Below are 72,089 nucleotides of genomic sequence, written 5' to 3' on the forward strand. Positions count from 1 at the left end.
AAACTTTCATACTTCCATGAAATTCTTAAACCAGATATGGCGCCAGATTTTTTCATTTTTTTAAGGAAAGAGGAAAGCATGACTTTGAGTCCCGGATGAGGCAGTTTCAACGTATTACATTATTCAAGTGAGAAAATTGCACCGGGAGGATGACTTATAGATATTACCTTACATATACTCTATATATATTTTAATTAAGGGACCAAGTCCGTCCTCATGCCCCTCGAATATAGGCCGATTTCAATTACCCCTCTTTTATCTCAGGAGTTGGAGAAGCTGCTCTCCAAGCGCCTTTGTAGGCTCGTTGAAGATAATAACATGCTACCAACATTACAGTTTGGGATTTGTAAAGGCCTTGGTACTTGTGATGCACTCTTGCTAATATCTCCCGTCTTGCAGTGTTCTTGATAAGGGTGCAGAGGCAAGCATGGTCGGTTTAGATTTTTGTGCAACCTTTGACTGTGTGAATCAGGACACACTAATCTAAGAGCTAAGATTATTGTAAATTGGTGGATCTTTCATTAATATCTTACATTTTTAATAGGCAGAACCCAAAGTATCTGTGTTGATGGCCAGTATAATAGGTTTATAATGTTATTTTAGTTGTTCCTCAAGGTAGTTTTCGTGGACCTTTGCTATTTATTATTTATACTAGTGACATGTGGTAAGGTCTGGAGAACAAACTGACTACATACGTCGATGATCTTACTCTGTAACTCTTCTACTAGCTGTTGTTATATCTCCGCGCGTTAGGTCTGTGGTTGTAGAATTCTTGAATAGAGATCTGGCACGTATTTATGAGTGAAGTAGGCTTTGGGGCATAAACCTTGACCCTCTAAAACTCAAAGTATGATAGTCGATCCAGAAGACTTGCGCATTTGCATCCAGATTTACATCTAAATAGTACAGTTTTAAATGTCAGTGACCCTTTTAAGATGTTAGGTGTAACTTTGTATAAAAATTTGACTTTCAGAAACGTGAGGTAATATTGCTTCCCCTGTATCTCAGAATTTTAACATTTTTCGAATGTTTAGTTACGAAGCTACTGTATCTAAGTGTTTAACCCTCTTCTTTCTTATTTGTAGCACTGTTCTCCAGTGTGTTCTTCTGGTGCTGACTCTCATTTCAAACTCGAATAGGGTTATGTCATCATTCCAGTTTATTTTACCAACTCTTGATGTTGACTCGTGGCATAGACGTAAAGTGAGTTCATTGTTTGTTGCGTAAAATATACTGCAACGGCAAACATCCTCTGTACTCTTCTTTACCTGACCTAGCTGTTTTTGCTCGCAGCACTAGGCAGGCTGCTGCTGCTGCTGCAAAAAAAAAAAATCGTTTTCTAGCAAGTTTAGTTTGCTATGGGTTTTATCTTGGCTACAACTAGAATATGGAATATTTTGTCTAGGGCAGTGGTGGAATCTTCTGCTCTCCAAATGTCTAAGCGAAGAGCAAATTCATTCCTGTTTTCTGCCGCTCTCTTGAATTCATGTGTATCTGTTTATTTTCTGTTCGTGCATATTTGTTTATTTTTAACCTTTTCTTACAATATGTCTCTCATTGCTGACTGTTTTCCCTTTGGAGCCCTCTTGGGCTTATAGTCTGCTTTTCAGCTGTAGATTTAAGAAAGAAAAAGTTAAGTATACCTTAGTTTAACCAGACCACTGAGCTGATTAACAGCTCTCCTAGGGCTGGCCCGAAGGATTAGATTTTTTTTTTTTACGTGGCTAAGAACCAATTGGTTACCTAGCAACGGGACCTACAGCATATTGTGGAATCCGAACCACATTATAGCGAGAAATGAATTTCTGTCGCCAGAAACAAATTCCTCTTATTCTTCATTGGCCGGTCGGAGATTCGAACTCGCGGCCAGCAGAGTGCTAGCTGAGAACGGAACCCACTTTCCCAACGAGGAACTAATTAAAAAAAGAAAGAATTGACACTCACATGGGTTTACCAACGACTTAATGCTGATACGGCTGAGGCCTCTTAGAATTGTCTCCCCAGAACCTTATTTATGAGAGTGGAGAAGTTTTGAGGAGCAGAAAACTATCTTGCCCACTTCTGTTTGAAGTATTGTTATCTCAAAAGAAGCTGGAACCTGTTCCCTTTTTAAAGTATGTGCTTGAAACTAGGCTCGAATATGCTACCAGGCAGGTAATACGGAACTAGATGTTTTTTAAGCTTTACGATTAACAGGACCTGGTGAAATATGTAGATTACCATCATATTTGATGTCGAAGCGCCTACTCTTTTATTTTGTGTTTGAAGCATTTCCGATATTAATGACTCTTTCGAGTGTGGTTTTAAGAAGTTTCTGAAAAGTCACACTGAGTGGTTAGGACCTTTACAAGGGCAAAGTTGACTTCTTTCTCAGAAGAATAAACAATAAATAAGTCCAGGGCTAGAAAAAAGAGGGACCTCGCGAAAATCATCCTTGCAGTATGACTGCATTGCAGGAGAGCTTCTGTAATCTTAGGAAGCTATCTGATATATAACTGACGCTTACCAAACTCTGGAACAAGGTCTCTTTTATACCCCAAACACTCTATGAAACTTTCTAGCCTGCATTTCTTTGTGCTTACTGGAAGCAAACTAAACACTTATTTTGATTCGTCGTCTGAAAACTTCTCCGATGGTGACTAATTCTTTATACTGATCACGTGTCCTCTCAGCACCATTCTTCCCATAATGTTTGCTGGGCATCCATCCCCTTTTGTAGAGACTCATATGGCAAATTTAGCCTGGTTGAATGCTGAAAGATTCACCTCTTTCCCCTCTTCAAGTTTTCACTAAATCCCGGTGCTCAGTGATGAAGCTTAGTGACTGTTGAAATGCCTTTATTGGGCTGTGAGTCCTAGGTGAATATCAAGTCCAAAAAATCAAACAGACTGAGCAAGCAGATAAAAGTATTGGTGATTCACTTAATTCGGTAACTTGGTGATTCACATAACACAAAAACAACCCCAGGTTTGGACGTGGCCCGCTGGGAGGATATTAGTGCTGAAACATTTGGAGCAAGCGGGATGAGCAAATACTGAAACCATGATGAAACCAATTTTTACCAATGCACTGTAGAAGTATATTGATAATCACTGTGCTCAGGCTAATTCCTCAGTCTGAAAGACCTTGGCAAAGATAGAGGAGTTCCTAAAGGTGAGAAAATAAGGCAAAACTCGGTTGAAGTAGAAATAAAAGATGGCTAAAGATAGTCGTTTATACGTACAATAAAAAATGAAAAAACTTGATTAAGCACAGTAGTTCCTGGGGTTCTTTGTAGATGAAGAGGAGGCAGTTTGCCACTTGTTTCCTCATTTGTATTACCAGGTTCCCAAGGTGGATCTGTAGCTAACACCTTGTCTGTTAACAGGATTATATTTAATAGGGATATATTGGTGGTACTTTTTATCAAAGATTCTAATCTCCAGAGGTATTTAGACGGGAAAGTCCCCCGAGGGAGGCTTGCCGATTGTGTCACCATTACGTTTAGCAGAAACTGAAGTAAAATATCGCATTTGTTCAGAAGAAAGCAAATAAACTGCGACAGTACTCGAAAAGTTTCAGCTACATTTATCTCTGTTTTTTTCATTAAAAGTTAGTCTGAATTGAATATAGATGTGCTTTTTTTCTAAATTGAAATCTCACCACCATATGGGCAATAGCTCATGTGATAGTTTAAGTAACTGTACCCATAGTCTAGATTTTGCCTTTCAGTAACGTTTTATCATTTTCTGTACACAGACAGCACAGATGGCCAAAGACCCCTTGAGGACGAAGAGGAACTGGGAACACTGGTCAAGGTAAGGTGATATTTAGTGATGTATCTTTGAATGTGAACGTACTGTCTATGTAAACATCTAACGATTGTACTTTTTACTTCCAAGTCCATCGCCACTAAAATGACCATTTCTCTCAAATGCAAAGTTGCGTGTAAAGTAGCTAGATATCACTGTGTACAGTGTTTATTAATCCATATGACTGCACAACATAACTTTTTCCAAGTGTACAATTGTAAGCATTTTTGCAAAATTAGAGACAAATCAAGTAGCAATATTACGTTTCCTTTTTCATGTCGTATCAAAAACCTGTCAGATGCCGGAAATGAATCAGTGTACTCTGGGCATCCCGTTGTATAAATTAACTTTTACAAGCTGAAAGCTCTTGAGTAGGGTAAGAGTATATGCGCATGTTATACAGTGTTAGTCAATCAAATCATTGTTAATAACATGGTTTCATTGTCTTGATAGAAGGTCTTTTTTGGTATCGTCTAGAGGTACACTATTTTTCAGGCACTGGCGTTTTATAAAACGTTCAAGTTATAAGTAATGGTATGGTGCACATTTAACAATGGCAGTGACCTTTCTAGTCATTTTTTCTTTCTACTTGAGTTTCATATCATTCAAGACAATTTACAGTTCACCGGATAGAGACACTAAGAGTAAAGTGAATTCGAATTCATAAGACTGCAATTTGGTAGATAAATCATCCACTGGGGTCAAATTTATTCCTTGAAAAACAAACTCTTCGGGGATAGACAAAATCTAATGTTTTAAAAACAATTTAATCACCGTAATCAGTCATCTGAAACTTGATATTAGTTACTATCCACTGGTGCGACAATATGGTAAACAGTCTCTGATCATGAAATAATCAAGTACAGATTACTATACTTCTTCTTCTTCGTTTAACGTGCTTTTTCCCATTTTTTATATGGGGTAAGCACGATGCCTTCTTGTGAAGGACTTTGATTTGGCGTTGGGGTAGACCGTAGCCTCGATCGGCTGCCCTGCATGACATCGCTTAGACCCCGGTAGTGCATGTGTACATGTATCGTACCAAATCCCCAGCTCCCTTTCTCCCAGCAGCGAGGAGAGTTGAGCGGTCGTACTGTGTTTATTACTTGCTACAGATTAGTTTAATGGTGACACTAAGTTACTTTTCTAGAATCTTATAGGGCTGGTCCAAAAGATATGTTTTGACATGAGGGAGGCAAACTGGAGCCAGACCAACTTAAAAGACACTGAACAACTAGGGGGAAAGAGATCAAAGGAGATTGGAAGTCTAAGGAAGGAAAGCACAGCTTGAATAAAAACAGTACTTCATTAGTTCATAAAAGCCTCTAAAAACAATATGACAGAGATCTAACAAGTGATACATGTTTATCAGTTTTAGCATCAACATACTAATAAAATTACTGGTAATGTGTGGATTATTATCTTAATCGACTGTTTTTCTGTGAAAAAAACCCAAGTCCGTATCCATATAAAATGCATGTATGTGTACAGTATATAGTACTGTCATGGTCTTTTTTTTTTTAATTCCGTCATCCTAATTAATTTTAAATATTACTGTAGTAGTTCGTATAAACAAGTGATCACTGTTATTGTAAAGTAATTTAATCAAGTAATAAAGTCACAATTTTTTATTTTCTTGTAGCTGGACAGAAGAATTTGCTCTTAAGTTATTAGTGAAACTGGAGCAAGATAAAGTTCAATCCGGATGGGTGCTGTAAAAAAATACTTAATTGCTATAGTACTACGTAGGAAGTACATCCATTTGTTGAAAGGGGAAGGGTCGCAAGTCCAAAAACTTAAAGCAGGGAAGAAATTCCACAGCATGACACAAACGACAACAGTATTGTTGATTTGACCTCGTTGGTGTGGAAGTGCCCATATGGTGGTTTAAAAAAATTATCTGCCTATTGGTAAAATTACAGTACTCTACCCTCAGTTTTAATAATGGAAGCTCCCACACGTCTGCTGCTTCAAACGAATAAATAAATTATGAAGTTTAGGCTAGAAAGCCAAGATCTGGGACACCTTTAGCCATTCAGACTCAGTGCTTAAGTCTGAAAAGACGATAGCTGGAGTGGTTGAACAGCGAGATAAAGAGATCCAGACTGTAAATGAGATGAAGTACGTGAATCTAAAGAGAGAACAGGAAGAAAACCCCTTAGTTGCACAAAGAGTTATAGTTAGAGAAGAAGGACATCAAAATAGAAAAAAGGAAGGAAACTGAAGTAAAGTGAAAGGCTGAAAAGTGGGTGCAGGTAGGGATGAAGGGATGCTGCAAACATTTCTCCTGCTTGGAGCTTTGGATATAATGAAAGATTATAATGAAGATAAGTTGTTTGTAATATCTAAAAACACAGTGAAACTGTACAGATAAATCGTAATATTGGTATTGTTGAATCAATTAACTCTGACATAGGATGGGCCAAAGATAAATCTAATAATTAATATTGGTATTATTAGTTAGTTTAAATTACAGAATTAATTTATTCCCAATACTTGACATTTGTTTTTAACAGTTAATGCTGACCTGCATTTTCTGCAAACGGGCAAAATCATGTGGGTCATTCATCAAATATTCTTGGGTTAAACAAATTTGACAGTTTGAAGGCATGTTAAAATGAGTTCATGCGGCCTTCTTTTGTTATAAAACATGTCATCCCAAAAATGGGTTTGATCAGTTTTAATTTGTCCTTATCAGACTCAGAACTCCTTAAAGCAATATGGGGAGAACTGTAATCCTTACACTTAGAAGTCATTATCCTACTAGCTCTGACTGGGAAGACTGGGAAGGGTCTCTATGGTCAAATAACCTTTTTACTAGGGAAGTTGCTTGGTCGTTTATTGAACTTTGCCTAGTTTCCAGAGTAGGGGATCATCACTTACACCTTGCAGTTATATATCTGGGGACAATTCAGAAGAACCAGTGCTGACTTTCAACACTCAATTATGAATAGACTCTAAGTTTTTTAAGGTATTTGAATTCTGTAAGCTACACCAATAGCAACAATAGTGTTGAGCAGCAGGTTTGGTTGGAGGAGATGCTTTTTAGGTTTAAGGCATGTACAGTATCAGAAATTAGGCCTAAAATCAGTTATTTGGCTGATGAATATTATTTCCTATTCATTTTATTTCAATTTCATAATTTAGCTTCCATAACTTTTTATAGGGCATTTTGTTTTCTCAGCAGATAACTAGATCTCCACTGAAGAAAAGGTTAAACATAACTAGCAATAATGTTTCCCATTTTGATATCAAGTAAATGTGCGCAAGATTACTTTTCAAAGTCTCTTGACATATATGCTGATGCTTGGATGACTTATTGGCTCTTGTCGTGCACACTTATAACTTCCTTGATAATACCGAGGCCCAGTATCTTCTTATCTGCTTGTGATAACAGCAGTAATCTGTTTCAGTGAAAATTATTATTAAGTCCTGTACTTCAAAATACTTAAATACTTTATTGGTTTTAATTTTTTTTACCTTTTCCCCTCCTTGTTGTTTCTTCTACGGGTGATGAATAAACATGAGCAATGAAATGAAGAAGGAAAAATTTAGTGTCGTTCTGTGGTTTAACATAACTAACAATAATGTTTCCCATTTTGATATTTAGTGAATGTACACAGGGTTACTTTTAAAGTTCCTTGGCTAAGAAACCCATGGAAATGGTTAGATTCAGTAGTCTTCTGACAGTCTCTGGTGATCACTTTGTGTAGTGTGCACTATGTTCAAATAAGTAAGTTAGTTTCGGCAAATTTGAGTTGAATGCATAATATTAGTGATTATAAAATACTACCTGCCCTAGAATGTATCTGAGCAGCTTTGTCATTTATGGCATCTTTGTCAAGTTGGGGTCCAGTAAGAAAGTCATTCTCTACTTTAATCCCACAATGAGTTCTCATCAACCAAGCAACACAATCCATTCTCCAATTGATTCTAAATACATCACTCACTAAAAAGTTGATTGACTACAATAACCGGCTATTCTTGATTTAATTCAGGTTATCATTTTCATTGATATTAGTTGGTTTGAGAAGACCACTGAATTAAAATTGTTAACTCTCATGAGGCTGGTTGGTTTAATTCATAACCTTTCTGGGCTACAGAAACCATAGGTTCTAGCAACTACATTACTTTTTTTATTAATAAATTACATATATTACAGAATTTTTACAATATACACAATACACATATTTATACAAAGCCATTCCTTTATATTTATAGATTTTACATGGACACTTTCTACATACTGTATATGAATTTACATAGCATGTAAGAAACAAATTATACTTCATTATGATTCTCAACCAGCAAATGCCAATCAAAAGTACAATTCCTGTAATAATTAGTTTGTTCACAATCATGTACACTTACCTTGAAGTGTAAAGCAAGATGAAATCTTGGCTGAAGTAAAAGATTCATAAAAGTAAAACACAGAGATCTAAACAGACCTGAATCAATGTACTTATGTTAAACTTAAAACTGAGAATGTATTAATACATTACTGCATATTTGTAAACAATTACCTGGCAAAATTATTTCCTGATATCGTAAGTGGACTTTGTTAATTTTTTCCTCATAATTGGGCTTTGCTCAAAATGTTTAAATCACAAGACATATGCTAAGGCTTCTGTATGGAAGAGAAAACTGGACAATTAATTACCTTTGCTCAGAAATTCTTGAACAACCTTATGTCCTCAGGTGTGTGTAAGGTCAACAATTTAAGAGGCCAATAATTATACCAAAACACCAATTTTCAAAGGATTATCTAATCACGAAGGAAGTACCAGGCCTACTTCCTAAAGGAAGAACCACCATGTGTCTTTAAATTGTGTGTAATCTCAATTTAGAGGCCAATAATTACACAAAAACACCAATTTTCAAAGGATTATTTAACCATGAAGGAAGTACCAGGCCTTCTTCCTAAAAGGAAGGTTGTATTACACAAAACACAAGCACGGAGCGGTCAGTGAATTACAGATAAATAGTCCTTCACGATAGGTATGAGGTGCTAACCATTATGCATCATATTGCAGTTTAATTGCTAGCATGAAACTTTAATTCTTCTGTGCAGCTTCTAAATTTTCTGCATGAAAAACTTTTACTTCAGGCATTTTTCATATCTCAAATTGTCATTCACATTTATACCCAGCATATCAAATGACACTGTTGGTAAGATTAAAATATTTCTCAGATTAATGTTTTCAAAGTAAATGGAAATGAGATCCAGTATTCATAGATTAAAATGATGCTTCTCCATTATTTTTCATTTACTGAGTCATAAATTATTAACTGTAAACAATTACAATAGTACTCCAAGGGTAACACTAGACTTATTCAAAGGTATCCTTGAATTTAAGGGTACCAGATGGTAAATGAAAGTAAGGAGTAACTGAATATGAGGTAGTAAGTTTTTGTTTAGGGGTGGCAGAAATTTCGTCAAATATAAATTTTATATTTCACACTACAGTACCGAACGTTATTCTTTAATTTGCAAAAAAAAAAAAAAAAAAACAACAGTAAGTTTCCCAAAAACTGTTGAAAGGCAGCACTGAATTCATAATTAGATTATTTGATCTTTTTTCATACCTTCCTTGGACTTTAAGCAGTCATTGAAAACACAGTCTGTGAATACTGAAATTCCCTGTAATCATATGTACAGTACATGAATTCCCATTTACTTTTCAGTTTAAAATGTTTGTCTTATTAATTTTATGGTGATTTCAACATTTAATAAGGAAAAAATTCAAACATTTAATATGTGGTTTAGTTGTTATGAACTCATCAACAATTCCCATCAGTATTAAGAAAAATTAAATGGCTAAGGAACATCAACATACAAATAAATAAACAGACAACTCATCTCTTAAAATTCTAATAAGGCAAACTCTACACTCGAGGAACTGACTTCATAATAACATCACAGAGACGGAAATAAAATAATGTTTAATACTAATCTCAAATCTACAACGTTAAGTCAGATTTTCATCTCACAAAGAATGAGGAATGAAATCAATGAATACTCAAATTACATGTTCAACTGTACTGTACTTGGGGCCATCACGAATACCCTGTGGCAGAGTGCCCTGAACATAAAGCCTCAAGAACTGAAATGGGTAATGGAATGAATAATAGAAGATCCCCTACTAGATAATGTCATGTTTGTAAAACCTATCATCTTAAGAGTAAATGAAAACTACTATCTGTATCCGAAATCAGTTGAAAAATGCTTCTGAAACTTCTAATTTCTAGCTACAGTAAATTAGACAGATATGTTAAAATTCTTATTATGCATTTTACCTTTGGTCTAGCAAACCTAATGTCTAAGTTACATCCCCTAATCTGATCTGCAACTTTCATCAAGGCTCAGTGAGTAACAAAGAATGGACTGTATAACATATCACTAATGTGAAGATAGACATAATGGTACACTGATAGAGAACTAACACACTGTAGTTGTTTTGAGTCTCCTTGCCATTTTCCTTTATTCAGTCTCTGATATGTTGATAAACATCACATTATCATAAAATCTTATAAACTATGTAGAGCAGACAAGAGTGCATTTTTACTCATGTTTAATGATGCAAACATAAAGCATGTTAAACACCAAACCATACAAATTGAAGTCAGTATACTGTAATGGCACTGTATGTGATCATGCAGTAGTATTTACACAATTACAAATTTCCGAAAGGAAAACTTTATTTGTACATAAATAATTGAAAGACAAAGCATAACATCTTACATAGGAAAGTATTTCAAAGTCAAAACATACTTGAAGCTTAAAAAAAAGTCCTGAAGTTACCAATAATTACAAAACAAAACAGTTCAGAGCTTATTTCATCGTCATCATGGAAAAGTACCCAAAATAAACATATTTCAATCTATAGAATTTTACAAAAATTAGGAAATGATGAATTCTAAGAAAATAAGCAGCAGTGCCTCTTAATTTTTCTGTACAGTACAGCATAAGCAAATGATTAATATGCAAACCTAAAACATTATGAAGAAAATTGCAAGCATGGCATTAGAATAACAATAACTTAAAATACAGAAACATTATATTTACATTTTTTTTTTTGGTATAAAAGCAGCTCCCTTTTCAAATACTATCTTATGTTCTTAAACCTTTAAAACCTGTGGCAAAGCCACCATCACTGAAGATACAGTTTTTCCAACCTATTTCCCCATGCCAGTTTGAAAATCTTGGAAGCACTGAAATATGTTAATTTAACAAAACCGTTTTTCCATGTATGGCAGAGTATCTGTCTCATGCATAGATGTACTGTACAGCATAAGTAGATGCGAGGAAGGGCCTGCTGAATAGACAAACTGCATTTGATTATAATAAAAAAAATTAGTGGGGCACTACATTTATGTCAGTTTTGCATTAGTACTAGTATATTTTCATATAATTTATTCAGTAAATTGCAGTTAAAATAATTAGGTAACCCAAAAGTGATTAAGATTCTTACAATATATCCTCTATTTATTTACTTCCACAACTTTATATTCACGCTTAGTTGAAAGTTGGATGTTCGTGTATCACTGGAAGTTGAGTTTTCCTCTGAATAACCCTACAACTGACACCTCTGACTTATCTGTTGCACAAAATATATTCACACATAAATACTGTAAGCTCAGGAAGTTAACTTTCTGTGCTTTCCAAAAATGATAACTCCATTATTTTTTTCTAGCCATGGTGAGTAATGCATTTTAGACTTAAAACCTTTCTGACATTAAGGGCTCGTAAGTAAAAAAAAAAAAAAAACAAAAGTGAAATGAAATGAAGAATGAGATGAATATATATTTTATACAAAAAAGAAACTTGAAACTAGAGAAGAAATGAAAATAATGCAATTGTTTTATCAAAATCCTAAAAAGAGATATTTGCATGTTCTGTATCTACTGCTTCTCTAACCAGCTGTTCTGTTCATCACATGTCATAACCATTTCAATCTTTGAAATATCTTTTTTCCAGCCTCTTGATACCACATCTCTCAACCAATTCTGCATTTGTGATACGTACAGTCCTCCTACCAGAATCCAGCCATGAATCTTAATATTATGCGGTCGTACTTTTATCAAAATCTCTTCCATTTTCCTTGTCGGTGGCCATGTTACTGCTGCACAGAGTTGTAGAGGTCTTATGTATCCATTGTAAATCTTTGCTCTTTATTAATGGGACACTTTTATTTACCATTAGTCTAGATCTCTCTCCATTTCATTCCCGCAACAGCTACTCACTTTCTGTCTCAACTCCTGCTTCACAGTCCAGCATATCCCAAAGAATGTTTTGTAATCTTGAGCACACCGTTTTACACCAGCTATTACATTTGGTACACTTTTTCTAAAACAAAACATGGTCACTTTTCTGATTGTACTTTATTCGTTTTTTCTCATTTCCAGTCACCAGCAGCTTTGTTTTGCTTGCACTGGATTTTCAGTTCTCTCCTCTGCAATCCAATTTTCTATCTTTCAAACACTTAACCACCCACTCCACAGATTCTTCTACTAGCACTAAGTCATTTGCATAAAGCAGCTTCAATGAGGCCACCTTTTCTGCACCCCTTTTTTCTTCTTCTTTACTGTTTAAAGTAGCAAAGAGCTTAACACTGCTCCTTGATGGACATTCATCTTAGATTCTTCTGATACACTCCGTTTTTATTCTAGATCTAGTGTTATGGTAGCTTAACAAGTCCTTCTCGTACCCTCTGCCTTTTTATTGCCCATTATTATTAAGGGAATTAACATTAAGAAAAGGGAGGTTTTCCATTTTGCTAATTTTTCTGTGCTACCTTGTTGACAAAGCATTTTAACATTTAATAAACAAATGCTTCTCTGTATTTTTTTTGAGAACTACTATGAACACTATTCTCAAAAGAAGCAGAAATGAAAAGCTCCCTTTAATAGATATATTTTAAGTCCTGTTCTTACCCTGTACTCTGGAAGTTTCCCTTCTCATGTTCTAAAAGCCCTTGCCTACAGTTTGCCTTACACAGAATACAGCAGACTGGTACTAAAATACTTATCAGTTCTGAGCCAAATTGTTTTCAAGCCTTTTCATTTGTTCTCTTATTTTTTTTTTTTCACCTTGCTGTTCAACTTCTTTAACTTTACTTTGCTATAATATTCACCTTTTGTATAACAGCAAATACTCTTGGGCCAGGCCTATGAGCATAGAAGTGTGACTTGGTGATCTTGTTAAGCTAATTCGTAAAATAACTTGGATTGTCTTATAAATAGCAGGTAGAGTCTGTCACCACAAACAGCGAGCAAATACACCAGTGTAGCATGATTTTAAAGGTATAAAAAGTAAAGTGTTATGTAAGTAGTCACCTGTGATGTTCTTGGTGAAATCACTTTAACAAAACTGACTACAGTACCAGGAATACAGTACAGTAATAATTTTTGCAAATGTTACACCATTTTGTGTTATATCAGCAATCAGTTACCTGGTAGCAAGAATCCATCTGCAATTGAGCTTTTCATTCCAAGCCTTTGTATCCATTTCTTTGATGTACATACAAGAGTGCAATTTAAGTTGAACACTTACTAACTTACCATTAATTCCACTGTTATCTGAATCTATATCTTATTTTTGTTTTCCTTATTTACTCAAGCCTGGGGTCTGTCATTGTCTGATTCACTACTTAAGCCTATATGTTTGTTTTAAATCATTCTTTTTCCTACCCTGACATGGGTTTCTTACCTATAGTATACTACAGTATTCCTGTAAGGCAGCAAATCCAATTCTAGAAGGTTGGTTGCTTTATATTCTGTTTAATTTAATCTATACATAGGCAAAAATACCTATACAGGCAGTCCCTGGTTATCGGTGGGAGTTCCGTTCCCAACGATGTGACGATAACCGAAAATTGCCGATAACCAGAAAGCGGCAATAACAGAGCTTATCGGCGCCGATATCCAGTTATCAGTGCAGATAAGCAGAGATCAGCGCCAAAAATCCAGTTATCGGCGGCGCTAGACAAGCGCCATAAAACCGGATCGTCAATAACCGGGGACTGCCTGTACTGTACTCAATCTACATCCTGATCCTTTTACAGTACAGTATACTGTTATGTAGGGTTAGAAGACAAGTTACATATGCACATACACCGAAGCATTCCAGTTATTAAGAACTAGATATGGTATATGCCTTTAATATTACAGTACAAGCCATTGAAAACCACTCCATTCACAGTGGCCTGCAAAATAAATGATTGTAACAGCAAGCCTGTTGCTTAGAAAGTTATGTCCCAAGTTCTATGGTGGGATGAAAATGTTGTTAGTGATACAGATTAACCAAAGGTTGTTATTGTTTAATCAGAATAAACTGAAAACCATTGCATAGCCCCTCTTTCAAAGTCGGATACTTCCTTGCCATAACTTTGTCATTGAGAATCATATTGTTCTTTGCTTGACCAAGCATTATTGATGAAAACCAACAATAATTATACATAAGCCAAGATGACTTATAAATTGTAAATGAGTAATTTTCATTTTCCTAATTATCAAACCTATAAATGAAGGCTAATTTTCATTTTCCTAAATATCAAACCTGAAGTCTTTTGTATTGATATACCTTCAGCAAAAGGTGATCTGATCATTGAAACTTGGTAACAAGGTAGTTAACCAGCAGCAAGCGAGTGGGGGATCCAGCTACTCACTCACTCAACTGTCATCATTGCTTTTTCCTTTGGCAAATGAACAAACATAGATTTGGTTAGAAGTGGGATTATGATAAAAAAAACATCAGGTCTATGTATTTAGGAAAAATACAAATTATACTGAGCTTAGCCATTTGATCTGCAGATAAAAATTTACAAGGAACCACCTGGGTCATCCTGAGATTGGGTGACAAATACATTTGATTACTCAGGTATCAGGAAGAATGGGGAAAAGGATACATGTCAAGGTTGTCCCATGGGTGCTGAAAGGTGTCCTCCATTGCAGCCCATGGGTCTGGAATGGGAAAGATCACTTAGGGCTTCCTGATTAACCTCATGGAGAACAAGTTGATCACCATTTCCCAAACCTTAAACAGGCAAACCTTGAACCTCCTTTTCATCACATTTAGGCAATCAGACCATTCCAACACTATGGCATACCCCTTATGTATGAACTAGTTACTATATTCTGATGGCCTGGTATGTATCTGGCTGAAAGTTCAGCAGCATGGGGAACCACTCTCACACATCTGCCTTGCCAATTTGCAATGGGAGGAAGAATGTCCCTCCCTTGCTCGACATATGCCACTATGGTCATGTCACTCGTCAGAACTACTGGTAACTCATCAACTGATCCTGAAATTCTTGCAGTGCCAGAAGAGCTTCACCCACTTCTCTGATGGGAAGTGGTGAATTGTCTCATGTCCATGAACCTGTAGTGGCCCTCGTCCCCCTTCGATGCATCCTAGTACAAATACATCTCTGGGAGGTGGGAAGTTTACCAGAATGCCAACAAGACGTTTCTGTTATCAAACCATCATTAAAGATTGTTTTTCACCTCCTGACTGAAGGGTACAAAGAGTTTCAGAGGTTCAGAAGCAGGTGACAATGACTGCAGGTATTGTTTTACATTCTCTCCATTCATGGATTGGGTTGTGTGACCAAAGACAGACTAATATTACTTCAGCGTGGCATTCTTTTTAGAATGACGAACACCATACACCAATATTTGGTTTAATGTTTAAATCTGTTATTGTCAGATTCATTTTTTCACAGTGCCTGCCATTTACTAAAGATGATGGGTTCTCAAGATAGAAACAAATCACTGATAGGAATACATATGTTTGATATAATCATAGTGATTGTAGCTTTGGCTGCTCTATGAGTGTCTACATTTCCTTTAATACCAACATGTGCAGGGACCCAAAATATTTCATATAATGAAAACATAATTGCCTGAACAAAAGGATTTTTAGAAGTTTTGAAGGGCTTCTAAACACTTCTATAATCATTGAAAACTAAAAATTTGTGTAGTATGTATGTAAAGCACACTACTCAGACAGTTCTGTTGTAAAAACATGCATTCTTGGGAAAAAGACTAGCTTTCTTCATGAGACAGTGTTGCAGCAAATCCTAAACCAGAGGAAGATTTACATCAGTCTGCACAGATTATGTTGTGTGGGTCTTATGTCTTACAGTATGTTCTACAGTACATGTATGTTCTACAGTACATGTATGTGCTTTTGATGTTCAGAGGTATATGCAAATTTCTGATATATAGTAAAAGTGTTTACAGACATGCAAATATGCATAATCTGAAGGGAAAACTGTTGACATTTATTGACAAATATGTTAGCTCTATTATGGAATGGTCATGGATGATTTTTTAAAACAATGTCTCTGATTGAAAAGCTCATTGGTTGGTGAGCACTTGCCTGAATCTTTATTGCACTTTGGTTATTAAGTCATGATGGAGAGAGAAAGTTTGCCACATCTGACTTGTGCGGAAGGATGTGAACACCTGATGCAGATTCTGAATCTTTATTGTTTATTGGATCTAAACTATTTAATGCTGATCCATATATTTGGCTCTTTAGTCTAAACTAGACAGATCAACCATGGTGTTACAATACAATGCAACTGTCCTGTCAGCTCTAAAGTTGTGTGTGATATCAATATTTTTTATCAGGTTTAACAGTGATGCCAACTGTTAAATGAGTGTATGGATCCCTCAACCATTCTCACTCACTGCTAGTTAACCAGTTTGCTACTTATGTTCAGCAACTGGACCAGATTTTGCCTAAGGTATATCCTCATAGGTTTGTACCCTCGTTAAGAAATAATAAAATGAAATGAAAAGAAACCGTCTCTTAAATTTTCAATGTAACATTTTCTGCTAAGTATTCACTGTACCAAATAATGCCTAAGAAAAATTCACCTGGTTAAACAAGTAGTAAAAGAAAACAAATTGGGTGGAATTTAGCCATTAGCAAAATTAAACTTGTGTACTAGCGAGATAATGCTGCCATAACAGTGATTAAATCCTGAATAATAATGTCTATTATTATCAATACTAATGTAAAATGACTTAAACCTTAAAAGTGTTCGTTCACTCATTTCAGTGGAATGAATTAACTAGTCTGATTACAGATGTGAAGCTGTATAAGACATAAAACAAAACATCCATGTCACTGTCTTCTTTCCTTTCAGCCTGAATTTCCTCTGGGACACATCCCATACATATCTACTTCTGTGGCTGATTGTCTCCCATCCCCCTTTCTTAACATGTCCAAGCCATCCTGATCTTTAAGACCCCAGTCTACTTCCCAGCTGCTGAAAACCATATCTCTCTGTATTGTGAAAAACTAAGCCATAGCAGTTCTACCAACCCCTTCCTCTTCCAAATGCTTGTACAGCACTGGACAATTTCTTTCTCCAAGCATAGAAATGGCATATAATTCATGGTCTTTGATAAATTTTTTTGCATACCACTTCAAATAAATGAATGAAGTTGAAAAAGCATTGCCACAAGGCTGTTTCAGTCCATACTGAAGGCCCTTGACTTAGCTCAACCCTGACAAGGTAAAAGAATATAAACATCTTGGACTGAAAACCAGGCAAGACTGAAATTCATTCATTCCCTTAAAGGGAAAAGGAAAAAAATGAATCTGACATTCAGTGAAGCCAAATATTTGTTTAAAAAGGAAACTTTCATATGATTTTTCTTGTACTGTGAACATGGATTTTATATGGCAACAACAAAATTATTGTACATACTGTGTACCTTATATTAAAATACTGTACTGTACTTTGAAAAAATTTAATGCTAAGTAAGCAAGGATACAGCACTAAATACATTTGAAGAATCTGTCTGGTTATCAAAATTATGTAAGAAAGTTTCTTAGCTTGAAAACTAGTGTCTATCTGCATAAAATCTTCCAAAAAAGGTAGTACTACTGTCTTACTTATGAAATCATCACGTTCACACTTCAGATAGCAAGTGCCCATAGGTTACAACAATGTTACTTAGCATAACATAAATCTTTCAAGGTTAGTAGTTAATAAAGAATTTACTGGCTGAGAAAATGCTTACCCTGAGCTAAAATTAGTTCTGTTATTCAAGAATTCATATAATATTATGCAGTGTTACATACAAAATACTGCAATGTATAGCCTGTGTATGCAACGAAACTTTGAAGTCACATCCACTAAAGTGGCTTCTGTCAAAATCTTGGACACAACTCTGATGTTGAAAGGGAAAAATACTTTACAAATATAAAAGAGAGAGAGAGAGAGAGAGAGCGCACTTGAACAATGAAGTGCCTACATAATCCCAATGAAGAATTTAAAGGTACAGTACTGGGAATTCACCAGCTACCTCCTCCTGAAATGTTGCCTTTGCCTTCATGGCAGCTAAGAAAGTATTGGTCATTACAGTATTTGAAGTTTTCAAAACAGCATATAGGGAAATTATGATCATACAATTTTGCACTACACATTTTTCTTAAGCTGGGGCTTTTCAAGTTGTATACTTTCACAAAATTTAGATCTTTTAACCAGACTTTTTCCACATGGTATATACAACATCTATCTAATAGCAAGCTTTAATTCATTTGCAATACACTGTAACAAGTCTAACTCTTTCTGTGATCAGTAACTTAATATAATGTACTGACTAGAAATATTTCAAGAGTAATGTTCAATATTATATCAATACTGAATGGTTCTGCAGCACAAGGCAAAGCTGCATCTTTGGCTGTAAGACTGAATTTCAATCAACTTTATAGGTTCTTGCTAATAAGAGTAAGAGAGGAAATAAGTTTCCACCATCCTAATCCCCAAATAATTTGGGATTTGTGTACAACTACTCTACGTTGCAACACAAGGCACATCCAAGATATCGTGACCTCAACCCACACAAGACAAGAACACACAGTCCTCAGTTGGCACAGTTCTTCAAACAACAAAGGATTCTTCACATACACTTAATACTACATCTTGTAATTACCCTGCAAATGTGCCACCTTCTATAGAAGACATTTTTGTAACTCCTGCTAAAGTGCCGTCTGCTACGCACAACTGGTACATACAAACATAACTAAAAGTCACATGGTATGAGCTTCATTTATCTATTGGCCTTGATGATGAAAATTCAGCGATCAGCCACCTTTTCCAGAACAGCTGACATTTCAAAAAACAACACATTACCGTCATCAAAATTACATGATATAAAATCAAATTATTGTTGAAAAGGGTCACCTTTAATAAATGTGAAAGCCCATTCCCAAAAAGGATTTTCATGAGTATTAAACAGATAGTCCTAAGATTAACCAGTACAATTCCATAAATTTATTTTTGACAAGATAACATACGCATTTATGTCACTTAGGTTATATGATTATGAAAAATTTATTTTCAAATACATTTCATTAAATTTGAAAATTTCATCTCATTAACTCATTTCTTACATACAACACAACAAAGTTAGTATCTAAAAGCATAAGCTATTCCAAAACCTCAAGTACTCAATAAAACTTCAGTGTAAAAATTATCTACAGTGATTTATCTTACATGCACTACAATGTCACTAAAATATTGGCTATATATTAATCCCAATAAATCTCATTGTGAATAGAGTAACTGCAAATACAATGCATTTCACTATTAAAAATGTACCAACAAGATTGCCAACAAATTTTCAAATAACTCCCACGTATACTCAACAGTTCTAACTTTATTAACCTGCCAAACTTTCAAATGTACAAGTTACTCTATGGCAAATAAAATTAATAAAAATACACAAAGAACCACATAAACACTTCAAGCCTAGTGGCATGTTATTAAAAGCACTAGTGCCTGTATTTCATGTGTAATGCTTCTTCTCTCCTATACATGTATCCATCTGTCACACTTGAGTTACAAAATTGATTGTAAAACTTCTCTGAATTCAGTCTAGTATCAGCACTGTTTTACTTTCCCTTAATCACAGAAGTATCACTTAAGGGCATTACAGATACACTGAGAGAGATTTTATGTATCAAATTCACACACTGATCATTCTTCTTACTAAAAGGTACATGTAAGTGTTTAACCTACCAAAAGAGGCTTAAAGTGAAACATTCTTTCGAACGAATGCTGTCATTACATAAACTAAAAATCTGAAAATTTTTTAACGGTACAAACCTATCATTTTCACTAATGCCATTATCCCTAGTTCAAGTTGGTAAACACAGTTGCACTTCCAGTTATAACATATGAAGTAGTAATTAAAATTTTGACTTCAACATGAGAGATGTAAAAGCTTGTAGGTTTAAGAGAGAAAGAGAAATAATCTGAAGTTCTGAGCCCCCTTACATCAAGTTTTCTTACTGTCAATGACTTTAAGAGAACAGGTATATTTACTTGATGATATAGTTTTCTCTACCATTCATGTTCATCAGTATTTCAATAACATTTTCTTTTCAACAGTCCTTTAATCTTTTTCAAACAGTTTTCCATCATAGTTAATATATAATTACATGTGCTGTAGTTGAACTAACCAAGTCCCATCTGTAGGCTTGTAGGTCTTGTACAAAGAAATTGTTTGTACATGAGGCTATCATTGGAGAAATACTTAGAGTTGGACAGCTATGTGGGAAGATACCAAAGGGAACAAATGAAATAACACAACCAGCCATGCACGGGGATGAAGGGGGGGGGCCCTCAGAGATGATGTAAAAATTCTACAGGGTGCCATGTACGGTGAACTTTAGGTGGCAACCCCCCTACTGGGGCTTATTCAGTGTGAATATGTGAACATTATGATTAAATAATAATATAATATTAATAACGATACACATTTTATTTTGCGGAAGTCTGTTAGTTCTGTTCAGTAGTCTTGTTGCTTATTCTACGAATTAGTTTGCATAAGGAATAACATGTACACTATATTTATCAATCGTATTACAATTATTAAACGAACGCCCCATTACACAGCTACATCACAAATCAAAAACTCTACATGCAGGTCTTTCAACAATTTTCTGGCCAAACTAATGCCAAACAAATTATGAAGGTCGAAAACAAAATAATGACAAAGTTAAAGAATAGCACTGATAAGCAGTGATGAAAATGACAATACTGTAATTGAAATTAAAAGGATCATTTCACATATTTGATGACCATAATGAAAGGTGTGTGCATGAAAGATGGTGAGGCATGGAGCTTCTTATACAGAAGGCGGAATACGTCTTTATTGTTCTTTAATTACCACTTCAGTGCCTATAACTATTAATTACCACTTCAGTGCCTATAACTATTAATTACCACTTCAGTGCCTATAACTAAAATTTAGACTCATGTTCTACCATCTATCTGGCATAATGATATTCATATAAGTAACATTTTGTTATTTGTTGAAACACTGCCAAGTGCTTCAGTCATCTCCACGAATCCTAGATTTATAAATTAACTCACTTTCATAAACTGACCTTTTACTTTTCACATGTAAATAAAGAGAAGTTGATTTTATGGCTATTCACAAGTGGAGTGCACCAATGCCCTTCCTCACCATGTACAGTAGTCTCATGAAACTGATCAGAGACTCTGTAAAAAAATTGCCACAATCTACATAATAATGTTCCTTCACTTTTGCCTGTCTTTTACAAGTAGTCTGCAAGTTTCAACATACACAATATTATTTCTTTGAAGAGTGCAGTTAATTTTATGTTTGAATAAAAGTCACTGGCAGGTATTTATTGAGCTCTTGAAAACAAAAGTTCCTAAATATTTACATTTTTTTAAATTAATGAAATGTTTTTGGTTAATCTTAGGATACTAGCTTCAAAATATGTATATCACCATAAAAAAATAAAAATAAATTTATGACTATGTTCACGTGATAAATATATGGCTATACAAAAAGGAAAAGCAAGTCTGATTTCTGTAAATTACAGTGCAGTACAATGCTGTAGTATTTATCATATTTACACAATTCACAAAATATTCATAGATTACGTATTCAAACAAGAACGGTTTACAAAATAATCAAGTACTATCGTACAATCCATATGCCACTTTACACAGTATATATACGGAACAAATTACTGTACTACTAAATAAAATAATAAATTTATTTGGAAAGGGAATGTAAATTTAATCTACAGATACTCATACATACCTCACACACGTTAGCCTCACAGAGAATGCTGACATCCGACGCAATTACAGTTTGGAAACTTACACATTCTTTTCATCACTTTGAAATGATAACTAATGCACTTCACCATTCACAGAATTTATTTAAGCTCTACAGTGCTATAACTCGTACAATTCTTCATGTTCTCTTAACAGTCTCTTCAATGACATGGTGATTGTGCGTCCTGGAGTGACCACTGGGTGGGGGGCAGCAGTAGGGTCATGGAAACCATTTTGATATATTCCCTCCCGCACTTTCGAGTGGTATGACCTTCGGTTATTACTAGTGCAATTTGATTCGTCAACTTCCATTCTGTCAATCATTGGGCTGAAAAATTAAGATAATAATTAAATGGAATACAGTACAGTAACTGATTTCTTGAATTATGGACATCCTGGACTATCAGCCTACTTCTGTGTGTATATGGAAAAAATGACAGTAATTAATACATAATAAAGTTTGAAAACATATAATAAAAAAAATAAAATTGTGTAGGAAATTTTAATATTTTACAGCATACACACCAGTATTATGTAAGATACAGCATTGAATCAAATGGCAAAGAAACCTGTAATACAAGTGTAAAATGTCTTGCAGGAAAACTAGTAGGCATTTTTTTTTTTGCAGCAAAATTACCATTCAATATTAATTGGAAACAAATGCATAAATGTAAAAATAATATATAATTGCAAAATATTACAAAAGGCTTTCTCAAATCCTATTTTTGTTGAAAGGCACTGGCAAAAACCACGGAGTGTCTTTGGAAAATGTACACATGTTCATGTATCATTTCAAATAAACATGAAACTAAAAACAATGGAAACATACAAAGAAAGCTAATTGACATATTCAGCATGAAACCCAGACAAGAATCTGTTAACTTGTAAGATTTAACAAAGCTGGCAAGTCCTCTTTACTAAGTCCATAGTGTGCTGACCATGATGCACTATAGATGGTACTGAAGGTATTTTGCAATGGTCCTTCAGTTCTCAACTGCACAGCTGTCTGCATTTTACTTTTCATCCATTCATTCTGGTCTGTTCTAACCCAACAGTCCAATTTCACTCATCACACCTAGTTGCAATTTTCAATTCTCAAATCATTCACGCAAGCTCTTTGAGTCTATAAATGTAAGATGTTGATCTAACTACACTTCTTTTCATATTTACTCCCTTTTCTTGAGTAATTCAACTAAGCTATAGAAACCATAGTGCAATGTATGTCTTGACAAATTTTCAACAAATTTGCAATCCTCAAAATGCTTGGTTTGGTGTACAGTTCTCATCCTCCACCAATAAGATATAGACACCTCTCCCATTTTCTGTTTACTCATTCCCTTGTGGACTGTGGACCTTTATTTCTCTCAATTTGTTCTGAGGTCTGGGAGTAGATATTTTGTCTTTATCATTAGTCCCATGACTATATGACACTTACAATCAGATACTATATGTATTTTGTTACTGAAACCATTTCCACAGAGCAGTATTCCATATATGAAAACAAGAATATGATAACTTGCATTCCTGAGTACTGTGGTTGTCTTGACTCAGTACTATTCATAAATGACTGATGTGTGGCTTGAACTAAAAAAAACAAGGTTGTTGCTTATTCAGATGATGCTACTCTCTTTGAATACATCCCATCTTCTAATTTGAGACCTGTGGTTGCCAAATTTAATAAGATTTTACTACAATTAGTGCAAGGTGCAGATTCTGGGGGATGAAGTACAACCATAACATGTCTATGACATTAGGTCTGGTCCCCTCCCCCAAAACCCTTCATCGAGAAGGTTTCTTTGACTATGTGGAAATCATTTACAATTCTATGTGTCATTCTTGATTGTCAATGAATTTTTGTGCAATACATCCAGTCAATCAGTAATTATTAACTGACTAAAGCAATCCAGCTTTTGTAAAATTACACAAATAATTCAATCAAACAAATGATGCCAGTTGATAATACTGAGTACAGTATTATACAATATGAGCTCAACTTGTAGACATGTTACTTTATGATGAAAACTGATATTCCACAAGCTTATTACAAAATGCAATAAAACAAAATCACAACACTGTTACTGGAATTTGACATACATTAGACATGAGAAATCTGACTGTAGATCATAAAAAGCATGAAATTTTTCTAAAAATATCTCAATTGCAGCTCAAGTTCCCCATCTGTAATATACATTCATAAAATAATTAAATGCCAAATTTTTCCTATTAACTGTCCCAAGATTATAATCTGAGGCCCTACACTTTAAAATAAGTCAAGGGTTTAATGAACTACAGTAGTTGTAAATTGAACACTTCTGATTAAAGAAGCCCATAACCACTGTATACTACATTTACAGTACATGGCTGAATGGCATACCCATTTCTAGATGTTTACCAATTGGAACATTTTTCTTTTGAAAGATGGAGGAAATTGCCCATTTGTGAACTATGAGCTTTTGGCATTAAGATGAGTTCAAGTTACAGTACAGCATATGAACTTAGGTTTAAAATACTGCAGGCAAGAGCTAAAAGACAGCAAAGCAGAAGCATGAAGGCAGAACAAAGGTGAGGCACAGCTCTAATAAAACAGATACATACCTCTGACAGAGGTAGTTCAGTTTAAAAGATCAATGTGCAAGACACTTAGCAACTAGGTAAAAGTGGTACCACTGAGGAGGGTAAATGCCTTCTGGGCCCAACAAGATGAAAGATGACCCTGCTCTCATTTTAAAGAGGTTAGCTTTCAATAACAAAACCATATGGTACCCAATCAGAAGAGAATAACAAGTGTAAGGAATAGCTACATGAGGTTTTAAAATGAAGGCTAATATAATACATGAAAATTTCAAAGCAGTGTTTGCAAGTCAGGTGCACAAAAATAAAAATAAAAAAAGAATCACTTTTCTTCCACAGGCTGTCTCTAGTCTTCTGGTCCACTTTTGTTTCCTGAACACTTTTGAGTAAAGAGCTTTATTCTTTAACTTTACCATTCAAAATGGGAAGTCAGTCTTCGGAGCAATGTTAAATACACTGAGCATGATTGTGACTAAAGCATAATTAGTATTCAATATGGATGAATTACATATCTACAGCATGGAAAATGCCTTCCGCACTACACCCGATGATCAAAAAGCCCAGTAACGAGACAAAACAGGATAATGGAAAAAATGGACATATGAAAAGCAGTGTAGGTTTCAACAGCAGTATGAAAGAAAACAAAGTTATAAACCAGATACTTACACAAGCTAACATTAGGACACATATTTTGTCCAAGCCTGACATCTTTGTATATGTTAGGGGCTAGACAACAAATGCTAAGACTACAACAATTGGACCTACCCAACCTATATAGACTACTTCAGTAAAACTACAGGCTTGAAATCCAACAGTTCTACTTTAGAGTAACCTCAAGAGGTGACAAGCTAACCTTCCAAGTGAAATTTCAACTAGACTGCCCAATCCTGTTCCACCAATGAGTTATGAAGGCTACTGTCAGCTCTGTCACGCTAAGATGAATTAACATGTCTGAGGCCCAACAAGGCTTAGAAAGACAGCATGATGAAAACCACTGATCAAGGCAATTAAGAATCCTACTGATACACTAAATAAAAGCAGTTGAAGAACAAGAGCAAGTCATACAATGAATTACAGTAATATGAGATGCATTGCTTGACAAGATCACAGAAATACAGTACCATACTGTAATTGGATGAAACTACTTTATTTGGACAACCCTCAAGTCACATCAGTACTTGTGACAAAGTGTGACGTTTAGAAGGCTTTACAAAATCCATGCAAGGCACTGATCTTCATTATTCTGTAAATGAGGAAATGGTACCCCTATTTCAATATTAAACCTTGTAAACGACAGAAGGGCAAATATAAAACTTCAGGCAACATGGGACCATACTAACATTAAGAAAACAGATTCAAGTATTTAACTTTGTGGTCTGGTTAAACTACTTACAATAATAATGACAACCTAGTTTTGGGTCAAACCTCACTTCACTTCTTCAGTATATTAGCCATCACTTCATCCTTATTGAAAATAAACAGAAAATTATCAATGTATTATTTGATAAAGAATTTTAAGCATAACCACACTTTCAAATTATCTTCTTTAAACTTTGGCAACTTGCTCAATAAGAGGTTCTAGCTCTGGATTCTAAAGGGGTCATTATAACAACACTGAAGATGACATCAAACCAACCTCCTCTCAATACAGTACATCTCCGACAGAAAAGTTTTTGACAAATAGATTTCGTTCTGGCAATGACTACAAGCTCAGCATAGTGCAAAAAAGAAATACACAAGGCCTCAAGGAGAGAAGGAGAATTTTTTAGTTACCTAAATTCAATTCATTTACTTTTGAATACTTACAGTTGTCATCTTTTGCATCTGCAGTATAATATATCCAGTTATCAAATAAGCCAACATAAAATGAAGAAGCAGATACTAAAAGAATCTTACAAATATATCAAATCAGCCAAATAATAAATGACAATATCACTTGGTGCCCATCTACATAGCATTAAAGAATAATAATGATAAAGAATGATTAAGTGATATTTTGATCAAAAGCTGGGATTACTGACATCAGTTGTAGCTCCTTAACAAATGATAGACAATTTTAGTAGGAAATTCCGATTACTGTAAGGTACTGTAGTTTATCCAACACATCAGACTTATACATCCCCATAGAGTTGGTCCAAATGATTTGTTTTTGAATGATAGTTAAGACTGGAGCAAGTAGGATAGCTAGGTAAATAGAGTCCCACAGGAAAGGATGAAAATTAAAAAGGCAGAAAAAAATGGAGCTGGAGCTAGTACTACCACCTACACTGCAGTACATCATGGTGAAATTTTGATAAGGTATGAATTCTAGTCAGCTGTTGCAAAAGACAATAAAATCACCTTATCCCAAAATATTTATGCTTTCTACATTGACAGCTTATATCATAAATTGGGAACTGAATTTTATTGTTTTTGTGCAGAATGTCCATATACAAGACACCTGAGGCCACCTATCTCCCTCTAAACCAAATCTTAAGATTTTTGACTTCTTAATGCACTTATTAACAACAAGTTTCATTTTAACAATTAACAACAAATCCAACAAGTTTTATTTTAACAATTATAGATTGTCCCAACACCCAAAAGATAGTGAAAACACTGCAAATATACTAATCCAGGTAAACACCCATTAATCCATTGCTGAACTAAACCCATACCAAAACTCATTATGTCTAAGGAAAACCTCCACTGAAACTTATTGTTTATATAAATGACCATAGTTATAAATTACATTACACTTACCCACAGGCACACTTAACAGTTACAGAGCAAAAGTACTATAAGAATAACGCAGAAACACACTACAACATGAACGACAAATGAAATTACTTTCAGCTTGTGCATGCTTATACAGTAATAAGAGTCATACTCTACTTGATTTCCATAGTCTAATGCATGTGAAAAGTTAAAAGTGAAGGCTAGGACAGTTCAAGGCATTCACAGATTAGAGCACTGAAAGCAAAAGTGCATAGAGAAAGATTTTTTCAGACTAAAAGAAAATAACAAACCTTCCTTCCCAACGAGATAAAAGTGAGCAGGATTTCAAATAAAACTTGTTGATAATGTTCCATTACTTTATTCCAATAAGTTCATTTACATTATTCAAGCTTTACAGTCTCTCTCTTAAGTCTTATATAAGGCATAAGATTAATACTTGAAATTAAAAAGTAAAGATTTGAAACCCTGCATATATGAATAAAAAAAATAATTCTCTTTTACAAATAAACGTAAACATGGACACTATAAGTTTGTTTGACATACGGTAACAGATTACCACTTAATTTAGCTAACAAAGACTCATTTAGATAAAAAACAGGCAAGAAAATATATCAATCTATTTTTACTTCCTTAACTTTTGTATACATGAAGTTATGTACTTGTACTTTCTTAGCAAATTTCAAAATGAGATGGAATGCCCAAGCCAATACACTTTTAACTTTAAAAAAAACATGCATAGTTCTTGTAAACTTTGGTGGAGAGACCCAGGAAAATAACATCTTATTTTAAGTTACAAAAATATAATTTTAGAAAACTGATCTGATATATTCTCAATACAATTTTCAATTTATATGCACCAGTGCCTGTCATCACCAAGCTATCGCCTATGCCCTCTTACAATTCACTATTTGCTTTATAAGGCCAAGATTATGGTTTAAATATCCCTGACAGTAAGAAAACCATGTTCATCAAGCAATGTGACAACCCTCACAATTTCCAGATAATATAAAATGAACATTCAAAAACTGCATATTCTAACCTCACATGACATTCTAATCAATTCAAATAAATCATCAATTCAGACTATCATCACCAAACAAGTTTCTACAACAGGACAACTGGGGAACAGTGTATGCAGCAGTGGACCTGTGTCCTACAAAAAACCATTTCTCAAAGGGTGTTGCTAACATTCCAGACTTCAAAATTTAACATGATGAAGTACCAAGTTTCTTGAATAGTGTATTCAGTCTTGAGTTGCATATTTCTTAATTAATGCACCTTGAATTACCTGACAACTATAACTCAGAAAATGATGAAAACATAACTTTCTGTTATCTAATGAAATAGTCAAAAAATATATTGCATATACCCACAACACATTTCCTGACCCCAGTTAATCATATGACATTGTTATATCAATGAAATTACAATTCACTGAGTAACTGGCAAGTACCCTGAAATCCATCAGCTAGAATGCATTATGCTTGAAATGCAGAAATTAAAAAGCAGCAAAAATATCTTGTATAACAATTACACTTCTGTGCAAGCAAGCTGTTCTTTTATCTTGCAAAAAGCATTTTGATCAAAAAAGATCACAGAAATTCCCTGTCTTCTCTGGGCAGCACTGCAAATCTTATTAGTACAAACATAACTTCTGTCTGTTTTGATATATAAATCTTAACAGAAGTAAACACTTATTAAAGGCAATAAACTTAAGAAAACTGCAGCATACATTAATTGGAACTTTTAGAAGCGTAACAATAAGAAAACTTTTGAGTAAAATTACCAACAACAAGAGTAACCCCAATATCTGTATAGGATTCATTTAAATTTTTAAGTAACTAGTATTGCAGGGGACTACAATCAGAAAACTAAAATAAGTACGTGAAAATATGAGCAAATACATAAATGCACTGCATGAATGTTAATTCAGAAAGAAATAACCTTAAGAGGAAGAACATGTTAAAAATAAGCATGAAAGAGCAAACTTATTAATGTATTAGAAGGAAAGATAAACATTCAGAAGAAAACTAAAGAAAGAATGAATTACTATATAGGTCAGAAGTATACATAAAAATGTAAACAGTCTTCAATGCTACTGTAAGTTACAAGATGTTAAAAATGCTGAATAAATATTTCCTAGAAATGAAACTAAATGCAGCTTTTCTCAGGGTACTGACTCACATCACCCAGGAACAAAACCAAATATCCATGACAAATTATCAAAACATACTCAATGCAATTACTGTAAGTGTCACCTTGAGCTACAAATATAAAGGAAACATATCAACTGCAAAAATGGTTTTAAATCTAATACATAGTCAATCAGAATTCAGGTGTAGTATCCCTAACCATCTAGAAGTAGCATCAAAACCTGTCATAACATGGGGCAACCTATGAATTTTAAAAACTTGGCATTTATGCTGAACCTAGCATGACAATACAAAGAACAGAGACAGAATTTTTCATTACTGCTATTATTGTGATATCATACTGTGGTTTTTGTATCTTAGCCAGAGCAAACCAGTTGATACTTAAAACAAATCTGAATCCCTTATACACTATTTCAGTTGTACTTGGAAACATTTTGGCAATGATAATAGTAAAACACGTAAGCCAATAACAAAAATTTGCTGGCAATGATGATAGTATACTAGTACACAGGTCAAAATTCATTTTAAAACTTATGAACATAACTTCATTTAAACTAGTTTTCCAACTGTCAGAGAACTCCAACTTTTCTTGTAGTAACCAAGATAAACATGAAGGAGGACCCCTAAACCTATATTCTATCAAATTCCAAGGCATTTAAGTCTAGGAGTAGCCTTTAATAACTATTTCCAGCATCAGGCATGAGTTAACTAACAAGCTAGGTAAAATACCAACTGTATGCAAATGTTCCAAAACCTTGTTAATGCAGATATGGTATATATTGAAGAAATTACAAATGTATATTCATAGACTAAAAGTGACCCAGTATAAGCCAAACAGGCCTACTGTATGTTCAATGACAGACAAATATATACACTATGAGGGTAAGATTTTCTGATAAATGAATCCATTTACGACTGGATTGTGACTACATAGCTGGCTACAATATCTGCGAGGGAATTGGCAAAAAAGATACACATTCAGTTGCGTACATTTTCTGTAAATAACACTTTTGAAAGATAGTAAATTTTATACATGCAGAAGACCTGTGACACTAAGGTTCACCCTCTTCATGGTGCAATATGGTCATCTTACATTTTTCAAGAAAGGAGAAAACTCACATTATGATAGAGCCATGGTATGAAGAAAAGTCAATGGAAAGTTGGCTTGATGAAGAATGAATAGATGAAGGAAGACCTATTAAATAATGCATCACCTAACTATATTGGACTAGCTGCGACAAAAAACTATAGTCCTCATTCCGTCCATCTTGTAAAAGGGAAATACATCATGCAGTAATTCCTTTAATGTCTGGTCAACAATTTTCAGGCAAGAATAAAGTAAAACATATGCATTGTGTTAGTGATACTTGAAGATATTCAAAACATAAGCCATAAAAATACCTGAATAATTGAAGCGTCTTTTAAAATGCATTTAGAAAGCTACATACTCAATACAGAAGCTATAAATTCAAAACTTCAATCTTTTTAGCTTGCAAATACTCTAAGCCTGACAAGTGTAAAAGTCACTACTTACAAACAAATGGCAAAGTTTAACAAAATAAAAAAAAAATTATTCTATCAATACACTATGGCCAAGTTTTCAAGTATCACTACCCTGACTGTAACAGGAAAACAATTAAGTTGTTAGTACTGTATTAAATAAATTATGATGAGTATACACGGAAACAAAATCGATACTTGTACGTTAATGAGTAAATGTGTTATGTAAAATATGTATATACCTGTAATGTTAATTACATTAAAATAAAATCATGTAAGCTTTAAATAACAGTGTTATGCAAAAAATGTAGGATATCATGTTAGTCTCAATATGCATTCTATATGCTAATAACCTATAAGCTTCTACAAAACTGCTATAGTTAGAGTTCACTCAAAAAGGAGCCTGAAGCATACTTTATCAAGCCTCTAAACTTTCCTGTCTGTCACTTCCTTTATTCAAAATATTTTATGGGTCGACTCAAACATATAAAACTATTGTCTAACACCTCATATCATGGCACATACTAAACCAATTTTCAGCAGCAAGCCTCATTACAGTACTTGAACTATTATTGTCCTCAGCCATGCAGCTAATCACTTCCTCAGATTTTACAGGCGAATAGAATGACTACAGTGAGGAGTCTGACATAACTATAAAATATATATCTATGTAGCACCTCCATGGAAAATCTTAAAATTTTCTAGAAGTCCCAATATCCTCTTAAACCTAGGGCAATGATGTCACCAACAGATTTCATAGGCATACCAAGCTCAATTTGCAAGGTACCAATGTGAACAGCACATTCTATCTGTTCATGACATCACTGTGTATAAAGATATGAAATCCATGTCTAATTGTTTTCCTTAAATTTTACCATATGCAATCACCACTGTAGCTGCATATAATATATGGGACTACACGCTTGTGTGCTTGATATGTCGACTAATTGCATCTATCACCTCTACCAAACAGCACAAACTCATGTAAAAAATAAATAATCTGAAGATAGAAAAAAGAATACAGAAAAGATAGCCAACTTGGCAACATATTGAAAAACTGCTCTACCTTGACCACTTTTCAAGTAGACAATACAGTTTCACTTCTTTTCAAATTTCACCATTTGGTATTACAATGCTGTTTTTCATATAAAAAATGCCAATAGCAGAGGACCACAAAAAATAGAACATGTGTATAAAACACCACAAAATCTAACTTAAAACAAAAAAATATTTATGTTCAGCCATTATTTCTGTATTCACTATTCTAGAGTATCACAATTAATTATAGGGAATAAAACTGATACAAAAATTACAATACCTCCCTATAAGGGACCTGCAGAAAGTTAAACTTGTATAACACCTGTACCTGTACTGCATATACAAGCATCCATTACATTATAATGTGAAATGTTTCTGGAATATCTTGCATCATCCTTAATAAAACACACAAATTGTGTGAAAACTGAAAAGCAATTCTCTGTTAGCAAACACTAAAATGTGAGTAACTGCAATATTATTCATGTTACATACTATTTATGGCAGCAGAACTTTAGGAAAAATCAACTCTATACTATACAGGTAATGAACTGAAATTATAAGTAATTTTCATTGCCATAACACCTGTGGTAAATGATGTAAGAGCAACAGCCAATTACAAAATGGTTTTACTGTGACTTGTGTAACAACTCATGCATGAATAAACAAGAGCGTAGGGAAAAAAAATTTGGGATTTCTTAACTGTTAACCTAGCCAAATTAACTAACACTGTTAGATGGTAATAACTGTTAAAGACAGTATTTATAATTTTAAATGAACCAATACCAAAAATTATATCTGGGGAAAGAATTTTACTCCACTTCAAATAATTCTAACAACTTCTTTAAATCTTAGTTTTCCAGTATCTTAAATCATTACTTCATTTTCGCACTTTTTATCACTTCAAATATGTGCATGAATCAAGATGATCACAGTAAATGGTAGGTGTAAAATAAAAGTGTTACCTAAACATTTTCCCACTCATCACAATTTTTAAGTACAGTAGTTCCTTCTTTTCCCCCTGTTGCGATGGCCTTACAACATTTCAAAATTATGGTACACATTCATTTTATGCTTATCAGGCACTATTCCGTTTTTTCCTATCCAGCCACACTATAATGACTGTATTTGCCATGCAAGGTAAAACCAGCCCGCCCACTGAATGATACTAAAATTTTTTGCAGTCTTTATGCACTTGAATTCTTCATTAAATGTTTGGTGCCTGTATATGCAATACAGATACTTCTTCAAATAGTTTACTTTTTTCTCTCAAATACTCTAGGTAATTTATAAGCAATGCATATATCCACAATATTTCCAGTTAGAATCTAACCATTTCTCCATTCTTGCAATGTGACTGAGTATTATTGAAAATTCATTTTCCAGTAATAATCCATTCAACTTCATACAGTCCACATCAAAATTTGAGACACACTGGATCAGTGGCTGTATACATTTCCAAACAATATAAAATTCTCCAAGTTGCCACAGTTATATCACTCAGTTGTCACTGACAGTTTACTTGTGAACAGTTGAGTACATGCTATAAAAGACTAACAGCAATGCATCCTTGACATACATGAATGTCATTTGATTATTTACAATTACAAAAGAGTACACACCCCGCATTGTGTACGTTAAAGCACTGCCCTCATTAGCCCTAGACAACGCATTCCAGATTGCATCTAAACAATTTTCAGTTTTTCAGTATTCCCAAGCTATATACAGGGACAGAATTATGAAATTCACCATGACATACAGTATGCAGTTGTTCAAACTGAAAGACAAGGACAACAGTAACAAACAAACAAAAATAATAAATAAAAAATCTACTAACCCACATTAATAATTTATGAGCAGTTCTTGTAACAATCACCCATCCCCCAAACAAAGCTACTAATAGTACATAGACCTCAGCAGCAACCTGAGACTTACTATGCATGTGTCTCCATCCGTTCAATACTGGATTTCATAAGAGCAATGTTTGAGTCAATCTTGGACAGGAAGTCGCTTGGATTCGTTTCAGAACAATCATGGAGGCCACTTAACACTGAAGGTGACCTACTCTTTGGAGTGCTGCTTGGTGAGCTACTAGCGTCAGAGCTCCTAAAAGAAAAATATTTTAAGTCCGTATGAGATAACTATACCTAGAATAGAACAGAATAGAATGTAGAATTTAGCCCAAAAGCCAAGCATGTGGACCTATGAGATCATTCAGCACTGAAACGGAAATGGACAGTAAAAAGGTTTGAAAGGGAGAACAAGAGGGAAACTTTGCAGTTGCACTATGAATCAGTTGTTAGAAGAGGGTGGAAAGTAAGATGGAAGAAAGAGAATATGAATGGAGTACAATAAAATGAATCAAAGAGGTTGCAGCTAGGGGCTGAGGGACGCTGAAAGAACCTCAAGTAATGACTACAGTGCATGGCATGAGGTGCACTGACAGAACTATGCCCGGTAACAATTTTGCTTTTACAATGACTTACGTACCTAATACTGTACATGAATGCACCATTCCCTGCAAAGCCAAGACAACTTTACCAAAGTTTCCATGAAACATGAAATGAAATCAATTTTGCAAAAACTTCTTGTAAAATGTTTGTTTATCTTTAAATTTACAAAAAGCTATGAGGTACAATGCAGAATAAGAATGATTAAATTCATATGCACCTCTGAAGATAAGAAAATAAAGACTGACAGGGGATATCAATTAAACCCATGATCTAGTTTTCCTCCACACACAGAAATATACACAGGTACCTATTCATATTTCATAAACCCAAGATCTAATTTTTCTCCAAAAAACAGGGAAACCTTACCTGTCAGAACCATTAAAATGTGTTGTAGGACTTTGTGGCGAAAGAGTGGTTCCCATGACAGCTTCATAAACATCACGGCTAACAGGAACTTCTAAATAATCGTGAGTGAACATAGCCTCTATTGACCAAAGCTTATTGTGCTGTTTCAGCGTTTCCATCTGAAGTGAAGATATACCAACATTGTCAGTTGAAACAATTACATACAAGTTATAAAACTCATAAATATCTATACTAATGAAGTTACAAAACTGATAATTATCTATACTAATGAACACCATTTATTTCTAACATACAAATCCTCATATTTATATAGGGTCTCTAATAATCTAATCATAAACTTTTGCAAAAACTGAAATACAGTAATTTATAAAGCAGAATGAACAGTAATACAAAAACCCTCATTTAACATATACCTTTCTTTAATCTGCCATTTGACAGATGAGGATAGTGATAAACAGTCCTGGAAAATGCTTTAGACAGAGCAGTTCAGTGAGTTTATTGCACTCTCTTTGTTAATTACTTACAATGTGGTACAACCACAACCATAGGTAATTTACTTGCTCATCATACAGTATATGAAAAATTAGTTCCCACAAATACAATACAGGTAGCTGTTATTCAATATATCATTGTAAGCAATTTCAAGTCAGAAAAATTATGAAAGCAAGTAGCATGTTGAAGATCAGAGGAATGGGCTAGATTGACTGATTTGTGAAATTTAGGCTAAAAAGCCAAGCACTGGGGTACTTTGAGCCAGAATTGTCTATAAAATCATAAAGCTAGGGTATAGATGAAGAAATGGACCAGAAGTGAATTCAGACAAATGCACAAGACAGAGTACAACCGAAAGAACTGATTATGTATCTGACTGTAGAGAAAAAGCCTAAAACAAAATCAATGATCATAAAACAAGTCCATAATATAGTTACACAATTACTGCATATACACTTAACAATTATGCACAGATAATGAAATGTCAATAGCAAGACCAAACTGTTGGATAAATTGAAAAACTACCAGTTCCTGTAATAATAAAAGGTCAGTGATAATATATTTTAAATGTACCAGATAAATAAAATGTACACCACTGGTTTAAAACAATTTGGAGCCTGACAATTAGTGACCTTACAAGTTATCATTTTGCCCCACTTGTATTGTTTTCACTGCACGTGTTCCATTTGGCCTGCTTCAATTTTTATGTCTTGCATAAAGGGTAAGCAAAATTAAGAAATATCTATTGTCCAAAAAATGTTGTGTTACTTTTTATTTGCTGTATTTGTATTTTGCCCAAACCTGTGCCATATACTAAAAAACTGTATATCAATGCCTTCTGTAAGCATGACCTTGGAGCATGAATGTAAAATAATTAAGTAGCTAACAGGTTAATACACAAAAATGGTTAGGTTTCAAAGACCAGGTTGAAATTTAGGGTAGACTAAGGCCTATTTGAAAGTTTACTCTTAAATTCCTTTTGGGTATTGTTGCAAGGCTCTTAAGCATATGTTTAAAGGCAATCCCTGCAATTCCAATGCCAGCTAATCTAGCATAGCTATAAAAAATCTTTATGTTTTGTTGTCCATACAAAGAATTCTTATTAAGTTAATGCACATAGATTCCTTTTTTGTATTCACAAGCTTTATACAGTACAGTACTGTAGCATTATTTGTATTCACATACCTTTACCATAAATCACAACATAAGACATTTTTATTAATGTAATATTCAGTTGTGACTGGTGACACGGTAATGTTAGCACTTGATGTATGTGCCCATACTATATACCTTATCTGAATCGTACATAAATATTTCAGTCATAAATAGGTCGTCTACTATTCAAAGTTTTCAGACTTGGTGAAGAGCATCTCTATATATTGCAATCTGTGCAGTTTAGCACAACTGTCTAAAATGTAATGGCATATATATATATTTCAATTAGCTTTAATTTACTGTCTAATGCAGTTTTTGTAGCAGATGATTCTCCCATTACCACGTTTACCTCCAATTTAGAGTTAGAGGATCTATTTAAATCATATTTTTTACTTTTCGCGAATTATATTTCCTCACATATTTCCACATACTTGAATTTACTGTTATAAAAAAAGTGATATACTTACTATTAATATCAAAATCCCCAGACAAGCCAAACAAGTTTAAAAATGAAACTTTAGAAACCTCGCTGAACAACTTTGGCCTATATCAATCATCTAGCCAAAGGTTTATGATCCAGACTGTCACACAGTACTGTACTGTATATCTCTGAGATTAATGGGATCATATTATGAGATTTTGTAACGAGTACTTATCTCATTAATCTTGTGTCTCTCAGCTGTTTTCTGTCATTAGAACTTATCTGGAAAACCTATAAAACTAGTGGGATTGAAGGGCATGTTTTTCAACTATGAAAAGTTAAATCTTTTTTAATTAGGTCCTTCTGACTTATGGATGGTATTAATATTCACTCTGTATCATTACACTTACTTTATTTAAATATTTGTCATAGCTGGTATGTGGACTGGTTAAAAACAAAAGAAAAGCTGGTGGGTTGTCTTTAAGAAGATAAAAGAGACATGAAATGTCACAATTTTTCTAGTATTCAAGATGAAAAACTATAAACTAAAAAATGAGTGAGCGAAAGTCAATCAAATCAATGTCAAAGGCCCAAAGTTGAGTTCAGGACTTCATTTTTTTATTACTATTTATCTTATATATAACATAAAAATAATTTAAACATTAAAAATTTTTGAGGGGGAAGTTTAAACTCACCCTGCATGGAAGCATGTCTGTTCTGTAACCTGACTGCCATATGGGGTTACAACTTACACATACTGAAAGGTTTACAGAATAACGAAGTTGGGTCACCAAGAAAGAGATACAACCTGGGTTAACATTTCCTAACTTGATGAACTGGGGTCTTGAATGATTAAAAGTGCAAATTTCTCAAAGCCCTTGTTTTGCTGGGCCTTTACTTCTAAATATACAGTTTAAAAAAAAAATACTACTGTATACTGTGTTACACAGAAAAACATTGCAGATGACTTCATATGCTTACAATGCTCATACCATTGTAACTTCCTGAATTATATTTACATCCACTTGTTAATCCCAATGTCAAAACACAGATTAAATTGCACATAACTAAAACATAGGCTACCTAGCAAGCAAATCCTGAAATGTCTAATTTAGTTATTACGAGATTGAATGACATTTTGTACCATTATCCACATAGTAGTCATTCATTTATTACATGCCTTTTCTACAGATCAAGTGCATGTGGTGCTCTTGAACAGGTTCAGCAGGTTACTAGTATATTCAATGGACCGGTCTTGTTTTTTTTGGCATAATTATATAACACTGCAGACTGCTGGCATTAATTCTTTCTTAACATCTCAAAGCATAATCTGCCACAAAAAAAAAAAAAAAAAAAATTAAAAGCATCTTAACCTAAACAGCCAGTGCAGGCTAAAAATCTACATCCTCGCTGTTAATGGGCTACTCTAACAAATGCAAACAGCTCATTATTAATCATATCCACACTGTACATATATCTTATGCATTCCCAACATTCTTTGACTATTCAAGGAAAAATCATATATTTACAATAATCTGAAATAACTGTCTACAAGATTTAGAAAAAAAAAAAAAAATCCTTCTCCTACTAGTATCCTACACAGCGTTATGGACAAGTTGTCCAAATGCTGAAAGGTATATTATGCACAAGCTGTTTCTGAAAAAAAAAAAAAAAAGGTATACTGGAGAACAGCTAATACCTACAAACCTAACAAATTTGACAGAATAGTTTCACACTTGCAGCATTCTAGAAGGCTCCCACAGTCACTTTAAATATAAAATTTGCCACTGCATTCTCTGTGAAATGTGTCAGGTATTCTAAAATAAATAAAGTACTCACTTCAAAATAATCTAAGCAATAAACCAGCATATTAATTATGAGAATTGTCAAGAAGGGTTTATAAAATGCCATTTTTCCAAAATACTATCAGTTTTTTCCTGCTCTCTGGCAGGTTTTTCTGGGAATTTTCACTGCAAATGGTAGTCTATGTTGTTTGATCCACCCAAGTAAAATTCAATAGGACTGCTTACCCACAACAATACTGTATTAGCCTAGGCTTGGCAATTCTAGCCAAGTGGAACGTCTCCTAGCATTGTTTATTATAGGGTAGACCTATGATAGAACTGCACTGGTTAATATTATTCTACCTAAATTTCTTGCAAACATGAAATTCAGTATGAGAAATGGTGGAATGGCAGTCATTTTGGTATCTTTTCAATAAGGAATATGAGGGTCCTGTGAATTATGAGTTACAAATTAACTGAAAAAATATGAAGATTTGTGTTCTCATTCATTTAAAATTATTCTTACAGACTTTTGACAATGATGAGACGGAGTTCATATGAGGTTTAATAAGGAATATGAGGGTCCTGTGAATTATGAGTTACAAATTAACTGAAAAATATAAAGATTTGTGTTCTCATTCATTTAAAATTATTTTTACAGAACTTTTGACAATGATGAGACTGAGTTCATAGGAGGTTTAAGTCAAAATAAGGTGATATTGTCTTATTTAAATGATGAATTTTTATATACAGACTTTTTTGAGCTTTAGGCTACTATAAATAAAATTAACATTGATACTGATGAAAAACAGTTTTTCGTGTGGTTTATAAAAATGTTTTACATTTATTAAAGACCTACTTTATCCCTATAAAAAGCAGACCTGTAAGTACATGGGTGCATACAGAATTTCAATCTGTGCATGTGCTTTTACATGTAAAAAAATTTATATATATATATACTGTATACTTTCAAAGGCAGCATTTGTAAGCTTCTTTGTATTGCTTATTTTGTAACTATTTTCACCTCACACCAGCACCCTACATTAAACTAAGTTAGGGAAGGTAAGATTAGGATGTATCTTTGTAATTGGTCTTGTGATGGCTTTACAACTGATACTACTTATAGGCCTAGTTAAACAGAAACTGTGTATTTTCCAAACTACCTGGGCCTACCTTGTATTTTTTTGCATTTTCCACCATTCCCACTGCTGCATTTCACAAGTTTTGCTTCCCATCCTAAAAACTATGGTTTTCCACTAGACTCCCCATAGCCTATCTGTTATATAAAAACCTGGAGGCCTAGGAAACACAAAAGCACCTACGAAGATAGCAATAAAGGTAAAAAAAAAAAAACACGAGACAATTACTTGGCAAAAATATGAATCTAACAAAAAGTATAAGTATACTGTTAAGGCTAGGTTAGCCTGTTAGCTTACCCTGCATCCTGGTATGAGACATTCCCCAGATACATTAAAGTGAGCAGAGATTAAAGCTAAAATTATTATTTATGTAAGTTACTCTTCGCAGGCAATGTCAATAGATTGCATGACGAGTCGTTCTGCCTATGTAGGGTATTGTCCCACTAGTCTGGATTACAGCGACCAAAGGATAGAGCAATTACTTACGGGCTTAATTCCGTTAACACAGAGGGAAACCAGGCCTAAACTATAAGCACAGCCGAAATTCGGCAGAGAAAATACATGACACTCGAAATTTCGTTATCCAGGAAGCGAAAACGATCCTGGCACTCCACATCTTTCACAACATTGACGATAACAGTCTGTGCCAAGGGCCCATCCCAAAAGCGAAAACATGGAACTCGAAATGCACTCACTGTGACACCATATCTGAGAGCTATGCCTTGCAAGGTGTCCTGTTTGGACACACGGTGCTTGATGATATTTTCTGGCCGCTTCATGTTCACTGAGGTACTCCCGTATCGTCTGTGGGGTTTATTTGTTGAGCCCAGCAGCCCTTTCTCCTCACTGCTGGCCGCCATATTTGTTATGACTGGAGGTGAGCAGGCGCCAACATATAATATTTTCGATTAATTTTTTTGCCCTGGAAATTAATTGTCTGCACGTATATATTAATCTCATTGATAAACACGTTAATTTTACTGGTTTTCATTATACTTTGAAGACTGTATTCAATTTAAAAGATCTATGATTACATATGGCGGTATGTGGCAAGTTTATTCCTTAACCTTGATAATTGGATAACAAAAAAATTTCACACAGGTGAGAATGCCAAGACGAGGGAATATGTCAGGGACTCACCGTTGTAACATGACCTTAGTTATACACCTTTGTAATACAAACAAAGCGCTATGGTATAGAAGTGTGATAGGGTCTTAACGGAGGTTGAATTTTAAGTAACTGTCAACTCTACAAATCTCACCTGTCCGAGAGGGTAACTTCTATTGATGAAATAGAGCTATTTACCTGTGCAGGTAATGTCAAGTAGATCATTTGACCTAGTTTCCTCCAGTGCTTTCTCGACCTAACCACCAAGAGCAAGACACGGGCACTAATGATAGCCACTGAGGGTTCTGGTCAGAACGCCTGGCGATATGTAGATCAATATAAATATCCCGTTTTCAAGGTATCGCAGGTGAGCATTCACATCCACAGGTGCGAAATTTTATAATTATAGTTATTACGTATGTTCAGAGCCACCCCGCTTTTTAAAATGATTTAAGATACTAACCAAAAGAATAAAATTGTTTGTATTCGCCATTATCCTGGAACAAAACTAATATAGAAACTTTGCGTAGGGTGCTTCATGGACTTGACAATAATTTGCCATAAGTTTTTGACTAATGAAGGAAAAGGCTTCAAAAGGTTGAACTCGTCCTTATATATACATGCAATATATAGATATATATATATATATATATATATATATATATATATATATATATATATATATATATATATATATATATATATGTATATATATATATATATATATATATATATATATATACCTGTTAAAAATTTCATCATTAGCAATTATTTCACTACTCGGTGATCTTTGCCTCCTAAAATTTAGGTCTGTTTTCTGCGTTGTTCTGATGAGCCTAAGGTTTAAGTTTAAGGTATATGAAACAGCTGATGTGGATTTTTTCTGCACAAGTTCTTGATCAGTTTATGGCTGAACGTGACACTGGCTAATGCTTTCTCTTTCTTGGAGCCACCCACCTAATAAGGTAACAGCTTATGTGTGTGTGTGTGTGTGTGTGTGTGTGTGTTCTAACAGCAGTGGCTCCAATGAAAAAGAACAAATAGAATTAACTGTTATCTTAGGAAGTGCCATTGGCTTGGGATTCAAATGAACCATATCACTAAACAGACGAGCCCCTGGTGAATGGCTTTGCATCCCCTGGGAAGTAATGTCCCCTGAACAGCCTCCTTCTCTTTAGGTCATCAGTGACAACCACATACCCTTACCTCAGGTCAGTTATATTACCGAGAACTGGTACGGCAGGGGTAATGAGTGGTACAACCCAAAAATTGCTGCCCTGAAAAATGCCAATGGTTTGTGCCACAGTCATAATACACCACAAGAGAGATGTGTGCCATCTAGCAAGGGGCTGTAAACCCCTTTGGTGAAGAAAAAGTCTTTTAAGTGGGAGATGAACCTCTCCTTCTTGTTAGTAAAATCATGACTGTTTTGGTCCCTTTCCAAAGTTATCTCTGTCCATGGAAATGCGTTTTAAGGCTATGCTGGCAGACAGTGACACGGAAAAATGCACGGAAACGCCTGCTATTATTCATGCCAGCAGCATCATCTACCCCAGATGGTCATTCATCTGTGTACGGACCACACCCAACGCTGCTTTATCTTCGCTCATTAGACGAAAGATTAAAGGAAGATGAAAGAATGGATAAGACAGAAGATGAGATGCGAGATCATTAGGACAAAGTCTTAGGGCGGATGATACCGGTGAATGAAAATGACGAGGGAAAGAAAATAAAACCCAATTGAGTTTTTGTGAGACAGTAATGATGACAATGCGGAAAATAACAAAAAGCTAGTAATTAAGAAGACCGCACGGAAGAGTAGGTGAAACCACAGTCGTCTAAGAATGGTCAGGGTTTAAAGGAGAACCATGAAATTAACAAGGAATTGAACGTGATCAGAAAGAGCAGCGATGCAAGAAAGGCAAGTTGCGTAATTTGGATGTTACGTGAAGAAGGTATAAATCACATGAAAGATTTTTTACATAAAGTATTGTAGACTTTAAAAAAAGAAAAACTCATCAGAGTTAATCCGCCGAATGATATAAAAATGCTCAAGGAGATTTTTGTGATTAGGAAAATTGTATTTGAATAAGAAAATAGTTATCAGGGGTGTATATTGGAATCAAACCATGTAAGATTGTAAGAGGGGATAGATATGCTTAATCCCCCCCACCACCCTTGGCTGTTTCCCTTAGAGTATACTATAAAAGCAAGGATAAAAAGAAGATTAAAACTGAAGGCCACGTGAATGTTGTAATTAGAACGTGTGCAATTAAGCAGTAAGGAAAACAGAACATAGGAAGTGCATAAGATCAATTGACAAAGTAGACATGCCAATGAACAGGCTGTGAAGCCAGAACTATGGGGAGAGCGAAAGCGGTTGAAGTGTTCCAGGAGGAATGAATATCCTTGAGAGTCAGGAGACATTGCAGCATGTGAGAATGTTGTGGCGCTCTAGACTGTGATGATGGACGGTGTGATTTTGAAATGATAAGAGTAACAATTAGGGATACTGGAAGATGTAACCCTGAATTAACATGAACAACAATGACACAATTCGATTCACATCACGGAGTAAGAAGTAATGAAAGATCTATGACCTTTTTGGCACTGTGGATAGAGAAAATTAAGATTATTTTCAAGTTCTTTATCTACAGGGAAAATGTTAGAAGGAATTCCTGGCCTGTCTTAATAAAAAAAGAACTTGTTGCATCCACAATTTTGCTGGCTTTTAGCTTGTGGATGAACGATCTGATATCGGGATTCTTGGAAGGACGCAGAGATCGGACGCGAAGGTAAAGGATTATATAGGAAATGCAGAGGAAGTACTCCGTAAACCCTTATAGGGAGAGGGAGTACTCCAGTGACCTTGGAGGTTTTTTGTCGCAGGTGTTTACCTTTGAATTCGAAGTGGCTCGTCTTGTTTTTGTAACCTGTAGCATGAAAAGCAAATGGCAAATGGTTTAATGAATGTTATGGAGAGCTGCGTGCTTTGTGTAAAGGTATGTGTCGTCTGAATATTGAGTTTTGGTTATGATAAAGAAGAAAATGAAAGTGTAAGAATGCAGTACACACACACACACACACACACACACACACATATATATATATATATATATATATATATATATATATATATATATATATATATATATATATATATATATATATACATTCTTCCATTTTAATTTTTATCATAAGCCTCAATATATATATATATATATATATATATATATATATATATATATATATATATATACATACATACATATATATTCTTCCATTTCATTTTTATCATATATATATATATATATATATATATATATATATATATATATATATATATATATATATATATATATATATATATACATACACACACACACACACACTAGCATTACTCTATATTCTGCTAATGTGCATTATCATCTTTCGATCACAGCAATTCTAAACATTATCTCCAGCCTTTGCAACTGCTCTTCACTATTTCCATCAACAACCAGCAAGTACTCCTGCGCCCATTCATAAATTCTATCCATTCGTGAATCTCTCCTTTACCAAATCCCAACTATTCCAGTCTGATTGTGCACATTTGCGTAGTGGATTTTTTCCTCCAACTTCCTTCATCAGTTAAATATAGTAGTAATATAGGTATGTGCTCTTATGATAATCCTTAATCCACATCAAATCGATTTTTTTCTTTTTATAACGTTCAACACAAAAAATTCAAATACCCTCATTTCCACCTTGCTGTCCCTTATTTCTTTGTGTTAAGACTACGAGTTTTCTGAAGACCTTACATACCACTCAAACTATTATTATCTACACAAAAACCTTGACCACAATTTTTTCTTGTAAACAGTTGATCATCACAAAATCTTTTCACATAAAAAAAGCTCTGCTCTTCCCCTGCAGGATCTTCCATTATCAGTTTATGTTTTATATATATATATATATATATATATATATATATATATATATATATATATATATATATATATATATATATATATATATATATATATGAATATTATATATTTATTAAGCCACAAATATCGTTTATTATCGAATTCACTACACCATGGGAATAATGCCCAGGGAAATGAAACTATAATTCCCACGATGACAGCCGATTTAGGTCTGTAACACTTGGCTGATTATGACTTTTTGTCACTCAGACACGTGTGGCGTTTTGTATACTCGCAAATATTTAGCCACAAATTATAATTTGCTGATTGTTAAGTTAGGACACTTGGCTAATTATGACTTCGTCTCACATACGCGCTTGAATTCTTTGTAATCACAAATATTTAGCCGCAAGTATCGTTTGATATCGAATTCACTTTACCGTGGAAATAACTGACTCTCAAAGGAAATTATAATTCTCCACCACGATAGTTGATTGATTAGTTTGTATCACTTGTCTAATTCTGAATTTTTGTCCTTTATATTCACGAATATGATTCAGCAAATATCGTTTAATATCGAATTGATTATACCTTGGGAATAACTTATACCCAAAGGGGATATTATAACTGATAAGTGCTGTCGCGCCGGCCACGATTCGAGCTATGTTCTGGGTTAGATACAAAGATAGACAGAGACTTTATATGTACATGGTGCATACGTATGTGAGAGTGTTCTTGGGCTTACGACCAATTTGTGCTTGCATGTTCTCAACAATTAAGTAGGCCAGTAAAGGAGAAATTCTGGCTATCTCCCACAGTAAATTATCAAGATCACAACCTTCACTGTAAACGGAACAAACTTGCTTAATATTCTTTACAACATATAAGGTAACCAAAACAATAATATAAAATAATGTTATAATAGTTCTGAACGATCTTTAGTTGCATAGTTACCATTAATGACAAATCGTTATAGCTATATAACTACTAGCCGTATGCACCAAGTGCGGGCAACCAAACTTGTTTACACTGAACACACTAGAAGTGATAAGGAGAATCATCTGATATTAATCCCTGAGATACGGGTTAGAATTTTTTGATCTATAGTACAGCCACAATGAGTCAACGATCCTATGGTCTGTGAAGCCATTGTATTTTATCACAGATACGAGCTTCTATAAACAGAAAAGGTGATGATGTAAACTGACTGCTCGAACTGTGTGGACAAGCTTACGTAACTGGGAAAGCTTATGGGTGGCTGAAACACATTAGCGTGACTGATAAGGGAAGATCCTGCAGGGGAAGAGCAGAGCTTTTTTTATGTAGAAAGATTTTGTGATGATCAACTGTTTACAATAAAAACAAGTAAAAAATGCGTCGAAGTTTCTTCGGCGCAATCGAGTTTTCTGTACAGCGTATAATCAAGGCTACCGAAAATAGATCTGTCTTTCGGTGGTCTCGGTATAATGCTGTGTGAGCCGCCACCCATGAAACTTTAACCACGGCCCGGTGGTGGCCTGTCCAATATCGTTGCCAGGCGCACGATTATGGCTAACTTAAAATTTAAATAAAATCAACAACAACTGAGGCTAGAGGGCTGCAATTTGGTATGTTTGATGATTGGAGGGTGAATGATCAACATACCAAGATATAAGAAGAATGTGTGTTATACGTCATTTAAAGGAGAAGGCTAAGGAAGCCCATCTGAGATATTGTGGTCATGTAATAAAAATAGAGGAAGTGGAACCAATCAAGAGAGCTAAGAACATGCCAGTGATGGGGAGGAGGGGTGTGGGGAGGCAGCAGGTCAGATGGATGGATGTGAGGTGGGACGGGGGGAGGGGTGAAGAAGAGGCAAGGAACAGAAATAGATGGAGAAAGATGACTCGAGCGGCCGACCCTGCTATACAGTGGGACCAATAAGGTCGAAAGAAGAAGAAGAAGCCTCTGTAATTTTTTAAAATCTGAGGTGGTCAGGAAAAAGGAAACAGTGCGGACAATAGTTTTCTTTACAGAAAACAAAGTCATAGTTTTTACGTAGATGATTAATTTGCGTGATATGAAAACTCAGAAAAAATCTAACTCAAAGTTTTTGTATAGATGGAAATAATAGTTTTGAATTTTTCATGTTGACCGTTATAAAAGAAAAATTTAGTAGTCTAATACCTATATTACTATTATAAATTGAAAGGAAGTTGGAGGAAAAAGTAACTAAATGTGTACAATCAGACTGGAACAGTTGGTATTTGTAAAGGGATTGCACGAATGGTAGATTTATTGTACTTGCTGGCTGTTGATGGAAATAGAGCAGTTGCAAAGGCTGGAGATAATGTTTATAATTCCTGTGATCAGAAGCTGATAATGCACATTAGCGGGATGTAGGGTACTGTAATAATAGTAAATGCAGTCATATCATGAAGACATGGTCCTATAATGGATAAAGAATGAGACGATATGAAGACAGGAGAAAAATGAAATTAAAAGTTTTAACATCCATGAGAAAATTTTCGGGACAGAAGTTGAAGAAAAGTGAGAGACCTGGTGGAACTGAAAAGCCGCTGGAGAAATGGGTGATGATAATGTAGGAAGGCAAAGAGCAAAAAAATGAAGATTTTATTAAACTAAGTCTTCTTTATGAAAATAAAAGTCTGATTATGAATGCTTCCAGAAAGGTCGGAGGTGTGGCATCGGCTCTAAGGAGTATAAACCGTTAATCATTGAATTCATCCGAAAAAAATAGTTTGAAGTTGTCGAAGTCTGAGTGATAGACCTGGACTCTTTGGAAAGAAAGAGACTTGACGTTGCTGAAGTCTGCTTTATGGAAGTGAAACTTCAGCTACTGAGTTATCTGATACGGAAAAAATAGCTGTCGAATTCAGTTATATAAAAAAAAAAGACATTCGTTTTCATAAAATATATTTGGATGAATTTCATGACTGCCACATTATGCATGGAAGGAGATGTGACTCACACATTGTCATACGGCTGCTTACAGGTCCAGCGTGATCCAGTAGCAGCAACAGCAACAACAATAAGGACCAGCTATTGCTGAGGAGCAAATTCGACTGTGAATAAATAGTTTTTTTTTGTTTAGGGGTTGTTGTCCTTGATTCCGCAGTTGGTGGCCGAACAGGGCAGCGACTGGTGGCTGGTTTTTCTCCAAAGCCTTCGTCCTGCGGAGAAATTCTTCTTTCAAGAGGAAAAGGGCGTGTCCATTTGTTTATATATGCTTGTATATTCCCACACGCACACATACACATTTATATATATATATATATATATATATATATATATATATATATATACATATACATATATTATATATATAATATATATACATATATAAATAAATATATATATATATATGGCCTCTATATATATTTAAAATAGTTATATATTTCTTATATATATATATATATATATATATATATATATATATATATATATATATATATATATATATATATATATACATGCATAGACATAAAGGCATATGCACATATGGTCTCTATTACTTTAAAACTAGTTCTCTAATTTCTTATCACTCAGTTATATATATATTATATATATATATATATATATATATATATATATATATATAAATATTACCCATATTTGTCACTAAACGTATGACTTCTTTATAATAATTCAAATATTAGGCCGCAAATGCAAAGAACATCGAATTTCTCTAAGTCATTGTCGTATCTAACAAACCCCAGAATCCTGGTCGGGGCAGATGCTATTATTGTGTTTGAATCAAGCTCACTCCGAAGGTAAAGTGAAGTCGATATTAATGGGTATTAAATTGTAGTTTTATACACATGCGCATATACATATGTATATATATGTATAATATACGAGTATATATATATGCATATATACATGTGTGTGGGTGTGTACAGTGCGATAAGGTACTGTGAGATAACTGATTGAATGAATTAAATAAAAATATTTGCAAGAAAAGAATTCACCCAGAAACTAAAGGCTTTCAAAATAAGGAAATTTAGTTCAGACTGCATTCATATATTGAAATATAAATAGGTTTAACTTTTGTGAGAGAGAGAGAGGAGAGAGATAGAAGTTTTGCAGAGATATTGTTTAGATTTTGTTTAATCTTGAAAGGACAGTATTTTTATTGAAGTAGATAAAAGGTCTGTTACACTCTAGTCTTACATTACAAATCTTCTCTATTTACTTAAGATATTTTCTGTTAATATATAAACTGAAAATTTTTAGTAATGATTTTGTTCTTTTTATTCTGCCTTCAATGTCTCTCTCTCTCTCTCTCTCTCTCTCTCTCTCTCTCTCTCTCTCTCTCTCTCTCTGTGTGTCATTTCAGCATTTATGATACCAGTTCATCATGTAAGTAATCCTTCTCTTTCTCTCACTCTCCCTTTTCAGTTGAGTGTGAACTGGGAAAGAGTGACAAAGGAGAATATGCTAATAAGAGGAATTCTTTTGTGTTACGTAAGCTATTCACGCGACTCGCTTCAATGGCCAAGCTAGTCTGAGCTCGGTTTTATTCTGTTGCGTCACACTCGGAATCATTGTTAGTTATCGCAGGTTCAAGACCGGCCAGATTGGTCTGTTTTTCCACAGTGGTTCAAAATTACTTGTTTGCCCACTTTTTTATGTGCTCCGCGTACGCATGGGGACACACACTGATATATATATGTATATATATATATATGTGTGTGTGTGTGTGTGTGTGTATATGTATATATATACAGAATTATAAATAATATATACATACATATACGTATATATAATATATATATACATTAGTTTTTTTGTAATAAACAGAGAAACATATAGCACAAAAATTATTTATTCTGCCATAGCGTAATAACTTTAAGGATACCCTCCACTTGCTAAAAAATATCAGTGATCATGTAACATTTAAGATCAATAATAGAATTGAAAACGCACTTATAAACAACTATCCTGACAATATCAATGTGTATATTACATCCTATGCAATTCATATGGAAAATTCTATGTTTGTCAGACTGGAAAATCATTGGAAAAGAGAACTGAATAGCATAACAAATATATAAGGAACGCAAAAGGTAACGGTACAATTTTTTCATGATGGAGACGGGAATCAGGCTATTAACAGGACGAGCGCTGAAATACTGGCATATCCAAATATGTCGAAAAGATAATGTTTAAACGTGATGACTTTATATCAAAAGAAATATTTTTAAACTTCTGGTTCTTAGGAGAGCAATTAATTTGGTCCAAATGACAACAAAACGATATGCCCATTATTTTCCAATAAGAAATGATCCGTGTCAGGTGTGGCCACGACCAGGTGTTCCCCCTGAAACAAGATGTGAAAACAAGATTTGCTAGGAAGGGTTTGCCTACTCTTGCCAGTAGTCATTTTTTCTTTCTATTTTATTGTGTATGGTTGTGTGCAATCCATTTTCATCTTAGCACTTATTATGTAAATACCTTTTACTATGCACCATTCCCATTGAAGTTTTATAAATAAACGAAACCGGTAATTACCATATCTTTTGATCTTTAAAAACACGTATTCCTGTGAGTTATATATATATATATACTGTATATAATATAATATAATATATATATATATATATATATATATATATATATAATATATATATATATATATATATATATATATATATATATATATATATATATATATATATATATATATATATATATATATATATAGAATGTTAGAATGTGAGGACATCGAGATGTAAAGATTGACACTCTTGTCTCACTAGCGCAAATTCCATGTTTTGAATACCAGGTGAAGATGGAGCAATATAGGTTCTAACTTAGGATATGTTGGGCTTTCGCTGAACTGAGCAGTGAATTAGGTTCCTGGAAATTAGGCGACTGGAGTAAGTCTCAGCCAGGGTGACAACGATCAGAATGTAGACATGAGAAACTGTCTTCCAAAATACTGGTTTAAACTGGGAGGGATAACCTCTCAGGAGCCATCCCTCTGACACTTAAAGCACTATATATATATATATATATATATATATATATATATATATATATATATATATATATATATATATATATATATATATATATATATATATAATATGTGTGTGTGTGTATGTATGTATGTATGTATGTATGTATATATATATTTTTATTTCCTTGTTGGCATTATTTATGAGACCAAAAGCTTAATGGCAACTAAACTCTGTTCTTATTTAAGGAGAATTAAATAATTATGAATGAAACCAGATACACACATATGTGTGTGTGTGTGTTGTGGGCATGTCTGGTTTCATGCACAATTATTCTATTCTTCTTAAAAAGGAACATAGTTTAGTCGCCACTGCGTTTTTTTGTCGCAAAAATAATGCCAATAAGAAAGTGAAAGCAGAGACCTGATTTTCTTAGCGTGGATAGTAAAATTTTTTTTTATGTCAGTCCATAACTGCGTTACGCGCTATTACTGCGGACACTTCAATATAGAGCCATTCATAAAGACCATTAACTGACATCAGATTTCTACCCAATAGATTTCTTTCATTAAAGAATGAAGTAACAGAGCTAGGAGATTAGTATTAAATTGCGTATAAAAAAAAATCAACAACAAATATGTATATATATGGTATATATATATATATATATATATATATATATATATATATATATATATATATATATATATATATATATATATATATATATATATATATACACACACACACACGAAAACCCATCCCTTAAGAAATAACCTTTAGAAATTAAGGCCACTGATCACGGCTCTTTAAAGTATCATTACTTCCTTCGGGGAAATACGCGGCGCCATATGCGATTCATACTATGTAGGTTAATCCGTACTCTGCTGTCCATCGGGAATCAATAGCAACGTTAGGAAGAAATCGCGTCCCCCCTCCGCCGCCGCCGCCGCCTCAGTTTGGTCAATCCGCGTGTTCGATCGACCTACTAAAAAAAATCTCTTATCGCTATTCTCAGGTAATTTAACGACACCGCTGAGTCACACTCCTCGAGTCCCATAAGGTTGGGGCCCCACAAAGGGTGTGTGGAATTCGGCGAATGGTTGAAATTAGAGTGAGACGAAGTTAAAAAGATGAATGAGGTAGGTGGGAACTAAATATAACTGATTAGCAGCCAATAAAGTAAATATAGAAGAAAGTGTGGTTTAATGATATAACTGACACCAGATATAACCCGCAAATGGTATCACGAGTAATACCTGTGCCTTTGCATCCAAAATTTTCGCTTGAAACATTTTGAAGCAAGATGTTATTGTGAAAATTTCAGTGGAAAAGCTAAAACTGTGTTTTGCGAGTCTCGTACAAGGAAAAGAGAAATGAGTAAGTCAGAATCTGGTATAGATGCAGACTGATAACTTGACTGCTTGATTGATAATAGTATAAGAAGTATTATCTCTGGTTTTCTGTGATAGCATCAAGTGAATCTAAGTTCGCTGTGCATGGTAGAACGGAATGTTATAATTAACATCAATTTAATTAAGGCCGTTATCAACTGTTTTAAGATTTTCGCACAAAACTTTATAGACAAACATCTCAAGCTTTAAAGGAAGGGTTTATTCTCAAAATACATGGGTTCAATTCGCAGCCAAATATAATCACTAGAGGAGAAACGCCCACGACACAGAATAGAGGCAAACAGGCGACCCTAAATCCCATGCTAGGGAAAACAGCTTTTTGAATTTTAACCACATGTAGTGATAATATTCTTTTTGCATTAATATCAATGGTATCGGTAGGGAGAAAACAGCTTTTTGAATTTTAATATGTATATATATATATATATATATATATATATATATATATATATATATATATATATATATATATATATATATATATATATTATATATATGAATATATATATATATATATATATATATATATATATATATATATATATATATATATATTGTTTTGCTGGGGGGTTCAAGTTCATCCAGAGTCAGCAGTTTAACGAAGTGAAGAAAAGAAGGCATTATTATAATCCTGTCTTTTCTTAAGCGCCAACCCCTGCAAGGGGAAACTTGATCATATATATATATATATATATATATATATATATATATATATATATATGATATATACACACATATACATATATATATATATATATATATAGTATATTATAAGTATATTATACTGGAGTTTTATGCTATCTGATCGATGTTTTTGTCTATGTGTTTCCCTCTCATATCTACCTAAAAATCTAATTACATGGATTTACAAGTATCGCTCTTTTCCAGCACGCCCTCCCCCTCTCTCTCTCTCTCTCTCTCTCTCTCTCTCTCTCTCTCTCTCTCTCTCTCTCTCTTTCTCTTTGCATAGGTTTAATCTGCTTCATATTGCATTAGTTTTCAGCACAATGATCTCAGGCAGGTAAGGGCTAAAAGGATTTTAGAATAGCATACATTATTTATAACTTTTTTTTAAGCATTTAGGCTCCCAGTCTCCATTAGGCTGGATGATCAAATCAGTCTTCTCAGAGAGAGAGAGAGAGAGATAAATAAATCCAGTTAGAATCTGTCACTATATTCAAAAGAAATGCAGAGGGAGAGAGAGAGAGAGAGAGAGAGAGAGAGACTAATAATGCTCGTTATAAAAACTGGAATTGTTTAAATTGGGAACTAACGAAGTTATCGACAATGTTTATTACACAGATACCTGCTGATGCGTCGTAAATCTAGTTTGCCTTGTACTTGGTAAAAAAGAAAAATATTCTACCCTGGGGACATAAGTCAACAACTTCTTTACAGACTTGCTTCCTATCATTGATACTTTCGTTGCGTTTTCGTTGATTAAAACGAGCTTTAAGTGTTGGAAGAATAAAGACTGAATATAATATACAACATTGCCTGAATAGGCCTGACTAGCGTACACGGTTCTATGCTCGTTTGACATTTTGAACTTTGTTGACCCGATGATACATCCTTTGTTTTGTGGGAATCCTCAATGAAGATCATATTAGGTACTTTTATGAAAGTCAGCTGTTCCTTGTATACTAAACGCTATTTGATATCGCAACACATAAAAATCTGCGTAATACATATATGTGTTTGCTAGAACGTGGTTCATTGGTGTATTACAAAATTAACATCTAGACTATAAACGTCTCGTTAGAACCTTTGTGCATGTATGTAAATGCATGCATGTAAATTCACACATATATGATGTGCATGCATATGCACATATATACACTGCATATTACGTGAAATATGAGACGGCTTAGACAGCAATAGCAATGTCTCGTGACTTCTTTTATATATATAAAACAATAACCCTGCCTGTATTGTGACTGATTTAATATCTATAAACTTTGTTCAAGATTCGATCCCGCTAAGGTGGCGGTTTAAAGATTCGAACCAGCGTCAGACTGACAATTACAAAATGCAAACCCATGCATGCTGCATTGGCCGTCATAAGACTGAACGCATGTCAGTTTGGCAGTTACAAGCCTCGAACCCACAACAGGTTGGCAGTTACGAGATTGCAATCCATGTCAGATTGGCAGTTGCAAGATTCAGTCCCACTTCAAAGTACTAGTTACAAGTTCTCGCTTTGGCGTGTAGGTATAAGATTTGAACCCATGTCGGTTTGGCAGTTGTAGATTCCTAACCAAAGTAGACTGGTAATTATGAAATTCGAATCCATTCTGGAGTGGCAGTTAAAAATTTCGAACTCTCATAGAAATAATTACATGGTTCAAACCCATGTCAGCGTAGCGGTTACAAGATTCAAACTCAAATCAGAGTGACAAACGAGGTTAGCGGATTCAAACCCACATCAGAGAGGCACTCATTAAAGACAAACCCAGGTCATAACAGTAGTTATTATATTCCAGCCACATCAGAGTGGCAGTCACAAGATTCAACCCATTATACGGGCAGTTACATAATTCAGTCCCATGTCCGGGTGGCAGTTACAAGATTCAGACTTACGTTGAAAAGGTAGTTACAAAATTCAGACTTAGGTTGAAATGGCAGTTACAAGATTCAGACTCGTGGGAATCATAAGATTCGAGCAACTTCTGAATAATAGTTATAAGAGTCAGACTAAGTTCTTAGTGGCATGCAGAAGATCTGAAGCACATCTGAGTGGCAGTTGCAAGATCCAGACCCAGGTCAGAGTGGCAGATTTGATCCATATCAGAATGGCAATTACGAGACTCAGACACAGGTCAGCGAGGCGGTATTGAGACCCACCAGAGGGGCAGTTACAAGCTTCTAACCCATATCAGTGCATCATTTACAAGAGCACCAGCAAATTCACATCCAAGTCAAAACAGTGCTTACCAGAGAATCAGGTGATCTGGCTCTGCGCCATCTCTGTTGAATTGTAAAGTAGTTTACACTATCCGCTGCTTTTTTAACTCTAAGTCTGACATTGGTTCAAATCTTTGTCAATGGAAATATACCGTAATTAGTTTTCCAACTAAATGTCACACCATGAATAATGATGTATTCATTATAAGTTTTAGAACCGCTGAAATTTTCTTTGTGCCCACTTATGTTGTACCAGAGGCTTCACAAGACTTTGAAATTGTAATTTTGAAGTGGTATATGCATATAGATAGCAAATGAACAGTCAGAATCATAAGTGCGCTGACACGTAATCACTGAAGTTAAACTAGTGCACTTTCAGTGTTTAGAATGGTGAACTAATGACCCGTGAATGTCGGCTGATTATAGAACCTGACCGTTCATGTATATGAGTGCATGAATGACGAATAAATAAATATATATATATATATATATATATATATATATATATATATATATATATATATATATATATATATATATATATATATATATATATATATATATATATATATATATATATATATATATATATATATATATATACATATTGCCTTTGGGATCGCTAGCATTCTCACCTACCAAACGTAAGTGCGCAGTTGGAATCTTAGGCGAGTTTGCCCGAGTGAGCACGCATTGTTAAAACTCACTTTGGCATTGCGGACCTAAAGTCCTAAACAGTAGTTTGACGACTCTGGTGGTCAAAACTAAGTTAAAAAGATAGGAACTTGTAATCTCACCATAAACTATTCCTAAGAACAGGAACGCTAACATCTGTACCAACCATCCTGCTCTCACACACACACATAATATATATATATATATATATATATATATATATATATATATATATATATATATATATATATATATATATATATATATATATATATATATATATATATATACATACATACATACATACATACATACATACATACATACATACATACATACATACATACATACATACATACATACACACAAACCCAAACACAGCGAAAAAGGTCTATGGTGAAAGCAAATAACTGGATTTGGTTGTCCGTTTATGAGTATATGTAAAGACTCACGCATTACGTGAATATAAAACCGCAGAAAGTAGTAAGCGAGAAACACCACATGCTACAAGGCATTTGGCTATGCAGAAAAAAGACGAACAATATAATAAAACACCTTAAACTACTTTGGCTTCTTTGGAATGTCTGAGCATTTTAGTTTTAAAACCTCGATGTTTCTTTCGCTATTCAACTCCAAGATGTTGCAATACTAGGAAATGGAAAATATTCGACTTTTACGAAAGAAGCAGGACTTGGCGAGCTGTGCCTTTGTAAATCGTGATATAAGCTCACGATTCTTGTCTTCCTGTCAGGTGCGATATACTCGTATGTCCGCCTCACGCATTTATCACTGTTTCTCTCTGTTTGTCAGTCAGTGTGTCTGTATCGCTCTTTTAATAGCTAATGAGGCATTAAAAAGAGAGAGAGAGAGAGAGAGAGAGAGAGAGAGAGAGAGAGAGAGAGAAAGAACTCGGTCGTTCCCATTAGTTTTAGCCCTCTGTCGGTCGTCGGCCTTGCAAAAGTTTAATCTGTTTAAATGTACATAAGTCTGAGAGAGAGAGAGAGAGAGAGAGAGAGTTCAGTCTTCTATGTAGAAAAACTATGCAACAGTCGACTTCGCTACAGTTCATTACACTTAAATGAGGTTAGAAGAGAGAGAGAGAGAGTGAGTTTGCCTTTGGCTTATCATTGACCACCAACTGATGAGTTTAATGATAACTGTAATCATGTCATTGTAGCTCTGAGCGTGACTGTACTGACGCAAGACCTCCATCGGTCCCTTTGCACTTCTTCTTATGGCTTCTTGTTCCGAGATATCTCCCTCATTTCTACGCTTCCTTCATGTAGCCGCGTGTACACACAAACACGCACACACATATATATGTATATATATTCGTACATTATATATGTATATATTATATATGTATATACATGTATATATATATGTTATATATATATATATATATGTATATATATATGTATATATATATATATATATATATATATATATATATATATATATATATATATATATATATATATATATATATATATATATATATATACAGTATAGACACATACATACATACGTGTGTGCCTCAGTGTGTGTTTGTTTGTAATTACAGTATGCCATTTATCTTGAGAAGGTGTGTCCAGAGGCTGTTAAACTTTTTCCTTTCTCGCTGTAAGAATTGTCCCCAGACGATAACAAGTCAATAGTTATCTCTATGGTGACCTTTTAACATCTGGAACAAGGATAACATCGTAACGGAAACATTCTTTTATGTTCTCTTTACTAGTAATTGAAGAAATGTTCCAAGTACGTCTAGATTCTAGAATATGCCTTAGAGAGTGAGCGACAGAAAAGCTGGGGATAAAACTGTATTAGAACGCATTCAGATGCAGCAAATTAAATACGTCATAAATCTTATTATCATTCATTTGTTGTTCTCTTTTCTTGCTTACATTTTTTTTTACCTATGGATATTCTAGTTTTCGGAAGGTTGCTTTGCTAAACATTGGCCTTTTTATGGGAATGTTTTATATGTATATAAGCTCACTCTGAATAATAATAATAATAATAATAATAATAATAATAATAATAATAATAATAATAATAATAATAATAATAATAATAATAATTACCGAGCATCCATCTAATAGTGAACTAGAGGCTTTAAGGTTCGACTGGCAAGATGGGAGAGAAAATGGCTTGATTTTTGTAGGCTACAGTTAACTATAATGGAAACAAAATTGGATAAACTGGTGGTTGTTAAATTTAATGACTATCATGTGATAAACTGTTCAAGTCTGGGAGCCGTCGGGGGCTAGGGGTGGAGATGCTTGCTGGAGGGCCAGCAAAGATGGCGGCGAAGGTTGTCCGGTTTAGTGACATTGAATCAGGTCTAAATAAAAATAGATCCTTTGTTGTCAGACGCCCTGTAAATCTGATCCATTCATTTTTTATTTTCCCCCCGCTTTTTTTAAGGTTCGAGGGCTGTCGTCTAGGATTTTTTCTCTTTGCATTTACAGGAAGTGGATGCGAATAAGGAGAAGAGTAGCAAGAAAATAAGGCAAACTGGTGAAGACAGTAACAATGAGGCAAAAGACGACTGGAAAACGTGATGTTGATGAAAGAACTGAAGAACTGTGAGATAAGAAAAGTTGGTAGAGTTTTTGAGACCGGGAGAGAGAGAGAGAGAGAGAGAGAGAGAGAGAGAGAGATGCACTGAAAAGATTCCAGTCATCAGGTACGGTCATTAGACACATCATATCTCAGGCAAGGACAGAAAAAATGCTGTGTGTAAGCTCTTAGTTGTTTCAGGTTTCTTTCTCGTGTTTCCAGTAACAGGTTTTAACTTTGTTTTACTGGGCCAAGAACAGGTTGCAGGATTTCGAGTTGTAGTTTTTTGCCCTCTTCACCGGGCATTGCAACTTGTAGTAAAGTAATAAGGCTGTTCATCGTTGTTTTTCTATCAGTGAAGTTAAAACAACGTTATGCCTGTTCAATGCGTGGACGTGTGATCACAAATGAATGCCAGGCGTAACACATGGTCCATGGGACAACAACCTCTTCTTAGATATATGAATGTTCAGTACGGAAGGGCAACTCCTGGAGCCTCCCCTCCATAGGAGAGAGACCCCTCTTCTTTTTAGAGCACGTGGCTTTAACATCCCAGTCCTCAACAAATCTTTTGGGATATGGTTGCGTGCCCCATATCCATTTTAGTACAGTCCTCTAACTACCAGGGACCCAAATCACTGCTTGGGTCAACACAAACAAAATGGTTTTTCATTATTTTTTACCAGAGGGTGCCCAAAAAACTTTCCTACCCAGGAGTCGAACCTGGGTCCTTTCATTTGGTAGTCAAGAATGCTACCGGACAAAGTTCAGAAGTGAGTTGGCAATTACCCTTATGGAGAATCAAGGGTGACTTACCAATCCAAGAATTTGCCTTTGTTCTTGAAGGAGAGCTCGAGGACGAAAGAGAGGGTATCAGGGAGAGGGGAACAGAGGAAGGAGCGGCTTTGGTACCTTCCACCTTAGGGCGGAAGAAACATTCTAAAAAGTTGTTTTGTCCTGTTTGAGGTTAGGGGCCAAAATGCACTGATAATGAAGGGGACTTACTCCGTATTGGCTCTCGCAACAAAAGGGGTCGTTTTCCTATGACTTCTTGACTTATTTGGCTGCTCAGGAGAGCAAATGTCCGTGCTGGCATAAGGCCAGCTTAATGCAACACTAACAAAGAACCTGGGAGAAAGGAACCGCCTTTACAAGTTCCTAGAACCCAACCGGGAGACATTCCTTCGTGTCGGGTGTAATGAACCGATCTAGTAAACAAAGAAGTTTCTTTAATAAATATGAATGCAAAATAAAAAAGAAAATGAATACAAGACAAGGATGAACCGAGTTATACCACCTCTGGGCCAGGTAGTTAACTTGAAGTCAAACACCGCCTGCTTATTGACGTTGCTCGAATTGAATATGTATGAATAACCATATTGAGATATAATCTCTCATCACAGTTCCATTAAAGTTAATTGAGTGAAGACGAGAGGTTATGTACCTGGAGAATGAGGGTGTTTGCCTGATTAATGGTTCAATTTCGACAGTTAACCCTCGTTACAGAATAGTCTGTAATATAGTCGATATATACAAGACGCGTAAATTACTCGCTTGCCAATAAACGCGGAAGAAGAAATTGTACAAATTTTTCGCTTGTTCCATCTTCTACTCAGTTATTTCCTTTCCATGTCAGTGATTTTGAAATCACGAGCATATTAAACTTCTGCTAAATCTTACGGAACTTAGTTACAGCACTATCATACGTACTCATATATATATATATATATATATATATATATATATATATATATATATATATATATATATATAATACAACACACTCTAATACACACACATATATATATATATATATATATATATATATATATATATATATATATATATATATATAATATATATATATATATATATATATATATATATATATATATATATATATATATATATATATATATATGTGTGTGTGTGTGTGTGTGTGTGTGTATGTGTGTGTATTATACATACATACATATATATATATATAAATACATATACATCAGGTTATATATATTACTTGTTACAGCACTTGTCAAGCTTGCTTAATTTGCTTGAGACCGGAGATGAACCCTAACATATCCTGAAAAGTTCGTTGGGTGCCACTGTTGACCTAAGCAACGGATTAGGTTCCATGTTGTTAGTAAACTGTGATGGGTGGCAGCCTGGTTGAGGAGGGCGTGGATCAAACAACATCTCTCAAAAGATTTGCCCGTGTAGCTACTCCCGATAAAAGGATAAGTAGCATAATCCTGTACCCCTCACTTTTAGTTCTGGTGTCGCCAGTCTTTGCTGCTGCGGGTTTTGCTGATTTTCCTTTTTGTCCATAATGAATATATATATATATATATATATATATATATATATATATATATATATATATATATATATATATATATATATATATATATAGTATATATATATATATATATATATATATATATATATATATATATATATATATATATATATATATATAGTTATACACACACACACACATACACACACACATATATATATATATATATATATGTGTATATATATGTCTGTATGTATGCATATATGTGTGCGTGCGTAAGTGTAAAAACGTGCGCTATCTGTACAGTCTCTTTGTCGAGAAATTAACTGATTAAACGAATCTCGCAGTTACAAACATTGCAAGACATGAACTTGTAGTTGCATATCAAGCTGAAATCTTGCTGCCTTTATGCTCACGCACGTCGTCTGATGCAACAATGTTGAGGTTGCAATGAAAATTGCCTGTTCCATTCTGACGAAGGGTTGAACCTCGTACTGAGAATACTGATCAGCTGTAACAATGTAAAAAATGTTTCATACCTTGGTAACCGAAGTACGGAATTAAATACATAATTAAACGAATACGTTTTCATTTCACCTTTAAGGCCACAGGAAGAGAAGTTACCTAACGGTTAGAACAATATGTCAGTTAAAGTGGTAAAAAATTCGTTTGCAATGTTGTGGGATGACTTTGGGCATCAGAGTTCCTTTATTATTCATTTTATTTTAAAATTCTGAGATTGGTCTCCTGGCAGTTGTATTTATGCCAGATATCATGATGTAAAGAGACGTACATTGAAAGAGGCATATATTACAGTACTATCTTGCTTTATGTTTGCATATATTTATGCTTGTGCTAATACCCCTTATTCATCAGTTATTCTCTTCGCTCTCTTTTCTCTTTATCCACTTATGGGCTTTCTGTTCCGCATAACTTTGTTTTGCAAGTTAATGCCCTTTAAGGGTTGAACCGTAATAATAATAATAATAATAATAATAATAATAATAATAATAATAATAATAATAATAATAATAATAATAATAATAATAGGCTTTGTTGAACTCTCTTATAAAGTGATGACTCACTTTAAAGTGATAACTTTCTCTGTAACTCGGGAGTTAAAGAGAAGAGAAGAGAATTCCACATCCTGTCTGTGAGTGGTAAGAAGGACTGATCAAATATGTTGACCCTTGAGTTCATAACATACTATTTCCAGCGTCGATGGTCACAACTGTCGCGACGCCAGATTGTATAAGGAAGCAAATTAAGCAGCATTGCAGCTGAGTTATCAAAGTCTTTTAAATTTTGCACAACAAACATTTTGGACTTGGTAACTTATTCTCTGTCAGGTTTTTATTGTAACTCATTGTCAACGACACCAGACCCCTACAGTCTGTTGCAACCTTTGGTAATGAATTATTCTGTATTTACAAGGCACGTTCGTCAATCCTACATTTAAGATGATATTGCTTATTGACATTGGTAATAAGTGTAACACTTTAAACAACACTCTCATAAAAGCACTTAATCAAATAAACCTACTTTGTAAGCAGCAAATATTTACATTTTACGAAAGGCTCTTCGCTTGGTCTGCAACAAACTTGGCGATGTGTATTTAAGCTGAAAACTATGATATGGTTTCACGACGATTTATAGTAATACAATCATCAATATATTCTCTCGACGTCTCTAATGCATTTGCAATCTTTTTATCGAAAACGTTTTTATTTATTTATAAAAACCAACTCCACCCAATCGATGAAAAAGTAGAGCTATTAATCTTGCATGTACCGAAAGGAAAAGTTCGTATCCATATCCATTCCCATTCAAAAACATCTCGCTCGTCAAACGAACTTATGGCCCAGTGGAAGTCAGAGGCCTCCCTTCCTTCCTTTCCGTGTTAACCTTGAAAGACCTCGACTCGTGTGTAGGGGACCGTCACCACCCCACCCACCTCTAGATCCACCACCAACCTTCTGATCTAGTCACAAGACGCTTCGTACCATTGGAGTCTGTCAAAAGGGGCGACTTGAGTGACCTTACCCATAAGTGATGACCACGGTCCTTCACTTTCTCGACTTAAGGTTGTAGAAAACTCGAGCCTAGATTTTTTATGACCTTTCCTTGGGTGATTGGTATCCCATGACCCAAAGGGTTGTGTGTGCAAGTGTTTAATGTGCTATTTTTAGATAGTTTGTGGAAGTGACTGTTTAGGATACAAGGTACGTAATTTAGGAAGGTGAAGAATTGAAAGACACAAGGAGTTGACAAGATTACAAATGAGACTGCAGCAGTATGGTTGTGGAAATGTGATCGAGGTTTTGTCTAGAACAGTGGTTCTCAACCGGGGGGCGCGTCCCCCTAGGGGAGCGTCATCAATTTCCAGGGGGGGGGGAGCCGCGCGAGCCCTACGGAAAAATTAAAAATGCTGTAATTTTATTCGTTATTCTCTTAACAAGAGTCGCTGGGAAGCAGTATCAAATATTTCACTAATTCGTTCCCAAAAGAATAAAAACACCCCTTTTCTTTCTCTTTTTTCTTTATTTTCCTTTAAATATGGGAGGGGAATTTTACTCATAGATGCAAGGGGGGCGTAGAGGGAAGAACCAACACTTAGAGGGGGCTTGGTAATAAAAAGGTTAAGAACCACTGGACTAGAATCTAGTCAAAACCTCGATATCTGAAGAGTCATAGGGGCATCAAGCTACATATTATGCCAGGGAAGGTATATGGTATGGGTTAGATGGAGAAAGCATGACTGATGACAAAAGGACTGATATGGGAAGAGCAGTGTATTATTAGACAGGTTTTGTAGACAAGTGTTTTTAAGAAACAGTTAAGTAGAAGCTTTAAAACAAAAAGGAAAAAGCTGTATAATCATACTTGGAACTAGAAAAAGCCTATGATACAATTGTTATAGATTCAGTGTAGATTGTGTTGGGGATGCAGGGTATATTATTTAAGTATCTTAAAGCAAATGAAAATTTTATGATGAAAGAAAAGCATTTGTTAGAATATGTAGATGGGAGAGTGACATGTTTGGTGTAAAAGTGGCTTTATGAATGGAGCGATGTGACAAGTTAGAAAAATCTACTTTAATATAAGTGCTAATTTATGAGATAAGGAAATGATTTGTGAGTCGGATATAGAAGCACTGATGTTTGATCTGATACAGTCCTGGTGGGGGATAGTGAAGGTGAGCTGCATAAACTAGCAGAAAGTTTCAAATTGTTTATAAAAAGGAGAAAGATGAGAGTAAATGTGAGCAAGATTTAGGTTATAAGAGTAAATAGAAAACAAGGAGATGATAATATGTATAGTGGAAGAATGGAAACACCTGACTCGTATTGTTATTTAGGAGCGCACGTAAGATGCAAAAGAAAAAATCAAAAGTCACAGAATAGCAGAAGCAAGGAAGAAAGCAGTACTTCCTCGGAAGATTAGGAAGAGACTAGGAGTGCCTATGAAAGCCAAGGTTGAAATATATGAAGAGATTGTTCGTGGCAGTAAAATGTGGGTTTTTAATGCTAATTTCAGCAAAAATGGGTACAGTTGTTGAGATGAATAGTTTGCGGAAGGTAAAAGGCGTAGGCAGAAGGGTGGGAAATGTGGAGATACAAAATTCGAGTGGTAAAAAGATTAACGAGGGCGAAAGGCTGAAACAGGATATTATTGTTTCATAGAGAAAATGAAAGAAGTATTTGAAAGAAATGGCTAATGCATTCAGAAAGTTCGATAGAGGCAAATGCCGACAGTGTAAGAGAGTTCAACCCGCTGCTGCTGATGAGAACTATTTATATACGTACGAATTAGCTAATGTTGTGGAATGTGAAGTGGTTATGGCTCAGTGTATTAAGTATATACTGTATATATATACTGTATATACATATATATATATATATATATATATATATATATATATATATATATATATATATATATATATATATATATATATATATATGTTACAATCAACATGTCAACATGCGTAATCAGTCATTACGCGAAATGCCTGAAATTTCAGTCAGGTAGCGAAATGCACTTAGGGGACATTTGATCCCCCCAGGAGCTAGTACTAAACACGGCGAAATATATTTGACTCCCCAGGGGCTAGTACTAAACACGGCGAAACAGTGTAGGTGACTCACTGTTTCGCCGTGTTTAGTACTAGCTCCTGGGGTGATCAAATGTCCCTAAGTGCATTTCGCTACCTGACTGAAATTTCAGGCATTTCGCGTAATGACTGATTACGCATGTTGACTGTAACATATATATATATATATATATATATATATATATATATATATATATATATATATATAACACATATACACTCACATATATATTATATGTAAATATAAAATATAAATATATATATATATATATATATATATATATATATATATATATATATATATATATATATATATATATATACATATACATATACGTACATGCAAATATATGCTTTTCTAACACAATCATTCTGGCAGACAATCCTTGTCCAATGTTCTCAGCACACGGCGCCTCTGTTATTTTAAAGTAACAACACTTTTTAAATATCGTATACTTTTTCTTACCTTCAAGGTTGCACTGCCCTTATTTAAGCAATGCAGTTTCTATGTAAAGTTGCCTTGGTGATGGCAGTGAGTTAATGTGTAAACAGCTCTCAACATGAGAATAAATAAATGAAGCAGAATAACTGCAGTCGTTGTTTTTTCCTTCACAGTTTCAGCCTTGTAGATATGAAGACGTACAGGAAATTATTTATATGTATATATATACATATATGTACACACACACACACACACATATATATATATATACATATACATATATTTATCTATGAATTTTTGTCACATGGGCCGTGACATGTGTATGTATGGATGAATATATGAACTAGGTTTTTGTTATAGACCTCCCGAGGACACCTGTACAATTATAGAGAAAGTGGCAACGAAATATATAAAAAATTACAACACCATATATATATACATAAATTATACATATACAGTATATATATATATATATATATATATATATATATATATATATATATATATATATATATATATATATATATATATATATATATATATATATATATATATATATATATATATATATAAACTAGATTTTTCACCATAACTTCCTGGGAGATAAAAATATAGAGACTCACACTTGACAAAGCAGAAAATGACAGTTCTGCATTAAAGAGATACTTGAAAGCGTGATAATGCTATGTAACTGAAACTTCCAACTGAACCAAGAATGTGAGTGCGTGGAGGACTGGGACTGGGTTTAAAGTCAATAAGGCGTCAGAAATGGGAATATTTATGTATCATCAGGTCCATTAATTTAAATGGGTTTTTATCCCTAATCGACGAATAAGCATTCAGCGCATGTGCATCTGTGCCACCTTGGTCCAGTCAAGTGTTTTTACTGAAGATGATCATCAGTCAGGCGCTCCGAAGAACGTCCTTTTGCTGATGAGGTGCGTGACGTCAGTGCCTGGTTGCCGATGGATGCCTCATCACACGCTAGATTTTTTTTTATGAGATCTTTGGTTCCTCATTTCGAAGATGATACAATACTTACCAAATTGATTTTACGGTCGAGATAATACTACAAATATAGTTATTCAGCCATAGAGTCAGAAACATTGACCAGATAGTTCAGTGCCAAAACAAGTAACAATTATAAAAAAAGCAATATAAAACAGTGCAATTATATTTATGGTGAAGATTAGTAATAGAGGCCGCGCAAACATAGATTCACTTAAAACAAAATTATGAATTATAAAAGATTCCTTCCGTCTTTAAAATGTTAGAGAGTCACTCCAATTAAAAAAGTTGATGGCAATAGTAGTGGCCCATTTCATGACACGTATCTTATGATAAATATTTCTCAAATAGATTTGAGTCAATGAAAAGAAAGATTGCGTGTAACAAATGGTTCCCTGCCATTATGTGCAGAACTTTATTAGATATCCTTTCTCATGCTTTTAAACTGATTGATTTCGTCAACCATGCAACGATCATTATATATATATACTGTATATATATATATATATATATATATATATATATATATATATATATATATATATATATATATATATATATATATATATATAATATACATACATACATACATACATACACACATATATATATATATATATATATATATATATATATATATATATATATATATATATATATATATATATATATATATATATATGTATATATATAACCTGTGTTCTTATTGAATTTTATAACTTTATAGTTGGGGAAAAAGGAGTAATGAAAAACAAATGATTTCTTCCCTTGTCTCACTTTGATAAAAATCCCAAGAATAGGGGACTCGTACTGCAAGAAAATTCAATTTTAATTAACCAAAGAGAAAACGCCGAAGGCGAGCAGGAGAGGGCTGCCCTATCCTTGAGCTTATCAGTCGTCCGAAAGCCTTTTACGGGCCCGCGGCCCTCTAGACGCCGGAAGAATGGATTATACAATCTTCCTGAAGGTGGCCTGGGCGGGTCACATGCGCGGTGATCACCAGGTATAATCACATGATTGTTGTTAGACAGGTGAGCCTTTTATGTGTCTCTGGAGGAGCGGCCTTGACTTTACTTTCTTGCATTATTAGTTTACTTTGGTTGTGTATATATTCATTTGTTTGTTAATTTGTTCAAGTTTTTTTTTTATTTGTTTGTAACTTTGTTTCCTGTACATCATTTGTCTGTACTAAACTTTATCTTTTCTACATATGGACTTCTTAATTCTGGGGAAACTTGCTGAGAATGTTTAATGGCTTCCTAGTCTTGTTCCTTGTGAATGAGTTCTCATGCTAAATAATAATAATAATAATAATAATAATAATAATAATAATAATAATAATAATAATAATAATAATTATTATTATTATTATTATTATTATTATTATTATTATTATTATTATTATTATTATTGATGGAAAGTATTTACCATCCGTTCTGCCCTTGTATAGCAGCACGTTTAAAGTATTTTTATGAGGGAAGCTTATGGGAAATGGGTTACGCTGAACTAGGGCTGGTATTTGAAAGCCTGGAGGGAAACGGAAAGGTAAGGCCCCAAATCAGGCGACCCAGGAAATTGTATCGTAAATGAGAGCAAAAACTCGTTTCATAGTCTTTTAAGCTCATCAAAATCCAGTTTGTTCTTTTAAATAACAGTTTTAGAATTGTACCCAGAAATCCTTCAAGGATTCTCACTTTTTAATCAATGTTTTCTCTTTCTGAAGCCCCCTTATGATTTGATCATTGTTTTTTTTGTTTAAGGACTCCTATGATTTAGTCATTGTTTCGTTTTTCTCTAAGAACTTATGCTTCTGACTTTTTTTTCCAAGGACTTTCATATTTCAGTCGCTTTTTTGAGACTCATGTGTGAATAATTCTGTTTTGTCTCTCTTTACTCTTTGGTAATCTCATGTTTTGGCAATAGTTTCTCCTCAATAACTTCCAGTAATCTCATGTTTCGGCAATAGTTTCTCCTCAATAACTTCCAGCAATCTCATGTTTTGGCAACAGTTTCTCCTCAATAACTTTCAGTAATCTTATCTTTTGGCAATAGTTTCTCCTCAATAACTTCCAGTAATCTCATGTTTTGGCAACAGTTTCTCCTCAGCAACTTCCAACAATGTCATGTTTTGGCAACAGTTTCTCCTCAATAATTTCCAGTAATCTCATGTTTTGGCAACAGTTTCTCCTCAATAACTTCCAGTGATCTAATGTTTTGGCAATAGTTTCTCCTCAATAACTTCCAGCGATCTCATGTTTTGGCAACAGTTTCTCCTCAATAACTTCCAGCGATCTCATGTTTTGGCAATAGTTTCTCCTCAATAACTTCCAGCGATCTCATGTTTTGGCAACAATTTCTCCTCAATAACTTCCAGCAATCTCATGTTTTGGCAATAGTTTCTCCTCAGTAACTTCCAGCAATCTCATGTTTTGGCAACAGTTTCTCCTTAATACCTTTCAGTAATCTTATGTTTTGGCAATAGTTTCTCCTCAGTAACTTCCAGTAATCTCGTGTTTTGGCAATAGTTTCTCCTCAATAACTTCCAGTGATCTCATGTTACGGCAATAGTTTCTCCTCAATAACTTCCAGCAATCTCATGTTTTGGCAACAGTTTCTCCTCAATAATTTCCAGTAATCTCATGTTTTGGCAACAGTTTTTCCTCAATAACTTCCAATGATCTAATGTTTTGGCAGTAGTTTCTCCTCAATAACTTCCAGCAATATCATGTTTTGGTAACAGTTTCTCCTCAATAACTTCCAACAATCTCATGTTTTGGCAATAGTTTCTCCTCAATAACTTTCAGCGATCTCATGTTTTGGCAATAGTTTCTCCTCAATAACTTCCAGCGATCTCATGTTTTGGCAACAGTTTCTCCTCAATAACTTCCAGCAGTCTCATGTTTTGGCAACAGTTTCTCCTCAGTAATTTCCAGTAATCTCATGTTTTGGCAACAGTTTCTCCTCAATAACTTCCAGTGATCTCATGTTATGGCAATAGTTTCTCTTCAATAACTTCCAGCAATCTCATGTTTGGCAACAGTTTCTCCTCAATAACTTCCAGCAATCTCATGTTTTGGCAATAGTTTCTCCTCAATAACTTCCAGCAATCTCATGCTTTGGCAACAGTTTCTCCTCAGTAACTTCCAGTAATCTCATGTTTTGGCAATAGTTTCTCCTCAATAATTTCCAGTGATCTAATGTTTTGGCAGTAGTTTCTCCTCAATAACTTCCAGCAATCTCATGTTTTGGCAACAGTTTCTCCTCAATAACTTCCAGTGGTCTCATATTTTGGCAATAGTTTCTCCTCAATAACTTCCAGCGATCTCATGTTTTGGCAATACTTTCTCCTCAATAACTTCCAGCGATCTCATGTTTTGGCAATAGTTTTTCCTCAATAACTTCCAGCGATCTCATGTTTTGGCAACAGTTTCTCCTCAATAACTTCCAGCAATCTCATGTTTTGGCAACAGTTTCTCCTCAGTAACTTCCAGCAATCTCATGTTTTGGGAACAGGTTCTCCTATATAACTTTCAGTAATCTCATATTTTAGCAACAGTTTCTCCTCAATAACTTCCAGTAATCTCATGTTTTGGCAGTAGTTTCTCCTCAATAACTTACAGTAATCTCATGTTTTGGCAGTAGTTCCTCCTCAATAAATTTCAGTAATCTCATGTTTTGGCGGTAGTTTTAGTTCCTCATTGGATGGGTTGGTACCGTTCTCAGCTAGCACTCTGCTGCTCCCGCGTTCGATTCTCCGACCGGCCAATGAAGAATTAGAAGAATTTATTTCTGATGATAGAAATTAATTTCTTGCTATAATGTGGTTCGGATTCCACAATAAGCTGTAGGTCCCGTTGCTAGGTAACCAATTGGTTCTTAGCCACGTAAAATAAGTCTAATCCTTCGGGCCAGCCCTAGGAGAGCTGTTAATCAGCTCAGTGGTCTGGTTAAACTAGGGTATACTTAACTTTTTCTTCTTAATAACTTCCAATGATCATCATGTTCTTATAACAGTTATTTATTCCGGAGTCTCTCAGGGACCTACTTTTAAGCTATCTCACTTTTTGGCGATGACTTTCTCGTTTTTTTAGGGAGTCTCATGCCTAAACAGTTGTTTCCCTGTGTCTTAAGCAGACTTATTTTAATCATCATTCCTCTCTCTCACTTTCTCTCTCTCTCTCTCTCTCTCTCTCTCTCTCTCTCTCTCTCTCTCTCTCTCTCCTTTAACAACTTCCATGTTTTAATAATTCAGTTCTTCCTCTCTAACATAATTTCTGTCAAGGCTGCCCATGCTTTTATAATTCGGATGGGACGTTGGCTAGCCGGGCATTCTGGTCTCCAGCAAAACTGTTTAAAATTTAACGATATTTTTCCTCGACTGGTGGCAAAGTAAGAGGTCGCACATGTTAATCACGCTGACGTCAAACTCGTGCGAGCATGGCCGACGTCAATTATACCGGTTAACTGGCACTAAATTTGGTGGTAAGAAATTAAAACATGCCAGAGAACGAGTTCGTGTCAATGCCGTTTTATTAAAAGCGCAGTAGACGAATCCAAACACGAAATTCACAACTGGTTTCACTGCTCGTAGGTCAAGGTTACAGGGTGTCTGTGTGTGTATGTATGTATACATATACGCTATATGTTGTGCTCATTGCACCATGCATTACGCTCATAACCTTAAATGGGCAGATGGAAATTAATCACGGCAGAAACTGTTCAGTAAGCTGATGTATAAATGAATGTGTTCCGATTTAATGCTGGTAATAGCATATTGGACTGAATATAGAATTTAGGCCAAAGGTCATTCAACGCTGAAACGGAAATTGACAACAAAAAGTTTGAAAGGTGTCGCAGGAGGAAAACCTCGTTGTTGCACTGTGAATCAATTGTTAGGAGAAGGTGGAATGTAAGATGGAAGAAAGAGAATATGAAAGGAGGTACAGTAAAAGGAACGAAAGGGGTTGCAGCTGGGGGCCAAAGGCACGCTGCAAAGAACCTTAAGTAATGCCTACAGTGCACCGCATGAGGTAAACTGACGGAACTAACCCCGTCCCCTCCTGGGGGGGGGGGTGGGGTGGGGTGGGGTGATTGCATATTGAATTATAGGTTAAGATGCCAGTACCTGCTTTTGACTGACCGCTAAATATCCAGACCTGGCAGGTAACTTCTGCTGTAAATAAAAAAAAAAAAAAACTGGAACAAAAAAACAAAGAATTAGAATATGCTATCAGGGTCACCGAGTCCGCAACTCTTGCTGTTTGTTGGTCGATTGTCTGTGCATGTGTGTGTGTGTATACGTGTATGTGTATGTATGTACATATGTGTGCGTGTGTATGTGTACATATTTCCATCGTTAATTTTTTAATCAACAATTTAGAAAATTAGTTTTACCCTCTGATTGAAGTGAATGTTACAACAGAATTCATTTGGTATAAATGGTGGAATAACAACCTGTTGCAACAATTACCAAAAATGTCTTATCTTTTGCTGCTGCTTAATACTTTCTGTATTTGTGATACTAACCAAAAAAATGTTTTTTTTTCATTTTTCTTATTAATCACGTATTTTTATGACGATAGCAAACTTTAGCGTTTGTTAACTCCTTTCTTACTTACATCGGATTTGCATTACTAACCCCTCAAAATCATTGTCCTTATCAAGAACCCATGTGCAATACTTACCAAATAATATTTTTTATTGTTCTTACTTAAAAATAATATTTTTTATTGTTCTTGCTTATAAGCTGTTTTCTAGACTTACTAATAATTTTCCATACTGGTAGTACTAGTAACCTAACTGCAGCAGTAAGTAAAGTTAAATTCTGTCTTTACTAACACTCCATTTGAAATATTGACCGAAAATATATATTTATTTTGTTGTCTTACTAATCGTCCATTTGAAGGAATAAAAAAACACCTTATTCTTTCCGAATCCTATGCATCCAGCTGCTTTCATTTATCAAATGTCACTTGAAACTTTCAAAATTCTATTT

At 34.5% G+C, this 72,089-nt stretch overlaps 2 protein-coding genes across 3 annotated transcripts in view; both read right to left on the reverse strand.

Moving 5' to 3' along the window:
- Positions 1–1,983, reverse strand: part of LOC136830226 (cytochrome P450 4C1-like) — a 33,052-nt gene extending 31,069 nt beyond the window's left edge. Inside the window, exon 1 of the mRNA XM_067089525.1 lies at positions 1,945–1,983. Coding sequence (XP_066945626.1) covers positions 1,945–1,946 — 2 coding nt within the window. The 5' untranslated portion in view covers positions 1,947–1,983. The remainder of the gene's footprint in view (positions 1–1,944) is intronic.
- A 15,559-nt stretch (positions 1,984–17,542) lies between these two features.
- Positions 17,543–41,089, reverse strand: LOC136830227 (lysM and putative peptidoglycan-binding domain-containing protein 2-like). Of its 2 annotated transcripts, XM_067089528.1 has the most exons (5): positions 41,006–41,089; positions 40,396–40,571; positions 34,710–34,867; positions 33,826–33,996; positions 17,543–22,241 (listed from the first exon to the last, which is right to left on the reverse strand). In XM_067089528.1, the coding sequence occupies exons 2-5, from the start codon at positions 40,558–40,560 to the stop codon at positions 22,034–22,036; spliced, it is 702 nt and encodes a 233-aa protein (XP_066945629.1). In that variant the 5' UTR covers positions 40,561–40,571; positions 41,006–41,089; the 3' UTR covers positions 17,543–22,033. The 2 variants fall into 2 exon arrangements, with proteins under 2 accessions (XP_066945629.1, XP_066945628.1); XM_067089527.1 differs by lacking the exon at positions 41,006–41,089 and having other exon boundaries at positions 40,396–40,613.
- Between the last annotated feature and the right edge of the window lie 31,000 nt (positions 41,090–72,089).

Source organism: Macrobrachium rosenbergii, chromosome 46, assembly GCF_040412425.1.
Source record: "Macrobrachium rosenbergii isolate ZJJX-2024 chromosome 46, ASM4041242v1, whole genome shotgun sequence".
Taxonomy (NCBI): Eukaryota; Metazoa; Arthropoda; class Malacostraca; order Decapoda; family Palaemonidae; genus Macrobrachium; species Macrobrachium rosenbergii.

Coding starts and splice junctions, on each gene's coding strand:
- LOC136830227 (XM_067089528.1), bottom strand. CDS start 40,560: ATGGCGGCCAGCAGTGAGGAGAAAGGGCTGCTGGGCTCAACAAATAAA. Junction 34,868..40,395: donor CTCTCAGATATGGTGTCACA/GTGAGTGCATTT, acceptor TCTTCACTTCAG/ATGGAAACGCTGAAACAGCA. Junction 22,242..33,825: donor CGGATGGAGACACATGCATA/GTAAGTCTCAGG, acceptor TTAATTTTTCAG/CCCAATGATTGACAGAATGG.